At 40.4% G+C, this 72,089-nt stretch overlaps 1 protein-coding gene across 1 annotated transcript; it reads left to right on the top strand.

Annotated features, from left to right (window-relative positions):
- The first annotated feature begins 47,066 nt into the window (after positions 1-47,066).
- Positions 47,067-49,808, top strand: LOC135257979 (BEN domain-containing protein 5-like). The gene is made up of 5 exons (XM_064341185.1): positions 47,067-47,425; positions 47,678-47,785; positions 48,065-48,141; positions 48,713-48,941; positions 49,677-49,808. Exons 2-5 carry the CDS (start codon positions 47,680-47,682, stop codon positions 49,802-49,804), a joined length of 540 nt encoding a protein of 179 aa, XP_064197255.1. The 5' UTR covers positions 47,067-47,425; positions 47,678-47,679; the 3' UTR covers positions 49,805-49,808.
- Positions 49,809-72,089: the final 22,281 nt, after the last annotated feature.

Genomic DNA, 72,089 nt, shown 5'->3' with positions numbered 1-72,089 from the left:
TTCTAAAATTATACCATGTCATTCTACTGTCAAAATATGGGACTAAATATGGAATACAAATACAAACTTACCATTGGTTTTACGTGTAGATATGTCCCTTTCGAGACTGAGTGGTCATATATTGTCTTGGACAATCCCTTTGTGAAATATACGCTCATTTGTGACGTCTGGGTACCTTCCAAAATAGCTGTACGGAATACCACACATGTTAATTATGGTGTTGTCGCCCTTTGGAGCACAATCTGGCTTGATTGACAATTAATCTATCCAATAGGTGATAGAATAAACTTTCTAACAATGTATAACATCTAATTCTACATTTGGAATAGCGTTTTATAGCTCAGCGTAACCGAACGTTTGTTCTCATCATCGCCTCCTTACACATTCAATCTGTGGAAGCAGTAAAAGACACTGCACCTGGCAAAATGTATCGATAAGTTTCCTCATGTCTTAGAAAATATGATTATTCTAGAGAACTTTTAACCATGGCTAAGGCATATTTTTGCAGATATACTGTTTTCTGGACTGTCATAAGTGGAGAACAGCAGCATTGATTTCCTGTCTCTACAAAACAGCGTAAGTAATTTCATTGTCCATATGTGCTACTCCTGAAAATATTTTGGTTATATACGTTATTTTTTAAATTGAGTGTTTTTAAATAGGTTAGTGGTATTTTATAATGAGGATATTTCACACTGTAATGTAAGCGTCCGTTGGTAGTTTAGTAGTTTTTGTGATGCATGCAACAGTGATGACATGAGAGTTGGAACATTGCCAAAACGTGGTGGACGGTTGTAAATTGTTTTCATGTCCTCCCATCCCCAAACAAGAAAACATACGAGAATACACAGTATAGAAATGCATACAAGTGTTAATTATTACACATTTAGGTACTGTACCACATTGTGTGACAATAGTTTTGCATTATTTTTTAAACTGACAGAAAGCTTTTCATTTCCACTTGAAAATGATGCAAGTGAGTTTCTTGAGTCAAAACAGTTGATTTGTAGTGAAATACGTGAATATGTTGTGTTTTACAGCAATGCATAATTTAGACATTTTGGATAGATTTGGAGACGCTGGGTACACTGCTTAGTATTTGCTTCATAGATCTTCATTAGTTCTACATATCCACTTTTAGATTTTATGAACTTGTGGTAAAGAAGTTTTTGATCCATGACATGCATAGTTTAACCTGCTGTATGCAATCTGTCAGTATTTCAATGCATACTAAAAAAGAGGAAATTAATTTGAGATTTTTTGCCTAGACAGTTGCATTTGTGGCACATTATTTCTTCCAAAATTATGAGTATAAACTAATCCAAGTTAGTATTGTAAATGGTACAAATGTTGTGCTTCATTTAAGCCATTTTTCAAGTCTCTGTGGTGTTCACATCTGGAGTTATAAAGCTTTAAATAGGGTACCCCCTAAATGGGCAAGGATTGGCCAGATCTGGCATGTGCGCTAAGGGGTTAAGCTGAATCATAATTGTATTATGCAGCAAGACAGTGATCCAAAACACAAAAGTCCACATCTGAATGGCTGGGAAAAAATAAAATTAAAGTTTTGGCATGACCATTCAATGTTCTGAGTAGAGATGCTGTGGCAGGACCTGAAATTAGCATTTTCATGGTGAAAAACCTACCAATTTGTCTGAATTAATGCAATTCTGCAAGGAAGAGTGGGCTACACTTCCTCCACAGAGATGTGGAAGACCGATATCAAATTATAAGAAGAATATTGTTGCAGTTATTACTGAAAAAGGTAGTGCAACCAGTTATTATGTTTAAGGGGGCAATTACTTTTTCACATGTGAGATGAATGAATTTACTTTTCTAAATCTGGTGTGGCGTACAACTTTGGACCAATCCAGTAAAAAGTGGTGGTAGTTCTAGTTTTATTTTTGTGAAATTCAGTAGTCTAATCCTGTACTAGAAGCACAAGCATATATATGGATATCACTAACACAAACTGGTGGTAATGCCATCAGCATGAAGAAGCTTATGCGATGGTGCTGGCGGTGTTATAAAAAAACATTATCTACCAAACTAAACATGTAAGATGGTTACCTACTTGGACAATTAGCCATATTGTCATACTGGCATGGCAGCCAACATTGCCTGTTACGAACACCAACAAGCTTGTTGTCCACATATATTGCTGAATATATGGATTTAACCTGTCAATGCAATATCTATGATAAGAACAACAATGGTTCTAATAAAAGAAAAGCAAACCAACAGTACTGTGAAGTATCTATACTGTTCCTTTTGAACAATTAGCAGTGTGATTAAATATTTGGACTGAGGAAAGAATATGAACACTTAAAATTTGTAGGGTGCAGTTAGTCAGTATCCATTTCAGCCCAGTTTCTCTAGCCATAGCTACCTGTGCAGCAATACACCTTTTCTAATATCTTTTACCTGGCTTGTTTGTTGCTTCTAACTGATGTTCACAGGTAACTTGTTCCCACCACATTGCCCAACTTGATCTTTCACACTTAACAGGATCATTTGTAGATGAATAGATAGATCTTCACCAGGCTTTTGACCATTTTGGCTTGGCATACATTACAGCATACACTCACCGGCCACTTCATTAGTTGACAGGAGTAGCACCTGGTGTGGTCTTCTGCTGCTGTAGCCCATCTGCTGCAAGGTTTGATGTGGTGTGCGTTCAGAGATGCTCTTCTGCATACCTCGGTTGTAATGAGTGGTTATTTGAGTTACTGTTGCCGTTCTATCAGCTCAAACCAGTCTGGCCATTCTCCTCTGAACTCTGCCATCAACAAGGCATTTTCGCCCAGAGAACTGCCGCTGACTGGATATTTTCTCTTTTTCGGACCTTTCTCTGTAAACCCTAGAGATGGTTGTGTGTGAAAATTCTAGTAGATCAGCAGTTTCTGAAATACTCAAACCTGTCTGGCACCAACAACCATGCCACGTTCAAAGTCACTTAAATCACCTTTCTTCCCCATTCTGATGCTTGGTTTGAACTTCAGCAGATCGTCTTGACCATGTCTACATGCCTAAATGCACTGAGTTGCTGCCACAGGATTGGCTGATTAGATATTTGCATTAACGGGTGCAGTTTGCAGTTGAACAGGTGTACCTAATGAGGTGTCCGGTAAGTTCATGTTGTAACTTTATCACATAATGCATATTTTTAAATTCTGGGCAGCTGATAAACATTTTTATTCAAGAAATCTGAAGACACTCAAGCCTGAGTTGAGGAAGGGAACATTTCAGGACACAGACAGTTCTGGAATATCTTCCTTGCAGCAGGCATCCCTATGAGCCGAACAGCCTATGCCAATTTTATTATCTTCCCTTGCTCTTATGGGTTATAGAACAGGTGGGTGTGCTATATTAAATCAGCTCTGTCATAAATATCAATATACCAGAAGGGAGATATCACAATTGAATTGAGTGCTCCTTTCCTTGAGTTGATTTGACAATCATCCTCTCGTAATTTAGTCAGCCTGTATCTAATTGATTATTTTATTGCAGATGTGTGTGTGTGTATATATATATATATTGTCGGACAAGCAAGGATTAATTAAGAATATATTTATTTTCTGAATCCAGCGGTTCCAACAATCAATGTCCTTGTTAAAATGTTCAGCACTCTGAATACTGAACCAAGTGATATTGCATGCTAGAACTCACTTAAGCATGCTAGAACCCTTATTTTAATTTAAAATAATGTATTAAGTTAAGAATTATTAAATCACCAAATCCATTGATAGGGCTAGCTGCATGATTTACAATCAGTAAAACAAGGCCCAAGTTTTAAGCTTAAAAATTGAGGATCAATGAAGTTTAATAATTGCCAATCAATTGAATAATAGCTTTTGATTGGATGCAGGCCACTACTTTATCCTAATTCCCCAAGGCAACAAAACATTAAACAACTAATTGAAATACAAATAGGAAGAGAGACGATGGCCAAACCTTGCAAGTATCACCACTTCCAGTAGACCACAGGAAACAGCTAAAGCAACAGAACCACCAAAAAAAGAGAAAACTTCTTCCGGCCGTGCCAGCAACAACACTTTCCTGTGGCAATTAATACCTTACCCAGTGGCTGAGATGTGCTGATTGGTAATGCTGGTAGGTTAGGAGAGAGAAGGGTTCCAACATAATTTTTAAATGTTCAGACTTGAATACTAACCAAGTGATTGCATTCAAATCATTAATACTACATGTAATGTAGTAGGCATGCAGAGTCTCCAACCCCCGATATGGTGTCCTGTGTCATCTGTTTTGTCTCTTCGGAGGAGGTGAGACCCATAGATTGTCTGCCTAGATTAGGGTATCAGTGGATTTTATATTGCCCCAATCCCATTTGCTTTGATGCTTGTGACGGGGAGGCCAGGCCACATTCTTATTCACTGATTCCCTCTCTAAGGCCAAAATCTAAACACTACAGTTCCTACTATATATATATATATATATACATACACACACAGTGAGCACCATAATTCATTGGACAGTGACACATTTTTTTGTTATTTTGGTTCTGTACTCTAGCACTTTGAGTTTGAAAGGATACAATGAGTGTTGAAGTGCATACTGCTCTGCCAGGCCTGTACTGCAGCCATCTTCAGTTCCTGCTTGTTTTGGGGACTTTTGCCTCTTCAGCATGTAAAATGCATGTTCAATTGGATTCAGATCCGGTGATTGACTCGGCCAGTCAAGGATTTTCCACTTTTTGGTCGTCAAAAACCCCTTCGTTGCTCTAGCAGTATGTTTCGGGTCATTGCCTTGTTGCATGATGAAGTGCCATCCAATGAGTTTGGAGGCATTTGGTTTCATCTGAGCAGATAAAATATTTCTGTAGACTTCAGAATTCATTGTTCTGCTTCTGTTTGCATCATCGATGAAGTCAAGTGGCACAAGACAAGACAAGTGGCACAAGTTCCACTGGCAGCCATACAGGCCCAAGCCATAACACCGCCTCCACCATGTTTCACGGATGAGGTGGTATGCTTTGGATCATGGGCATTTCCTTTTTTTCTCCACACTTTCCTCTTTCCATCACTCTGGTACATGTTAATCTTTGTCTCATCTGTCCACAAGACTTTGTTCCAGAACTCTTGGGGCTCTTTTAGGTGCTTTTCAGCAAACTGTAATCTCGCCTTTCTGTTCTTCAGGCTTATCAGTGGTTTGCATCTTGTAGTGTACCCTCTGTCCTGCTGGTGTAGTCTTCTACATAAGGTAGACTTTGACGCATTTACACCTGCATCCAGGAGAGTGTTTTTGATCTGTTGGGCTGTTGTCAGGGGGGTTTTCTTCACCATAGAGAGTATTCTCCGGTCATCCACTACAGTGGTCTTCCTCGGTCTACCGGGTCTTTTGACATAATTGAGTTCACCAGTTGTTTTTTTCTTGTTAATGATGAACCAGACTGTTGACTTGGGCACGCCCAGGGTTTTTGCAATGTTCCTGATTGATTGATTTTCATTTCTGAGCCTTATGACGGCCAGCTTAATTTGCATCGACACTGCTGTCTTCCTCATGTTGTCACACCCCAACAACAATCTCCAAAGGCAATTGCAAAGTCTAGAATCAAGACTATACATCAACAGCTCTCTTCTGCATTCACTAATGACACAAATGAATACACCTGCCTAACGAAACACATCTGTGAAGCCAATTCAACAAATACTTGTAGTACCTTAAAATGGGGAGACCACGTACAAAAGGTGCTGTCATTTCTAAACGGTTCATCCGATATGGATGAAAATACCCTCAAATTAAACCTGACTGTCTGAACTTCAGCCTCATCGTCATTGTATCCTTTCAAACTCAAAGTGCTAGAGTACAGAACCAAAATAACAAAAAATGTGTCACTATCCAATGAATTATGGTGCTCACTGTATATACACTACCAGTCAAAAGTTTCAGAACACCCCCATTCTTCCAGTTTTATTGATATTTAAGTAGTTCAATTTCAGTGAATGACCTGAAATGGTACAAAGGTAAGTGGTAAACTGGCAGAGGTTGAAAAAAATGTTTAGGTTACCAAAAATTCAAAAATAATGTAAATTTTATAGTTATAAAAAAGCCTTTTTCAAGGAACAAGTATTGGGTTAACAACCTACAGCTTTTCTGCAGCAATGGAAGTAAATTAAGCCTTGAAAGTTGATGCAAATAATTTCTACAGGTGTCCCAACTTTTGGTGATTACTTACAAACCCTCTGTCTGTATAAAATCAGTTTTGGAACAGACTGTATTACTACACCCTCTGAAGCATTATTTGGACAATACTGCAGGAAGTAGTATATTGCTATCATAATGGTGAGAAAAAGGCAATTAACAAAGGAAGACTGTTATAACCCTTAAAAGTGTATCTTTTTCCTTTAGAGAAATTGCAAAGATAGCCAAGGTGTCAGTGAGTACAGTTTCCTACACCATCGAAAGGCACTTGGAAACTGGAGGAAACCCTGACAGGAAGAGGTCCGGCAGACCCAAAGACACAACAAAATCAGAAGACAAGTTTCTGAGACAACAGCTTCAAGCACAGCTTAACAGTGGTCGAAGTAAGCAAGTCTCAGTTTCAACAAGAAGAGAAGACTTCGAGCTGCAGGTTTGACAGGTCGAGTGGCAGTACGAAAGTCATTGCTAAAACCCTACATGCCAGCCAGATCCCAGCCAGCCAGATCCCTCCGTTCTGCTACCTCAGGACGCCTGGCACCTCCCCCTCTTCGCACCTGCACTTCCAGAACACATCTCCTGTCTGTTCTGGCCCCACGATGGTGGAATGACCTCCCCGTGGAGGTCAGAACAGCTGAGACACTGACCCATTTCAAGCGACGACTGAAGACTCACCTCTTCAGGCTGCACCTCTCCCCATCCCTCCCTACCTCCCCGTAATCTCTTAAATGACTAAGCTTAGGGTTGTAACTAGGTAGCTGTTTCGTAGGTGACTTAGTTAATGCACCTGTATTAACTACTGCTTGTATTTTTTCCATAGACTGCGTTGTTGCTGTTCTCGTTGTGTTAGTGTTAATCAGTTTAACCTTCACGGTCCAAGTTGAACTATGCGGTTGTTCCCTGCACTTGGACCGGTACTTCTCTCTAGGGTTTTCGTCATACTTGTTCCTGGTTATGGTTATACACTTTGTTGTACGTCGCTCTGTTTAATACATTCAATATTTTATGAACTTCATTAAGTTTATAAAAAATATGATGATGTAAAATTTAACTGATATTTCAGCATTTCACTCATCAATGTTTTATTTGCAATCAAGTTGACACTATCAGAATGCAATAGCATACAGCAACGTATATGTATATATTTCTGGTAACATTCTTATCTTTTCTGTATTGTTTTGAGCAAATGGCTGCCTTTTAGTCAGTTCATTTTAATTTTATGTAGAATGCTGGGCAACACTTTATTCTTCATACCAATCCCACTACATTGTCCAACAGAATATTTTCCATTTGATGTTTGTCATGCATATTGCCCTTTTTGTATATCTGTATGGCCACATGACCAATTACATGTCTTATTGCATTGAATGGGAGCTGTATGTTCATGTGAAACGATTTGTTATAAGTCTGAAAGTGTCTATTTTTCTCTGTCATTTTGCAAGACTCTGGTCCATTTTTGGTTGTTGTTATGTATAATGAATTGTTGTAATATAAAAGAACGGGTATTATGAAAATGTAGAACAGTTACTTGTATACCAGAGATATATCTCTGCTTGCACAGTTTTTAAAGCTGTAAGATTTAATATTGTGCAGGGAAATACACCCCACAGTCTTATCTGTAATGTGCTTTGTTCAGAAGTGGCACTTTTTCTAGATCAGTAAGACTGTCAGGCTTCAGTGAAGTGTGGGTGCCAATGGCAAGTTGTTCATGTGGCCTATATGTATTTTAATGAGGTGGACTTCACAGTAGACTTGTCACATAACACATGATGTTAAACGAAGTGAACAAAATCCACAAGTGAATTTCTTTTCTCCAGCATTTCACAAAGGTCAATTCTCAGTGAATAGTCAATATTCATAAATGCCTTTGTTAATTTAGGCATACCATATCTTGTGGAGAAGCCCTGTCAACATGTTTACATTCCAAATTGACTTTCAAACTGTGAAGTCAGACAGAGAGAATCACCATGACTTGACAAAGGCAATGTAACAACTCTCTTCTTGCCCGTCACTGTGATTTTCAAAGCTTAACAGAGAAGCTGTTTATTAGAAAACCTATAGATCACATTGCCAGAGGAGTACATTTTCAGTTTTAACAGCTCTGTGAGTTTCTATTGGCTTAGCCAGGACTTGATTATTCAATTATAATAATATAACCACAATCGGTAATTAATGGGGTCCAAACAGCATGCATTCAAATTGGATGAATAGTGCAAATATTTTCAGTCCCAAAATTGTAAATAGTTCAACAAACATGCAAAAACGGAACAAAAACAGTAGGATTCTAGCAGCTTTGCTGCTTGGACCCCTAAATATAGCTGCAATCCGTGAATCCTGGGGTCAAAGCAACATAACAACAGTAGGCAAGCAGAGAGACTCTATGAAGGCAGACAAGAACTCTACATATACATGTTCCAACTGAAATGATGGGCCTTGCCATGAACTTAGGGACTTATGCCATGATCCAACAGTGATTTTTAGTGATTTTTAGTGATTTTTAAAATCTTTTGACCTCTATAGTACCTACACTCCTGGGCAAAAAATGGGCCAAGCACAAAATGGCAAAATTTTAATTTTAATGGTCTAAACAACAAATCATTGGTCAGAAAATTAGCAAGAATTAAACAAATGCACTCCTGAGACCTCCTGTGCCACCATTTGCTCGTTTACTTTTGCTGCAGTGAGCTGTTTGGGAAAAGCTAGAAACAGGGAAATTCACTTATGAAGTAAACAAATTTACATAATGTGAAATAAAAGAGTCATGTTTTGTATTTGGTTGCATATCATTTGCATGCCATGACTTCCTGATGTCTGTGACTTGTCAACATCATCAAAATATTCAGGAGACACAATGCTTGTAGTATCTACTGCATATCTGGCAGCAGCATGGTGGTTTGAGGCTCATTTGATACCTTGGACCCTTGATGACTTAAAACCATTTAGCCAAGAAATATGTTCCATACTGTATCAGCATAATGTACAGCTGAATCTAGTCCCATCCCCCAATTCCCATAGAGATCCATTCAAATACAAAGAGTTTTTGTATCGCTTGTAGGACAACCTGAAAATAAAATATCCAGACTCTAATGATGTTGATAGGTCACTGATATCAGGAAGTCATGGCATGCAAATGATATGCAACCAAATACAAAACATGACTCTTTTATTTGACATTATGTTAATTTGTCGACAGTATATAGTATCTAGCTTTTCCCCAAACAGTTCACTACAGCAGAAGTAAACAAGCAAATGGTGGCACAGGAGGTCTCAGGAGTCCATTTGTTTAATTCTTGCTAATTTTCTGACCAATGATTTGTTGTTAAGGCCATTAAAATCTTAATATTTTGCCATTTTGGGCTTGGCCCATTTTTTTGCCCTGGAGTGTATACACCAAATATTTTGACTCTACGGCAAACGGGGTGTGGGTGCTGGGCTTGTGAATGTTAAAATGTTGTTGTGTGCACTACAGCACCGACAGGTGTTCAATCTGTGCTATAATTTAAAGGATCCAAGAGTTCAGCCATCAAAACAAGTCTAGCAAGTTTCTAGGCCATTCCAGCTCATCGTTATTAGAGGTGAAATGGGAGAAAAATAAATAATCCTAATGGAAACAATATGGTTCCAGCCGCTGCAACCCCTAATAAAAAGAACAACAAAAACAATAACATCTAAAAATCAGGTAGGTGCACATAACATTATTTTCTACCACTCATGGATTTCTTGCAAGTGAAAAGCATTAACATTCGGGCAGCCTACCCCAAGAGGACAGGGACAGATTTTATAAAAACTTGTCCATATGTGAAATGGAAAACAGCAGTAGCAGCTGGTTGATGGCATCACTTGTGAATTCCCTTTAAATGCAGTCCCAAAGATGTAATATTCATGAGACTTATATTCCTCCCACACAGTGAAATAAAAGTGTGACTATGTACCTGTCTTAAACCACAAAGCTGAATATGCTATTTAAGATAATAATAATAATAATAATAATAATAATAATAATAATAATAATAATAATAATAGCTACATACAGCAATGAAGGGGCCCAGCGATAATTTCCAATTCAGCTCACTGGGTACAGTGGCATCTTCGACACACTTTTGTTCTCCATGTACATTATATCAAGTTTCATTGATGCAGGATCAATGGAGCTATATATACGGCTAATTAGGCTTTAGCAACTAGGTGGCACTACTAAGTTTTCCAAGATGGCTAAAAATGGAAAACCAAAATGGTGTATGATTTATGGCAGTAGTCCACACAAAGTTTGGATGAAAAATTTGCATTCGTTGCAGACTAATCATCAAGTAATTTTTTTTCTGGTATAGCACCCCCAAATGGCCAAATTTCATGAAACCTTGTGCCCCCAAGGCCTCACTGCAGTCGTTGTGTACCAAGTTTGGTACCAATTTGACCAAAGTCTTACATAGATAGTGACTCTCATCCATTATAGCCACTTTGCGGCCATATTGTTCAACCTAGCAACTACCTTTTAAAGACTCTTAAAGGCAAAGGGTGTATACCCAAATTTACAGGTTGATTGGGCACAGTTCAAGGAGGAGTGGATAAATGTGTTTTTGACTAAATCCAAGATGGCCAAAAAACAAAATGGCTCACACCACGGCTGCATTATTTGGCAGCTAGTATCCTTACAGCAATGGTCCACAAGTTTGGTTGAAATATCTGCTTTTGTTCTAGAGTAATTGCCATTTACAGCTTTTATGAGCATAACTGGCTTGCCATGTTGACAAATAAAGAGTTTTGTCATGCATCTTTTGATGATCAGTTAAGGAGTGTACACAAGGCGTAGTTTGTATTTAATTCTACAAAATATAGATACTCTGGAAATCTTTATTTCTATATTCGGGAAATAAAGAGGCATAGCTATGCATATTTAGATAAATGTTGCCCTCTTCTGGTGAAATTTCTAATAGAGGACATAACACATTGTAACCTTGGACAACTATTGTTGTACTACAGTTTCTCTCATCAAGTAATATTAGTTTAAATATTAAGCTGAAGCTATAATTTATTATCGGGAGCTAGCTAAACAGCAACATTCGCTGTGCAAAACTTTGACCAAATGTACTGCGACTTTCAGTCGGCATCTGCAGAATGCTGGGGCATATCTGGCCAATTACCCTGCAAAATAAAGAGAAACATGTCAACACAAACTGTAACAAGACCAATTCTGCTCTCATCACACGTTCTTTTGTATGAGTAACAGCTCTAATGAAGCACCCGACTCTTTAAATGAAGTTATAGGTATTTTAATGGCTTAACAATTTCTTGTAAAACTGCCAAGAAATAACAGAAATTAAGTTGGTTACAAACTTGTGTTTGTTTCTTTTTTCACATGCAAAAGCTAACTATAATATATTAGAATTAGTATATTATTAACATACACTAGTATTAGCAGTGTTCGGGAGATTATAGGAACAACTCATCTCAGCTATAATTTCTTACTTTCTAGTAGCCTAATAAACATTAAACACCAGATAACTATTTTGTACACTTAACAATCAACTTATTAATCATATTGCTTACAGTTATCTAACAAGGCTAACAAAGAAAGAAAAGGTGAGCCATTACCATCAAGTGTGGTATCATAACAACAATGAAACCACAATGGATTTGAAATTAAACAATAAAGATGTGATTTAAGTGTAGACTATCAGCTTTAATTTAAGGGTTTTGTCACAAATATTGTATGAACAATGTAGGAATTACAGCCATTTTTATACATAGCCCCCCCCCCCCATTTTAGGGGCTCAAACTCAAAAGTAATTGGACAAACTAACATAATCATAAATTAAATTGTCATTTTTAATACTTGGTTGCAAATCCTTTGCAGTCAGTGACTGCCTGAAGTCTTGAACCCATACTCATCTCCAGACGCTAGGTTTCTGCCAGGCCTCTACTGCAGCTGTCTTCAGTTCCTGCTTGTTCTTGGGACGTTTTGCCTTCAGTTTTGCCTTCAGCAAGTGCAATGCATGCTCAATTGGATTCAGGTCAGCTGATTGACTTAGCCATTGCAGAACATTCTACTTCTTTGCCTTAAAAATGTCTTGGGTTGCTTTCGCAGTATGCTTCAGGTCTTTGTACATCTGCACTGTGAAGCGGCGTCCAATGAGTTTTGAAGCATTTGGCTGAATCATTACATTACATTACAGGCATTTGGCAGACGCTCTTATCCAGAGCGACGTACAACAAAGTGTATAACCATAACCAGGAACAAGTATGACGAAACCCCTAGAGAGAAGTACCGGTCCAAGTGCAGGGAACAACCGCATAGTTCAACTTGGACCTTGAAGGTTAAACTGATTAACACTAACACGAGAACGGCAACAACGCAGTCTATGGAAAAAATACAAGTAGTAGTTAAGACAGTTAATGCACCTAAGTCACCTACGAAACAGCTGCCTAGTTACAACCCTAAGCTTACAGTCATTTACAGGGGGGTAGGGAGGGATGGGGAGAGGTGCAGCCTGAAGAGGTGAGTCTTCAGTCGTCGCTTGAAATGGGTCAGTGTCTCAGCTGTTCTGACCTCCACGGGGAGGTCATTCCACCATCGTGGGGCCAGAACAGACAGGAGACGTGTTCTGGAAGTGCAGGTGCGAAGAGGGGGAGGTGCTAGGCGTCCTGAGGTAGCAGAACGGAGGGATCTGGCTGGCATGTAGGGTTTGAATATCTTGTGGAGGTATGCTGGGGCTGATCCCTTGACTGCCTGGTATGCTAGGACCAATGTTTTAAATTTGATGCGAGCTATAACAGGCAGCCAGTGGAGGGTAGTGAGCAGGGGAGTGACGTGGGAGTGTCTGGGGAGGTTGAAGACCAGACGAGCCGCAGCATTCTGAATGAGTTGCAGGGGTCTGGTGGCACATCATGAGCAGATAATATAGCCCTATACTCTTCAGAATTCATCCTGCTGTTTTTGTCAGCAGTCACATCATCAATAAATACAAGGGAACCAGTTCCAGTGGCAGCCATACATGCCCACGCCATAACACTACCTCCACCATGCTTCACAGATGAGGTGGAATGCTTTGGATAATGAGCAGTTCCTTCCTTTCTCCATCTCTTCCCATCATTCTGGTGCAAATTGACCTTGGTCTCATCTGTCCATAGGATGTTGTTCCAGAACTGTACAGGCTTTTTTAGGTGTTTTTTGACAAACTCTAGTCTGGTCTTCCTGTTTTTGAGGCTTACCAATGGTTTACATCTTGTGGTAAACCCTCTGTATTTACTCTGGTGAAGTCTTCTCTTGATTGTTGATTTTGACACAGATACTGTTGTGAAGGGGTTTTTCTTCAGCAGGGAAAGTATTCTTCTGTCATCCACCACAGTTGTTTTCTCTCTGATGGGTTTTTTGGTTTTTTTTCAGCCTAATGATGGCTTGCTTCACTGACAGTGACAGCTCTTTGGACTTCATATTGAGAGTTAACAGCAACAGATTCCAAATGCAAATGCCACACTTGAAATCAATTCTAGACTTTTATCTGCTTACTTGTAAGCTGTAAATGAAATAATGAGGGAATAACACACACCTGGCCATGGAACAGCTGAGCAGCCAATTGTCCAATTACCTTTGGTCCCTTAAAAAAAGGGGGGACCACATATACAAAAGTGCTGTAATTCCTACACCGTTCACCTGATTTGGATGTAAATACCTTCAAATTAAAGCTGAAGGTCTGCACAAATTCATTATTTAATTTCAACTACAATATGCTGCGGTAGACAGCTAAAATAATAATAAAATTGTCAATGTCCAAATATTTATGGACCTGACTGTATATAGTCTAACATATCACCAAGAGTCTTTTTGCAATCTTAGTAAAACAATTTGCTAAAGTTAACCAAGAGGGAGCCGGCTGCCTATGAATACACAGAAAATGCACTTGGCCCAGCATGATAAAATAACCTAATAAGGGTTCAATATGTGAATAAAAATTATTTTTTTTAGTGAATATCTTAGTTGAAACACATTACAGTGCAAAAGCGTTTCAGCTTTGTCTATGTGTCCTATTGGCTGGAAATTACATCATATGTACAAAAGTCATCGCATTGCTCAACAGTTGCCATTATTGCATTTTATTTTTCATTCCACATTCATTCTTTATGGGAAATTTTTTTCTGGCATTTTTCTTTTCAAGAAACTTGGTGGGTGCTGCTTAGAACTCGTGCCATAGAAGGATATCAAGTTTGGCATCAATACATCAAAGCATTGCAGAGATTGCAGAGGCTTACTTCCTGTTTGGTGCCTTTGCCATCAAATTTGTTTGTGAGTTTATAGCTATGTAAGGTAAAACTTTGGCTATTCTAGCCAAATTCCATTGATACATTGTACAGGTTAGGGTCGTAAAAATCAGAAGGCTGTAACCACAGCTGAAAAGACAATTGCCCCACAATCTTGGTGTGGAGGGTTTCCTGTCTAGACATTATTTGGTCATACAAAGGTAACTGTGTAATGTGGAAGTCTTGCACAGGATTGTATTTAAGTCTAAAGAAACATTCAAGTTCTCCAGGTACCTTCATCGGAGGAGTATCTGCTTGACAGTTCTCCTGGTACCAGAGTATTCTCGTATGGGTATTTTGTAATTTGGGCATGCATCATTCATCTCTTTATGTTCCTTTTCTTTGTCTTAGTTTGTTAGATTGTATATCTTTTCTCTTATTGAATATCCATCTTTATTTGTCTTGCTTTGCAAAATACCATGATTACCTTTAACTGCCCATCCTTGATTATTGTCAACTGTCATATTCATTTTAAACTGTTTTACCTTTTCAGTGCATCTAACATACGTGGTTTATATATGCGCTGACCCGGGTGTACATCTCTGCAAGGACCAGTCAGTGTATTGGACTTGTATGCAGTTCTGCGGTAACACCGTAATCGGTGATACCTCAGAATATTGATAGGTTCACTAGCCAAAAGTGCAGCTGCTCTAGGGTAGCTGTTTGAGTCAGTGTCCAGATTGGCCCAAGTGTTATTTCATATAAATAATAGAGGGGTCATAGTCCGGGATATTTTGATAGTTTCACTAACCAGATGGAGTATGCTTAGTTAGGGCTCCCTGGGATAGGTTCAATTTGTTACCTGGACAAACAATTTTTCAGGTTAAAGTCGTTTCTTCATGGAGTAAAAACATTATTTGCAAGATTCCCGGATGAGTAGCACCTTTACCTGCCAGGATAGAACATCTTAATGTCAGTGAACAATAAGATGAATGTCTGGCAGCAGTAGATAGTCTTGCTCTTCGGGGTACAAGTCTTGTCACCCACTGTTTCAGCACACCCCAGTCAATACACATATACCCAAACCCGTATTTGCACAAACATCCACATTACTGATTTATGGAGTCAGATAAACTTGGTATCCTCCTTGCAAAGCATATCTAAATAAACTTGTTTTCTTCCCTGTGACTATGGCTAAATCCTTACAGTTTGGTGACCCTGATGTGATTGGCAGGAGACCAATTTAGCCTTAGAGTCATATTGTCTGACTAAGCAACTATCTTTAAAAAGCTAGGCAGCCTACTCTGAAGATGATGCCAAATTTCATGGAGATCTGGTCCACGGTCTAAAATGTGTAAAATGAGTTTTTCATGAAATTCAAAATGGCAGAAAATTGATGGGGGTACATGCATTGAACACAGAATCATGTTGTGGAGTTGGTACGTTAAAAAGAAAAGAGAATCACAACTCTTAGCCAAATGGTTCAAAAGTTACAGCCAGAAGTTTAAGTCCAAATTTGGCCTGTTGGTGGTGGTAGAGGGGTTTATGTACTGACCTCAAATTTGGTGAGGTGATACCTCGGACTGCCCTCTGTCAGTGTGTCAAATTTCACGAAAACACAAAGCAGTTTTAGGGGCTGCCATAAACTCCCATGGTGGAATAATAATAATCATAATAGTGAAAAAAAACTAACAAATAGAATAGGTACCTACTGTCAGAAACCTCTAAATTCACCATTTGGCCCAAGGAAACTTCACAGCATAGCCTATTTAGACAGGGTACTGAGGAACTGGGGGGGGCGGGGTAGCCATTTGAAGTGTGAATATGCATCTGTGTGTGAATGTGGTTCTGTATCTGTGCGTGTGTGTGCGTGTGTGTGCGTGTGCGTGTGTGTGTGTGTGTGTGTGTCAACAGGGTGGCCTGGCATTCTTCGTATTCATGTTTCTATACCTTTAAATTGGTTAATACACTGACAGCCGCTTTGTTCTGGTCAGGTTATACCAGAATAGAGTGGAAATCTGACTTTGTAACTTGGTTTAACTCTTTGAACCCGGATGACATAAACACTCCATTTAATCTCTGTTGAATAACTCCCTTATTTCTGAATATAGGATCATTTTTCTTTTTCGTTATGCCGTGGAGACTTGCAACTCACAAATATGTTGAATCACTTGACAATAAAACCGGACTTGCATTATCAGTAGATAAAAATTAAACATTATCAGTGGAACTCCCACTTCATGCCATACTTCATTCTAATGACGAAGATGATGGTGCAGAATCAGATGTGACAATGCTGTCCATTTCTGTCTAATAGCAGAGATGTTTCCATCGATGATGTTATGCATCAAAGAATTCATTTTCCAGCGTTTGTGGGTGTTTTATTTATTTATTTATTTATTTTGTCGGCAGTCATCAGTTCATCAAATTAACAACAATTTAAGTTCATTTCATGAAAAACCTCCACAATAAAAATAATTGGTCTAATATATTTGAGGATGTCATTATGTAGCGCTTACCCTTTAAAACAAAATGAATGGGGGGAAAAGGCTTCTTGGTTCATGACAGTATACGATAAGGGTCAGACAAGGACATTAAATTTCAAGCCCTTCCAGAAGTATAAAAATTCCAGCAGGTGTTCAATCTGACAATACTTCACCTAGTGGTGGAGTAGGTTTATTGTTTCAGAGGGCATGAGGGTGGGGTTTGGGATGGGATTGTTTGGAACAGTTTAAATGTATAATACAGTCATTGCTAAATATTTACACTGTAAGTGCATGTTGCCAGGTTATTCCCATTAGATGTGGCTCAAAGATGCATCCAGCATAAAGTTAACCACTGTTTTCCGTCCAATGATATCACTTAGCTAGCTAACTAAAGTAATTGGCAATTAAGAAAATTTGTAACAAGCCAGCTAGACTGTCTACTGTAGTGGCTAGAAGATTTGGGTTCAGCTGCAAAAATAGAAAGTGGCTTTGGCTAACACATATCATTTATGACATGAACAACAGTCATTACTTTATTGAATAACTAGTCTAGCTAGATTGTTGGTTGTTACTAGCCTGATCTGCATGTACTAATCTCAATTGAGCTATCAAACATCTTATCTCAATCTTTCATTATCGACCTTGTCATCGATATCCATGCTACATGATAATATCTCGTATGGGTGAAGTTGATGTTTTAGTCAGGGGATAGACCTCAACAAAATTTCTTAAATCTGATCGCATGTATACCTGTTCTAGTAGGCCAAGAGGTCATTAGAAGTGTTATTAGAAGTGTGTAATATTAAGCTAGTCTTTAACAGCATTGATAGTCTACCGAGTAGTTAGCCAGCCCACTGAGCAACTAAGAATGAATAAACTGGAAGTCAATAATGTTAATGAAGTCAATAATGTCAATGCATTAAAGCAGTCCTATGGCTCAGTTGGTTGTGCATTGCACTAGCAATGGAAAAGTTGTGGGTTTGATGCCAAGGTACTAGATATAAAAGTGTATGCATTCATATACTGCACATTGCTTTGGATACAAGTATCTGCTAAAAAGCATGTATGTATGCATATATTAAAGGAAATACACAAATCGTTCAAGTACACCAGAGTGCTCCTTGAGTACTTGTGTAAACACAATTAATATCATTTTAAATAGATTAAAATATGCAATACCCTTCTGACTGTACCTTACCAGAATTTCAATGCAAATATGTGACTATTTTTCAATGCATGCAATGCCTTGTCACTCTTTCAAAGCAATGCAATTTCAATTTAAAAAATTGTCCTTCCCTATATACAACTTATTGTCCCCTATGTCTTATGACTGTTGCAATGAAGCTTCCTTTGCTGTTCAACTTTTTCATTTAGTACAGTCTCCCAGAGGTAATTATTGATGATAATATGATTTGTAATTTGCAGTATTTTCCTTTTCTCCCCAGGTTAATAGACAGATGATCTTCAAGATTACATGAAATGCAATAAAATGACATTTTCTTTGGCAATTTTCAGAAGGACAGATTAACTGAACTGTAGATAATTAGACCAATTGAACCCTGTAAGAAAATGTGGTCAGGCATGTCATAAAGCTATGATTGGCAGGGGCTTTTTTGACCATATAAGTAACGTTACACAATGCAGCTCTCCCTGTTTCATCTCAGTTGTCTGGTTCTTGGACTTGACAGCTGCAATTAGTGATCATTTCACCCATCACAGAGACTGCCTGTTGCCTGCAGTACAGCTCAGATATTGGCATATCCATTAAATGCCAGGACATATGATGGGCAGGCCTGTCATACTCAGGAAAAGAGCAGCTCTTTTCAGTGCAGGGACATATTGAGATATAAAATACAGTTGAACCTGCTTGCAAGCATAAAGGATATAGGTATAAAATCCATAGCACATAATTTTTCAAATACAGTTGATATACTGCATAATTAAGCAGTCTGTTTTGACAAAACATGAAATATTCACTAAATTTGCAGTATATTAACGGAATGTAATTGATTTTATTGCAGTACATGAAATAAGAGACATTTTCCTTTGAGGTCTGCGTATAACTCTTGTATAACTTGTTCACTGAAATAACCGATGTTTCTTATGTGGTACTTTGCTCTTTTAATTTACAGATATACAGTGTAACTAGATATGTATAGATATAGCTAGATTTTACTCAAAACACTGTAGCTCCCTCAAAGAAGTTCAAGGAGATTTTTAGACATGACCTGCCGTAGCAAAACTGTTGGCTATCCCATAAGATTCAGTTTATTTTTTCAAATTCAAGTTTTCCCTCAAGTTACATTCCAGTATTATACGTATGATTTAAACTGACAAGCCTGTAGTTTGAGACCCTCCTTCTTGTGTACTGGGATCATAAAACCGTGTCATCTGGTGCTGCGTGCAAATTACAGGCATGTTTTTGGGGGCCTGACCCCCCTAATTGACACGTGGGGGGGGGGGGGGGGTCTGAAATCTTTACATTAACTAATTTGAATAGTAAATATGTGTTTCCTCAGCTCTGTCTGAATAAAATTTTTCTACAATTTTGAACACCCCTATGGTGGGTTATGCCATTTCTTAACTGTTGAGTTAGCTTGACTCACTCATTACATCGGCACATTAATTTATAAGAGAGAATGAACTGCAGGTTCGAATTACAGGGGAGCCAGAGACCAGAGCTCTCCCTTCTGCAATCGCTAACTCCCCCACGCCTCCAAAAGCCAGGGTATAATTCAAACCATAATCTGATGTTTCTCCAGTTTATAAATTGCATAAAATAATATCTGCATTGTTTTATAGTCTCCCCTCATCTCCATCCTGAAGAAGTACATCATGGTTTTCCATTTGACTTCTCTTCAGTGTTATGTGAACATAATTAGTAACCTATACTTTAAGTTATATTTTCTACAACTTAAGGTTATTCACTCACTGGGTAGCCACTCCTTAGTACACAAGCTCTATGATAAGCAGTTTGACACACAAATTTTGTCTTCACAAATGCCAGGCTTACTTCTTGCAATCAGAGCACCTCAAGGCATTGCCCAAATCTCTTGGAACACTGGACTTTTTGAGAAGATGTGCCCCAAGGTAATTCTATATTGGGAGAGCACACAGACATTCAGAGCAGCAAATCTAAGCATGCTGTGAGTAAATGTCAGGAGTGAACTCTGAACAATACTCAGGCAGAGGGAAGTGCACCGCTGTGACCCCAAAATCACCCTGTCATGTGAGACACCCACTCAGGATGCCGGTCCAGGATTCCCCTGTCACCACACTTCACCACTCTGTGCTGCTGACCAGGTTTATTCTTTTATCCTGCCACCGAGGAACTCACTATTTGCCCCAGGAGTCCTCTACCTCTACTGCAGCCATACCCTTTTTAAAAATCCGCTACAGTGCCAATTACCTCCGACTGGCTACAGGTATGCCCCGTTTCCTCAACTCAACCAATTAGCGTGTCAGCTCTCCTGTGCTGCACCTCTTCTCCCCTGACAGACAATCAAAATTCTAATGAGCAACTTGAACCTTCTGTGCTGTTTCATTAATAACATGTTGTACTTGTTTGTATAGGTGTGTTTTTACTGTGTTTTAGATGCTGAAACCTTTTCTGGAAAAAGTAATTAGATGTACTACATGCCAGATGTATGTACATCAGATGTGTGAAATACATGCAGAAAAAAGTACTGCTGGAAAGCGAGACCGTGTTGTGTTTTTCTGCCCTGGATCCAATCAGGAGGGGCCACTTATAGGCCTGGATGGAACTAAAGAAGCTGCCGTAAATGATGAGCCACCTAGAAGTTGTAAGATACAATAATGATGATAATAATAATAATAATAATAATAATAATAATAATAATAATAGGGCGGCATGATGGTGCAGTGGGTAGCACTGTCGCGTCACAGCAAGAAGGTCCTGGGTTTGAATCTGGCCTGTCTGTTTGCGTGTTCTCTCCGTGTCTGCTTTGGGTTTCCTCCAGGTACTCCTGTTTCCTCCCAAAGTTCAAAGACATGTAGGTATGTAGGCTAATTAGAGTCTCTAAAGCCGCGTTTCCACCAAAATTACCCGGAACTTTCAGTCCCAGGAACTACTTTACCAGGAACTAAAAGGTTCCTTCAGCCAATGGTTGTCTGCGTTTCCACCGGGGTCTAAAGTACCGCGAAGATTAGGCAAATTAGTCCACTGACGTATGAAAAAGCAACGTTGTCGTCGGTCCGTCTGTCATATGATTTCTTCCGTAAACCCATACTACCACCGAAGTAGCCTACATTATTTTCTAATAACCGGGACAGCCCGGAGGGGTTTATTCCACTTATACAACGGGTTACCAACAATGACTATATATGGTTACTTTTGTATTTATTGATTTTCATATATCCTCTCAAACACATTCATTATGTTTTTATGCGAACATTCGCTTTCATGTCTTGACATCCGAAGCGACAGAATGCATTCACATTTATATGTATAACTGGCAACAACAGCAGAAAACATGCACACGTTGTAAACAATTAGCTGTTTGATTACTTTCTCGTCGTCAATTTCATATAGGCTAATGGCAAAATGACAAGAATAGAACGAAAACTCGGACTTGCGTGAAAATGTAAATTAGTAGTGGTACAACCACCGTTTGCTTTCCTTCGAAGTTACTGCTAGCCGAGCAGCAACGTGTGCCCTCCAGATGCGAACCATGCACCATAGATTAGTCCATAGTCTTCCTGGTCTTTTCGTGGAATTGAAAAATGTCAGTAAAATTACGGCAGTCTGAAAAAGCTAAAGGGAAGATTACTAGAATTAACCTGTTAGTTTACCCGGATAAAAAGTGCGGATGGTGATTTCCAGTTTGCTTGTACTGTATCATCAATGTTAATTATGCAGAACTACCGCATACCTCACATAACTGTATCAAACGTTTTGAGTCAATTACAACGGGCTAACAAAGAAAATCCGGAAGAAAATATTCAGCAACCGAATTAATCCGTTTGAATGTTTTGGTAGCCTACCTAATATGCTGTCCCAGCACGAATGCTTAGCATTTTATAAAACGAATACTAAAGCAAGAAAAGAACAGAAGAGCACACGTTATAATTCCAAGACGTTGACAGGCTATAACCAAAACTAGGCTACTGCGCCGCATAACGTACAAGTTTGATTTGAAGTTATTATGAAAATAAATTGGTTTGCCGCTGCATATTTTCAAACATGGCGGGTAATGGCGGAAAATAAATACAACACAAATGCTGCGAGTACTCGACCAATCAGAAATGTTCAGCGCTGCAAGCTCCACCCAAAAGGTTCCTGTACTTTCGGAAAGTACTACCCCCCGAGCAGGAACGTTTTGGGGGGTAAAACAAAGCCCCCAGAACTAAATTTAGACCCTAGTTCCTGCGGTGGAAACGCACCGAGTTCCTCAAAAGGTTCCTAGTTCCGGGGTATAGTTCCTGCGGTGGAAACGCGGCTTAAATTGCCCACACTACCAAGTTTTTTAAAACTTAATGTGAGCTGTAACTGGTAGCCAATGAGAGTGTGACTGGTTGCCTTTAAAATAGCTTTGGCTGGCAGACCAACCAAATGATTATCAGTTTAATTGATGGAATATGTCTTCTATAAACAGCAGAAGGATGGCTCTGTTTGCATAGGGAATCAATAAACATGGTGCAGGGATCCAAGTTGAGAGAAATGGTGTTTCATTTTCTGTCTCCATGGGGCTCATTCTGCTGATGTAATGGAGAGAGTAGCCTAAGGCTCAGATCTGAAATTTCAGATGCATTACCACAAAGTGAATTTTCCACTACCACAGCCACTGTGACGAAATGTAATGGGTACAAATCAACTCCTTTCCTTATCGAGCGCTTGCCAGACTAACATGTCTGGCATCTGACAGGTTTAGGCTAGAAACCTAAGGTAAGGATTTTACTGAACATAGACTATATCTTTCCACATAGAAATGTTGGTCATATTCAGTTGAAGGTTGCATTATGCCTCTCTCCTGGAGATGTACAACTAAGTTGCAAAAAGAGTATATGGGTTCAACACAATGTTAAGTGTGATTAACAGTAAAATACATATGATACAGTGCAAAAATAAAAGCCATCACAGATGATATTATTCTTACTCCTGCCATTGCCCTCAGAACTGGAGTTGGCCCCTGGGTGCTGCACTGTGGCTGCCCACTGCGGCTGCCCACTGCTCCTATATAACTAGGATTTGACAAATTACCCCATGGGGTCAACCCCAAAAGTGTAAATTGAACTTACAAGACAGTAGAAGAGGCCAGTACTGTCTGTGGACAGCAGGAATCTGACAGCAGCTAAATAGGAAAAAGGACAGCACCCCCCCCCCCCCCCAAATATTTACAACAGTGGTTCTTCACATTTTAGTGAGTCTTACTGCATTTGCTAGTCCTGGGAGGTTGCCAGGAGGAGTTATAGTTGAGTAAATTGGTGATTTAGTAAAGATGGTGTCATTGCTTTTCTAATCCACATAGACTTAATTGGAAATGTATTCAGTTCACCTGCGGAAGAGGAAGAGTGAGAACTCTCTATGGCCAAAGCGTTGCAGATGATCATTAATAATGTTTGCAAGTAAACTGTATTTCCCATTTTAACAAGCAGACTGAATTTGTACATAAAATACTGGTGTGTGTGTGTGTGACAATGGCTTATTATTATTATTATTATTATTATTATTATTATTAATATTATTACATTTGTTGCTTTGTTTTTTTTTGATTGATGAACTAGTCAAATGAAAAGAAGTGAGCAAATTCTTGAACAATTATCTTACTTTAACAAAAGGAGCTTACTTTTCATAGGGTTTCATGTAGCAGATTAGCTGTCAGATTAACCATACTATTGTATTAATTTCATTTTGGGTCTGGAAGTACCTACTCTGCGTTCACACACTAAGCGATTCATTTGATGGGTCACTCAAGTGTACTAGGCTTTGAAGAGAAGTAAAGGCATTACCTCTAGCACCCCCGCGACTCTGACCAGGAATAAGCGGGTATAGATAATGGATGGATGTGGACTTGCTTTTATATTTTGGATCATTGTCTTGCTGTATAACCCAATTATGCTTTAGCTTCAGGTCACAGACAGATGACTGAGCATTGTACAGGTACAGAGCAGAATTCATGGTTCCTTCAATAATGGCAAGTCATCCAGATTTAAAAGCAGCAAAGCATCCCCACTCCATCAAAATACACCACCATGTTTGATTGTTGGTATGATGTTCTTACTGTGAAATTCTGTATTTGCTTTATTCCAGACTTAATAGGTTCTACTTTTTACTCCATAGAGCATTATCCCAAAAGGTTTGGGGATCATCCAGGTGTTTTTTTGCAAATGTGAGACTAGCACTGATGTGTCTCCTGGTTAGCAGTGGTTTTCGCCTTCCTATTCTCCCATGAATCCCATCTTTTCCCAATCTGTTTCTGACATGAACACTGATCTTGGCTCAGACTAGAGAAGCCTGCAGTTTTTTGGATCTTCTGGAATATCTTGTGACTTCCTGGATGATTGAAGAAATTTCTCTGCCTTTGGAGAAATTTTGGCAGAAACACCACTCTTAGAAAGATACACCACTGTTTCAAGTGTTCTCCATTTGCAGATAATGGCTCTCACTGTGGTTTTGTGGACTTCCAGAGACTTAGAAATGAATTTGTAACCCTTTCCAGACTGACATATTTCAAAAACTTTTTTTCCTCATCTCTGTTGCCAGCTCTGTTGTGGTGTATAAAACCCCACATGCTTTTGCTGTCAATATGACTGATTTTGGTACAACAAGCCACATATTTTCCATATAGTCTGCTACCTATCCTTTAAGTTTTTAGCTGCTCCTCTATTGCAATGAGTGAAGCTGGGTGGAACAATTATTAAAAAAATGGTATCATATCGGGAGGAGAAATGGGATGCTCGAAACTGATTGGGTGATGCCCACAAAAAGAAAAACCATGGGCAATAGTTCTCAGGGAACATTTGTCATTCAGTTGCCCAGGTGCTCGGGTTGCTGGCCATTGCTCAGCTTCATAGAGAATGAATGGACGTCCGGCGCCTGGTCTGCCAAACCACTCGCTGTGTGAATGCGGGGTAACACTGCGTGGTCCTTACAATATCATACTTTCCCAGAAGCAAATGTTTGGGAGCAGCATTAATAATGCACTTGTCATTTTACCCATGTTAGCTATGAAATACCAATTTCAAATTCGTGCTGACTACATTGATAACAAGTCCTCCGAAACATAAAACCATAAAAATAAAACTCACAAAAACACCATAACCTGATTAAGTTTAAAAGGTGGTATGGGGATGTAATGGGAATTAAGATTCAATCTAAAGAGGTGGGTCAGCAGCCTGTAGACTAGCACTAAGGGTATAAACATGATATGAGCTAAAACAGGAAGGTAATGAAGTAAGATTAAGAGAGGTGCAACATGACAAGTATACCTTTATTTTGAAAAACCATTATTTTGAGCACAACAGAATAGTACAAATGAACAATAACAACACAAAAGGCTCATACAGCATGTATTTGCACTGGAAACCAATTTTTAAAAGGTAATTATTGACATGTTCTGTCCCTCAGGTTGTCGCAAGTGGCAATGCTGTGCTGATTATGCTATGCACTATCAGCAGCTTGACTTCCTCTACTGTGAGACGTGAGATGGAACTGCTGTACCCATTGATATACTTTTTGAAATGGGAAGGCTTCCGTAAGTGTAGAGAGAGGGTGGTGCAAAGTGTGAGAGGAGGAGAAGACAAGAAAAAAGATGCGGGAGTCAGAGAGGAGTGGTACAGATATTTTGGGTTAAAGGGAAGATTGCTAGCAGTCCAGACAGTTGTAAAAGCGATAGATAAACAATTCTGTATTGTGAATCGGAGTAAACACCGTCTGTATTCTTCCACGGAATAAACAAGTTATGGCTGAATCCTTGTGTCGGCTGGCTGTCTCCAGAACTTTGCTCACGCTACAGGAACACGGCAGAAACAAAGCACTTACACAATTAAATCACCGGAGTAGGTGGATGCTGATTTGTGGAAATTGGTTGTGGGGCTGTGAAAGTGGGGAGAGCCATTATACAGACACTTCGTCACAAAGTGTTTCTCTTCTACTCTCTCTTTTGAGCCTGCCAAAGCACAATAAATCTGCTGTGATCTCATGATGGCTGGAAAGATACCATAAATCATTTCAGTCGTCAGACCAAACTCTCGTTACTTCCTTTCTTTCCTCCAGCAGGCGCTGGCCTCACGATCTGTGAGATAAAGTGAGAGAAGGGTTAAATTTGAGACATTCTCAGCCAGTTAATCTTCAGCCAATGAAGGAGGGTAGAGAAGAACCAGAGCCACAAGTAGTGGCTCTCAGGAGCTCAAAGCTGACTGGCGGATGGTGAATGGAAAGGTCTGGGTTGGAGTTTATGGTGTGACCATTGAATGAAGATAGGAAGGGTAAACTTGGTATGCCAGTGTGAGAGATTTGAATTGAAGTAGTGTGGCATGCATCAATTTTGCTTGAGTAAATTCCCTTATAAATCGATCATGTCCATGACAAGGGCATTGGTGAGGATATAAATAATAATTAAACTGAATATATCGTAAAGGGCTCTGAAATATTTATCCACACAAACCCAAGATATGAGCCACAAGATGTGGACCTTTATGTCATACGCATATGTTATAGGTAATAAAGCTGTCGTGGTGGTATGATAGATTTTTGATTGATTTTCTTTTATTTTCATGTCATGCACACAAAGTGTCCAACCCTCATGGGTTTATAAGACACCAAAAATACAGCTGCAGTGGTCAAATATTTCATTGCATTTCATTACAAAATTACAGATTATTATACAGGTTGGTCTTAAACAAAATATTCTTCCTTCTCTCCAAAGCTTGGCAAATAAAATCTGATACAAAGAAAGTTCCCTTCCTGAAGCACAACTCAAGTTTTTCATAATCATCCAGCTCAAAGAAATCAACATAAATGGAGGACATTTTACTAAAATGTACATCCCTTACGTCCTCGTAGACAGGACAGTAAGACAAAAAATGAACCTCATTCTCAATTTCACCTAGCTCACACAACAAATTCTGTCCTCCTCTAGAGTGGCATTAAACCTGCCGGTCTCCAGGACTAATGGTAATGTTCCTGAACGTATCTGTGCACATAGGGATCTTTTGTCTTTTGTTTAAATTATACTTCACATATGGTCCTACACTGTAGCTATTCTTTATGAGACAATGAGTTGATCATTTTTGTTTATACCATATATCAACAGACCATTTTTCTTTATACATGAGAAACATTTTACTCCTAATCTCCTGAATATCACAAAGTAACCTGTTCTGGAAAATGAATGACAAATCGATCAAATAAAATGAGGATTTCAACTCATTAGCCCAGGGATGACCATGCGAAATGTCCCAATTAAATATCTTTTTTGTGAGTCTCCGATCAGGCATCTTCACAAGTCTATTCCAAAGCCGAAGCATTAGACATTTATGTCTGATGTTTGGAGGTTCCCATCCCATATCTCCACTAATGGCCAAAACTGAAGTAAATTTATGGACTCCCAAAAAGGATCGAATAGCTTTGTGATTCACAGTGTTGCAACTTGTATGTTCACGGAAACCTCAAACACCAGAAGCATAGTCAGACAGGACACACACATGAATTGTAGAGTTGTGTATAAGTATGGAATCCCAGATTACCACATTGTTTAACTTTGTTCAGTACAGATCCCAGTGCTCTACCTGCTGACTGAGCTAGAACACTGACAGCTTCTTTAAAAGTCACGTGCTCGTCCAGCATCAAGCCAAGATATTTATACTGATCAGTATATGACAGCGCTATTGAACCCAAGCTAAATATAACTAAACTTCTCTCCAATGATTTGCCTAAAATGTAGTATTTGAGTTGTCTTGATTTACCACTTGTCTCCATTTCCAGCACCATTCCGCAACAATGTTCAGCATAATCTGCAGATCTTTTTCATGTTCAGCAATTAAGTGTCACGTACGGGAGGGTAGGACCCAGACGCGGAGTAGAAAAAATACAGGAACTCAAAAGGAAAGTCTAAACAAAGACATTTACTACACAATAAATGCACAACAACAAACAAAAGGCCTCACAGGGAAACTAAAAAAACTCAAAAAACCAAAAACAGAAGAAAATTCAAAAAAACATGTAGAGCAGAACAGGCAGGGCAGACACAGACACAGACACAGACGGGCAGAAAAGCACAGGCAGAAACACAAAGGCAGAAAGACATCAAGAAACTCAGGCAGGAAAACAAGCAGGTCAAAACACAGGCAGGCAGAAACACACATGAAACGCAAGGAACCAGCACCCAAGTCAGGAAACAAATCTGGCCATCTGGCCCAACAAGGAAAAACAGGCACAGAAACACAGAACCGTGACAGTACATCCCCCCCCCCCCCCTCCCCCAAGGGGCGGCTCCTGACGTCCCAGAAGGCCGACCTGCGGAGGGAGTGAAACAGAGGGTGGGAGCTGGAGACAGGACAGAACTCAGATGGGGTAGGATTCAGGAACGGGGCAGGACAGGGCTCGGGACTGGACAAGACAGGAACGGGACTGGGGACTAGACCAGACAAACGAGACAGGACTGGGGCAAGACGAGACAGGACTGGGGCAAGACGAGACAGGACTCGGGACTGGGAAGAGACGAGACAGGACTCAGGACGGGTGACTGGGACGAGACGAGACAGGACTGGGGACTGGGACGAGACGAGACAGGACTCGGGACTGGGACGAGACGAGACAGGACTCGGGACTGGGACGAGACAGGACTCGGGACTGGGACGAGACAGGACTCGGGACTGAGACGAGACGAGACAGGACTCGGGACTGGGACGAGACGAGACAGGACTCGGGACTGGACAGGATAGAGCGGGAACTCAGGACTGGACAAGCAAGACGGGAACAAGACTCGAGACGGGGTCTGGACATGGGACAGGAGAGGACGGGGTCCGGACTGGACCAGGCACAGGAACGGAAGCCGGACGGGACCGGGCACAGGAACAGGAGCCGGACGAGGTCCGGGCACAGGAACGGGAGCTGGACGAGGTCCGGGCACAGGAATGGGAGCCGGACGAGGTCCGGGCACAGGAACGGGAGCCGGAAGGGAGCTGGACACAGGAGCGGAAGCCGGACGGGGTCCGGACACAGGAGCGGAAGCCGGAGGGGAATTGGGCACAAGGGTACAGGACTGGACTAGACAGGAATGGGACTGGACTAGACAGGACTTGAACAGACTGGACTAAACTCTGACACATAAGAAACTGGACTCAAACAAACAGAACACTGGACTGGATTCACAACAGACCCTGAACGGACCAACACATTACACTAAAATGGATTAAGACACAGACAAGGAACAGACTGACAGAGACAGGACACAGAACTGAACGTGGACAGAACACTAAACTGAACAAAAACAGACACCTGACTCAGACACCAGACTCAACAAGACACAGACACCGAACTCAACAAGGAGATCTAAAAAATAGGCAGACAGACCGACAAGCAGGCAGGGAGACACACAGCAAGACAGACAGACACGCAAAGAGACAGAGAGACATGCAACAGGAGGGGCGAACCCAAAAACAGGCACAAGGACTGACAGACGGGCAGACAGGACAATAAACAGGCAGATTGACAAACAGACAGACAGGCAGACAGGCGGGTAAACACACTGGCTAATGGGCTGACAGCCAGGGGGGCAGACAGACAGGCCAACACACTGGATGACAAACATGCGGGCAGACATGCAGACAGGCAGGCAGGCAGGCAGACAAACAGATAAGGGGGCAGGTAAACAGTTAGGGGAACGGACCGGCCCCATCCCCAAGGGGGAAGACCCTCCAGGGCGTGGCCGCGGAAATGCACCAGGGCTGCTGGATGGCCGAGGTCTCTGGGCCCTGGGCCGGGACAGTGGTGGCTCAGGAGCGCTAGGGGGCGAGGCAACACTAGGGGGCGAGGCAGGCAGCCCCTGCGGGACAACGAGCGTAGCAGGCGGCCCCTGCGGGACAACGGGCTGGGCAGGCAGATTGTCCTGCGGGACAGGGGGCGGAGCAGGCGGAGGTGGCGGGCCCTGCGGGAAATCGGGCGGAGCAGGCGGTGGAGGCGGCCCCTGCAGGACAGCAGGCGGAGAAGGCAGAGGCGGCCCCTGCGGGAGACTGGGCGGAGCAGGCGGAGGATGCTCCTGCAGGAGACTAGGCGGAGCAGGCGGAGGATGCCCCTGCGGGAGACTGGGCGGAGAAGGCGGCGGAGGTCCCTGCGGGAGACTGGGCAGAGCAGGCGGCCTTCCCCGGGCGCTGGGCGGAGCAGGAGGCCTGGCTGAGCGGCTGAAGGTCTGGCAGACTGGGAGGCAGCCCAACCACCAAGCCTCCGTGACCGCCCGCCCTGGGCTCTGGGAGGCTCAAGGGCGAACACCGGCTCGAGCTCCCAATCGCTAGGCGGCGAGTCCTCTGGGTCACTCCACATCAGTGGCATGTTTTATACAAAAAAACCAAAAGAACAGGGAAAGGGGAAGAAAAAAGAAAAGAAAAAAAATTCAGCTGGGTCCAGTACTGGCTGGTTCCTTCTGTCACGTATGGGAGGGTAGGACCCAGGCGCGGAGTAGAAAAAATACAGGAACTCAAAAGGAAAGTTTAAACAAAGACATTTACTACACAAAAAATGCACAACAAACAAAAGGCCACACTGGGCAACTCTAAAAAAAAAAAACTCAAAAAACCATGACATCAAGTGACATCATGAGTTATGTCACAGTTAGCCAAGCATCCTACATAACCATGTTTTGTCACCCTTCATAACGTTCAGCCATTAGCCAGGTGACATTGTTGGTAATAACATGTTGTTTAAGAAGGTGTTATGTCACCCTTTATGATGCACAAGATTTGCTCATGTATGATCTATGAAGCCATTATGTCATGTTTATGAAGGCATTATACATGCTGTGTAAAGCTTTTATGAGATATATTTCATTGAACATGAAGACTAAGTTCCTTGTGGTCCTGCTTACTGACTAGGGCCTGGAGAATGAATTGGCTTATGTGAAATGTATTTTAGTTTTTCACCACCAGGGGGTTGATACAGCACATTGATTCAAACAATCACTCAATTGTGCAATCATGTCAATTAATCATTGAAATATTACGTGCTGCATAAGAAAGATTTTTATGTTCATTGGCACTTAGATGTCAGACTGAGTCTTGTTTATAAGCCAATACAGCAATAAAGTTATGAAATGTTGACTTAAAATGCAACAATTCACCTGAATTGTCAAATGTGAAATTGTGACATTGTAATCTGTGTAGCGCTGATGTCATTTTCCTTTCATTATAAAATAGTCAGCAGTATATACATTAAAAAAGGGGTTCAATTTCTGCCACACCCTGATTGGATTTCTGCAATGGCTTAATTTCCAAAGCCTCTTTGTTTATTCTGGCAGTTTTTTAGGTCAGACCTCCTACAGGCACTCAATTGACAGTCATAATCAGCATTGACATGAAGCAATAGGAGCACAATCTGTCTGATTGCAGCAAGCTCCAGTTTTTGTGGTTGGGTGCAGGAGGCTGACTTGGGCTGACCTCCTACCTCTGGCTGACATAAGTTCCTGGCAGACTCCAATCAACCGACAAAATAAACGTTGTCTCACAGCTCAGAGCAGGCTAAACGTGTCCACAGTAGCCATAAATCCAAAGTGACTGAATTACTGTCTGTGTCAGTGAACATATATACAGAACTAGATGCCCACTATATTTTAGTGGTGACACACAAAAAAAACACATATCAGAATTTGTATTCTGTATTGCCAACTTGGCATCAACATTGGAGGGGGGTTATTTCATGTTTCGAACAACAACAGCAGATGCTGTCAGTAGCAGAAGAGTGTTACACACTCCCAGCTATGCGGGACTTATGATACCTCACTTGAGATACACAATTTCTTAACTCTATGCAGATATAATTACATTAGCCTGTCCCTACCCATGCTCAAAGATGTAAAATGAATTTCCCATTCCATTGCCTTTTCCTGTATAAATCCCAATTTGTCAGTTTTCAAAGCATGGGTGACTTTATGAAGTAGTCAGCAGTATATGTATTTAAGAGTGGGTTCTTTGCTGCTTGTAAGAAGCAACAGAGCCATGCACACACTGAAATACATGTCTTACAAGCCAGATTTTCATTTTGGTATTTCGTTTATGGAATGACAATAAAATAAGTGTCATTTGCTTGAATGTCCATCTCAAGTTAGTGTGCTTACTTGTGCAATTACAAAGTTAAATTGTTGTTTCTGTAATGATTACTTTGATTTTACTCAATTCAGTTGAAAATTATTTATATGAATTGGAATTAGGGGACACATTTGTCACATTTGTTAATTGAGCAAATGCAATGCAAACATTTTGAGAATAACATTTAATATTTGAAAAAGATTTTGGTTGAACAGAATGCATGTTAGATATAATAAACTCTGCCCTTACTCGCTTGGCATATATCCATATAAAAAAGAACAAACTTGTACAAGTACATTCATTGCCATGAAATAATCAATTGTCAGCAGTAAACAGTGGTATTTACCAAGTGTTTCCTTTTTTAATTTTCCTCTTATTTGAAATGGAAGCTGAGGAAGCAATTATGAAGGCTTTTTATCAGTGATGATACAAGCCTGCACTTCTGGTAGCTTATTAGGGGTTCAAGCATATAACCTATTGTTTTTGTCAGGATTCTTTTTTTTATTTCATTTCTCCCCTTTCACCTCATATAGCTGTGAGCTGGAATGGCCCAGAATCACCAAACTTCATAGGTTTGTTTGGATGGTTGAACTGTTGGATCCCCATTTTGGTGGTCGCTCTCCTCTTGAGGAACAAATTTACTTCAGGAACTCGACAGTATTGGATTTTCTGTCATTTTGACTTTTTTGTAAAACACTTAAAATGCTTCTCCTAGAAAAATGGGCCAATCTGGGGCAAATGCGGTATTTTACCTCATCTCACATACCTTTATGCAGGTATTACTTTTGTAGTGGTTATGTCAAAAATAGCTGAATTTGCAGTGGGCATGGATTATCACAAAAATGCTAATAATTCCAAAACTGTTTGACATAAAGTTATGAAACTTGCTGTTTGCATTGACATATCACAACTGTAACCCTAATGTTTCAGCCAATTACAACTACATGGTAGTGCTATAGATATATAAATATAAAACATTCACTAAAAATCACTATTCCTTTGCACATATTTAAAACTTGCTCCAATGACAAAGGCCCCCTAAATTAAATTACATTTACATATTTACATAACCACAATAGCAAAAAATCTATTTCGGCTCTTGTCAAGATGGCCCAGCGAATGGAAGACGGAATATCCACTTTTCCTCATGCAATGACGAAGCTGGACAACTTTTCTTTGTGGCTGTCTCTTTATTCACGTAACACATGCAGTTTTACACCATTTTTCCTCACCCACGTTTTTCTCTCTGTCTAATGTCTGACGCAGTATTTTCTTGCTATTTAAAGGGCGCATTATTCAGATAGTAAGATCTCTCGCTCTCTCAATTCAATTTTCAATTCAATTTCAAAGTGCTTTATTGGCATGACAAATATAGGCACTTGTGTTGCCAAAACAGTGGTTACAACATACAACTATATACAATGAATCCTAGACTATGAATTTGTTATATATAAAAATATATACAAAAATATCAGTAAGTGATGTTAGGTGTGTGTGTGTGTGTCTGTCTGACTATCTGTGTGTTGTGTGCATGTGTGAATATGTGTCTGCTTGTACGCGTGTATGCTGTGTGTAAATGTGTGCATGAGGTGGTCACAGATTGTCCCTCAGAGTATCGGAAGAGAACACAAATTTTGCTGCTAGTATGCAGCAACCTTTTTCTTCTCCTAATAGGTAGGGTAATCTATCTTCATTGGGTGTATCATTGAATTGGGGATATTTCTGGATCATTTTTCGGTAGAATATTTGGCGAATTTGGTCAAATTTGGTGAATTCCATCAGGAAGTGTTTTTCTGTTTCAATTTGGTTGCCTTTGCATTGCACAATCTTTTTCCTTCTGGCAACCATGATTTTCTGTGCCTGCCAGTTTCTATGGCTAAGTGGTGCTCGTTGAGTCTGTACCTCGTCAAGGTGGTTCTCAGTTTTTTGTCAGTAACTGTGGTCAGGTAGTTCGCTACAGCATACTGTCTTTTTAAAGCCAAATAACATTTCATTTTACTTTGCGATTTTGTTTTAGTTTCCCAGTAGGTTATATAATTCTGTTTCAGCTGTGTTGCAAATTGGTTTATTCTAATTATGTTTGTAGTTTTGTTCTGATCCTGAGCGGGTGAGGTGTTAGTGTGTGTTAGTGTATGTGGGGAACTAAGGCTCAGGACCAGCTGAGTGAGGGGATTGTTTGCTTTGCTCAACTCTTGGTATTGCAGGGCTTTGTATTGATGTGAGTGGGGGTCATTTTGTTTTAGGTGCTTCCAAAATTTGATTGACCTTTTTTGTATTTTGATAAGTAATTGGTATTGGCCTTATTCTGCCCTGCATGCGTTATTTTTTGTGTTTCTATGTAATTTCAGGATATGTTTACAGAATTCTGCATGCAGGGTTTCAATTGGATGTTTGTCCCATTTGCCAAATTCTTGACTGATGAGTGGACCCCACAGTTCACTGCCATAAAGAGCAATTGGTTCGATTACAGCTCCAAAGATTTTAAGCAAAATTCTAATTGGAATCTTTACAGAAATTTGTCGTTTTACGATGTAGAAGGCCCTGCGTGCTTTCTCCCTTAGTTCATTCACTGCAGTGTTGAAGTTTCCTGTAGAACTGATTTTTTGCCCTAAATAATTGTAATTTGAGGAATGTTTAATGTAATGTGTTCCTAACATGAATTTGTGTTTTGTTCCCTGAGATCTGGATCTTTTTTGGAATGTCATAATTTTATAATTGTTCATTTATCTCTTGTTATATGCCAAATATATGTCAAAAAATCAGTATTAGAGTATTTTTTATACATTTTTCTTTTTAGTATTTTTTTTAGTATTTTTATACACACACACATCACACTGTGAAAAGTTAGTTAAGGCGGTGCTGATTTTTGTGTAGGCGGCCCGCCTTAACTATTAACCACTGCGGGAAACACTGTATAGTATGTAAAATGTATTTTCAATGTATAGTGAATATCTGTCTTTCTCCTTTACTTTCAGTACAATCTAGGAATGAAACGTTGGCTTCCTGCCTCTCCAAAACCCCATCTACAGCTGAGAGGAAGGAGTTTGTTCTGGACTTCACTACTATATTGAGGCAGATATTCCCCTGGAGAAATCTCCCAAGATGGCTACTTTTTTGCAGAAATACTGCAAGCAAGGAGGATCTATTCCAGCTCCATCTCACCTCCGATCTGGCTACCTGCCAGAGCTGTATGTGGAGGACATCCAGCGTGCAGTGAAGGAAAAAGCTGTCTACGTTATACTGGATGAGACACTTCTGCAGCCTGTGGGCAGAACTCCTCTAGCTGCGGATCTTGTTTTCCTTGAGAGAGTTAACTTTGCCACTGTGTCTCAGGCAGTCATCACTTGCCTTAACACTTATAACATCAACTTCAGCGATGTCTGGGATTTTGTCACAGATTCAGCAACCTACATGAAGAAAGCCTTCAACACAGTTCTTCAAGGCCTCTTTCCCAATGCCAAACACATCACATGCCTGGCACATCTGCTCAACTTGTTGCTAGAGGTCATCCCTGACACCTTTGAGGACCTTAATTGGGTGTGTAGCCTTGTGAAGAGGGTGTTTTGTAAGGCCCCCCAGCATCGCCTGGAGCTGCGGGCCTACATGCAGGCTCTAGGCTTGGCTCCTGTCATGCCAGTGTTTTCTGTCCTGACCAGATGGGGCTCCTGGATTGATGCTGTGCGATACCTGAAGGAGAACTTTGACATTTTATATGATTTTATACCCTCCTTACCACTGTCTTCCAAGGTTGTTCGGGGCCTAAGAGCGCTCCTACAGGAAAAAATGCACGTGTCAAAAGCCCAGGCCATCTTCATTGTTGAGCACGCCACTGAGATCTTGGCCACCCTCACAAAACTGCAAGACACATCCAGACCGTCCTCTGCCACCATCCATGGAGAGTTGGACAACCTCTATATGTTGTTTGAGTACGGAAGCACTGCAGGTGCTGAAGACTGGCATCCTGAGACTACAGAGCAGCTGAGGGTACTGGATGAGGGGGAGAGGGTTGCCTGCTCTCAGCTTTTCCAGCAGGTCATGGCTGAATGTTCTGCAAAGCAGCAGGCTGTGATGGAGAGGCATCCCTGCATGGAGCTCTTCAAATCCCTTCCAGTGTTTGATCCAGCAAAGGTGACCCCATTAGAAAGAACATTGACGATTATGTCCAAACCATACCTGCCCTTACCCAAGTGTCAGCTGAGAAATGGCACCGGTACATTCAGATGGACAAGAGTGACACTGTGGAGGTCAGTCCTGTGCAGTGGTGGGCCTCCAGGGAGAACAGGATGCCCACTCTTTCCCCGATAGCAGTTTTGTACCTCCACCTCCCTACTACCTCAGTGGATGTAGAGAGACTTTTCTCCCACTACACGATGCTGCTGACACAGTACAGACGGAGCCTGACTGAAAACAAGATTAAGATGATGCTGATTGTCAAGTTCAACTGTAGACACCAAGACTAATCCCCACCACAAGTCAAAACTCATTCACTCCGTCACATCACTCACTGAGTCATTTGTTCTCTTACTGTACTCACTGTCGATTTGTCCACTTACTTTTGACTGAATGAATTTTGTAGGATAATTTGCACTTGGATATGTTGATATTTTGACTATCCAAAGAGTTTTTACATTTTAAGCAGAAGCATTATTTTAGAGCATCTGAGAAAGTTTTATGTTTGAGTGTCATGTTTATTTATTTATTGAGTTAAGATTTATTTGGCAGGGACATCAATCAACATTTTAGTTCACACTTCAATGTAAATGTGTCAGAGTTAGCCAAGAGGCTAATGTTTTCACCTTTTATTTATGTATTTGTTTGTTTATATGTTAAAGTGGTAATTGTTGGGAGATAAATGGTAAATGGACTGCATTTATATAGCGTGTTTATCTAAAGCGCTTTACAATTGATGCCTCTCATTCGCCAGAGCAGTTAGGGGTTAGGTGTCTTGCTCAAGGACACTTTGACACGCCCAGGCCGGGGTTTGAACCGGCAACCCTCCGACTGCCAGACAATCACTCTTACCTCCTGAGCCATGTCACCCCAGATAATTAATGGTTAATGGTTTCGCAAATTAATTTTTGCTCTCTCTGCTCCACATTGAACCTTGCATTTTAGTGGCCATGTGTCCTACATTTTATGCTGGTTGACTTTTCCAACAAATGTTTGCACTTTGTTTTGAACTGTTGGTGATGAAATAAAATCTCAAATTCAAAGGTTCTACTAAAATCTACTAAATATTTCTTTCAGCCTGCTTTTTGTGGTTTTAATGCATTGTGTGTGCTTATTTTTGCTATCTTATTTTTGCTTTGTTATCTTAAATGCATATTGTCTATCACATTACAAGCAAAAAACTTTCAGCAGAATTCCGCAGATTTTCATTCTGGATCACCGCTGATTCTGGATCAATTGCCTTTGGAGATTGTTGTTGGGGTGTGACAACATGAGGAAGACAGCAGTGTCGATGCAAATTAAGCTGGCCGTCATAAGGCTCAGAAATGAAAATCAATCAATCAGGAACATTGCAAAAACCCTGGGCATGCCCAAGTCAACAATCTAGTTCATCATTAACAAGAAAAAAACAACTGGTGAACTCAATTATGTCAAAAGACCCAGTAGACCGAGGAAGACCACTGTAGTGGATGACCAGAGAATACTCTCTATGGTGAAGAAAATCCCCCTGACAACAGCCCAACAGATCAAAAACACTCTCCTGGATGCAGTTGTAGATGTGTCAAAGTTGACCATATGTAAAAGACTACACCAGCAGGACTACAGGGGGTACACTACAAGATGCAAACCACTGATAAGTCTGAAGAACAGAAAGGTATGATTACAGTTTGCTAAAAAGCACCTAAAAGAGCCCCAAGAGTTCTGGAACAAAGTCTTGTGGACAGATGAGACAAAGATTAACATGTACCAGAGTGATGGAAAGAGGAAAGTGTGGAGAAAAAAAGGAAATGCCCATGATCCAAAGCATACCACCTCATCCGTGAAACATGGTGGAGGCGGTGTTATGGCTTGGGCCTGTATGGCTGCCAGTGGAACGAGCTCACTTGTCTTCATCGATGATGTGACTGCAGACAGAAGTAGAACAATGTATTCTGAAGTCTACAGAAATATTTTATCTGCTCAGATAAAAATGCCTCCAAACTCATTGGACGGCACTTCATCATGCAACAAGGCAATGACCCGAAACATACTGCTAGAGCAATGAAGGGGTTTTTGACGGTCAAAAAGTGGAAACTCCTTGACTGGCCGAGTCAAGCATGCATTTTACATGCTGAAGAGGAGACTGAAGGCAAAAAGTCCCCGAAACAAGCAGGAACTGAAGATGGCTGCAGTACAGGCCTGGTAAAGCATCACCAGGGAAGATACCCAGCGTCTGGTGATGTCTATGCGTCGCAGACTTCAAGCAGTCATTGCATGCAAAGGATATGCAAACAAATATTAAAAATGATTACTTCATTCTACATTATGTTAAACGAAAATGGGGGGGACTATGTACAAAAAGTTCTATAATTTCTAAACGGTTCATCCGATATGTATGAAAATACCCTCAAATTAAAGCTGATAGTCTGCACTCCAAAGTCATTGTCATTCTATCCTTTCAAACCCAAAGTGCTAGAGTACAGAACCAAAATAACAAAAAATGTGTCACTGTCCAATGAATTATGGTGCTCACTGTATATCAAGACTGCAGCCCTAAAGGCTTAGCCCAATCCAATCACATTGTGGCACTGTAGAGATCCCAATATGAAGAAATATTTAAAAATGAATTGCTGCATCAGACAGATCAGACAGAAGTTGATGGCGTGATCTACAATCTCAGTTGGAACATATACTGTACATGTAAAGTTGGTGTCCACCATCATAGACAAGCTCATAGTCAAAGAGCTTGCCAACTGTTGCTGATGCTGCTTGGACCGCAAGAATCGCTACTTGCAGCTATATTGTTTTTTATTTCCTTTTTTATTTTTTACATTTTTTCCTCCTCAAATAAGTGTGAGCTGGTATGGCCGAGAATCAACTAGGTAAGCTTGTTTGGATGTCTGAACTCGGTCTGAATTACATTGCAGATTGTACAACCGATGGCACTAGTGTACATGACAAAATTTTGACTTTCGGGGTGTCTCATGGCGTGGCCTGTAGAGCACTGTCCACATGCTCATTATGAGCTGCAATGCTGGCAGTTTGAGTCCAACCGCGTGAACTTCGTTGAATGTCTCTCCCACTCTTCCCCGTTCTTACATACACTATTCTGTCCAATAAAGCTAAAAAGACCATAAAAAAAAAAATAAATAAATAAATAATTTACTTTCACAAGCTTAGCCCCCATGCCCTGTTTGCCCTAGAGTCACAAAGTTTTTCCATCCAGATGGTGGTGCTATAGAGATCCAAATATGAAAACATTTTAAATATCACTAAAAATCACTGTTCCTTCACAGAGATTTCAAACTTGCAACAATGATAAAAGCCTTCATAAAACACAGATTTGTGCTTTATGGGTCAGTGTCATCTCAAATTTGCCACCATTTTGTATTTTGTTCTTCTTTACTCACTTTGCTGATAATTATAAAACTTGGGGGGACTTGGGGGAAACATGATGCCATGACATTCTTCTACATTGCTGAAAAAATGATTTTATAAATATGTCAAAAGTTGGAATATATCAAAAATAAAATTGAGCACATATTTCAGATATAATTGGTCATATAAACTGACAATGTGAAAATGTCAATATAGTTTGATCAATGTTCATTAAACTAAAGACCTGATATGATGATATCTGGCCTTTCAAGGTGATGCCTGTAAATGAGGCCATGTTTAAATTGACTGATGGACCATTACAGATATAGTAATTTTTCTGAAGCTTTCAGCATAGCTTGGACTGTCAAGATACACCACTCCGTACAACCCCCTCCACCTTCCAGCACAGTAAACTGGGGAGTGACCTTGCAGCAAAGAATCTTTAGTCTTTGTCCCAAACCTTGTGGGGGGCATTGTATATAAGTACATATTTCATTGACCATTTCCCTGAATATTGAAGGCTGCAGTCCCTCCCAATTTAATTATTATAGTCCTCCTCACTAAGTTCCAGTGATACTATTATTCTGTAGCTACAAATCCTGAGTTTAAGTCAAATAACCAGAAATCAATCCAGTAGTAGCCAGGACCTCATTTGAATATTCATTAATTTTTTTTCAATAACCTTTTCAGTGACTTACAATCTTATGCAGACTGTTCTATTTTGTTTTCCCATTAATTTTACCGGACACTGTTGACTTTCACATTTGTCCAATTTGTATAATCTTTCACTCGCATGAGTGCTTTGCATTCTGATCATAATGGCACTTGCAGCCTGTAACTTTAGCTAGCTAATTTAGCAAGGACACTTAAATTATGAAAATGTGTAACTGCATCCAATGTGAAAATGGACAAGTTCCTCAAATGAAATACCCCAACACCGTCCCCTGATTCTTTACCATCACCCTCCTTCAGCAGCAGTGAACACGTAGAGGAGGGCAGCAAGAAAGCACAGCAGGTGAGCAATGATCTCTATGGTAGTTATTTGTCCTATAGTTCTTCTGTAATTGTAAAGAAACTGTCACTACCAATCTTCCCTTGCCTGCTAACAAGGACTGATATTTCCTGCACATTTGCTGAGTCAATGATATAATCGCCATGCAAAGCTATTATGAGTTAATAGTGCTATCAGCTGACAGACTGAAAAAAGAAAAACAAATTGTAGATTACAAATAATTTTTTATTTATTTGTTTTTTTGCTTGTGAGAAACGTGCTCTGGGAGATTTCATTATTTACCATGTGTGTGACTGTTCAAAAAAAGTTTGGGGAATGCTGATCTACTATATATATTCTTTAAATAAAGGCATAATGAATAATGACAATAGGTAAATTCTATTTAAGGTTGAAAATTTGATTGTAAAAGTATGCACTTTCATACAATAATAGCACATGCACTTGTATCTCTTTGTACATGCATGTTATCGAAGCTCATATATTATTGTGGATAACTGCCGCTCAACAGCCAAAATAAAAAATTCAGAGCTTAAAGATCATTTTTTGTATTTTTGTAAGAACAAATGGCAGAAATAATAATTCAAAACATCCCACTGTCTGGAATGGGCATTGGTATGGTTTGGATTGGTGGTTTTGGTTTAGTGTGGCACAATGAGCACCACTCCTTAAATTGGATGTAGTATCTCTTGTCCCAAGTCAGCTAAGCATGGCACAGCATGGTGGCGGTGTTAAGATGACATGAAGCAAAGATGAGAATGACATTGAAGAGCCAAGCTGCCAGGCGGTACTGTTATTTCCAGGAGAGTCAGAAGCCTGAGTGCTCTCAAAAATCTGTCGGAGGCATTAATAGGTCTCTCTGCTCTTGAGATTGACAGGCACCTTAGCAGAACTCCAACAATGAAAACTATAATTTGACATGTTGTTTGTCACCTATAAAATATCAGGTGTCCTATTTGAAATAACCCAAAATAGAAAGATGAAGAATTCTAGGTCTCTTAACAGAAAACCCTGCAGCTTGTCAGAAGGAGGGGATTGTGCCAATTATAACACTCTTATGAAACTTTTTGAACATTATTGTGTATGCCTTGACTTGGCTTCTTCAATTCAGAATCATTTGACTGACAGGAGCTGGCCAGTCAGAACTCATTGAACACAAATGTCCATTGAAACATGCATGTACAAGGCATGTCAATACTATAAACTAATGTTGGCAGTACTTTCCGAAGGTTACAATCAGCAGACAGGTCATCATGCCTTTCCAAAAACTGGCTTAATGCTCTGTGAATCAAGGTTATTGTGATTTATCATTTCAGGGACCTGTTTCAAGAAAAAGAACATTGCATTACGTAAGGAAGTGCTTAGGAGGTTGTGGTCCCAGCAATGTCTTCACATTTTCAGTTTTTTAATGAAGTGCTTTGTTGGGTCTGTAAACTTGTTATATTTATAGCCCCTGGAAACTGTAGAATCTGCTTTTGAGTTACTTGTAGTGTATTTTCTTGCTTTGGACCATAAACCCAGAAATGCACTCCAATAAGGAAACATGAGTACCACAACTCACCTCTTCTTCCAGTCAAAACAATTTGACAGTTGCAAAGAGTGTTTTTTAGTCAAACGTTTTATTTATTTTTCCCGAAAGAATACATAAATGTACATACAAAACACACTATGCATACATGATTGTCCTTTGGTGATAAATAAATAAATAAATTAATTAATTAAATTAAAAAGGAGTCAATGTTTCTCATTTTTCAAACTTATTTAACAGCCTAGTGTTTCTCAAGCTATACTGGGTTTGCGAAACAGCCAATGAGGATATCCAGATGCGAATTCATTGGTGACTTAATGAATGTCGTTTAAGATACAATGTCATAATTTGATTATTGATCAATTGAATAACTATCTTAATGTCATGTGACTTTTATATAGCGTGTGTCTTGCTACATTGTTATTAGCATTGACAATGGTCTGAGCACCGAAATGTTTGGCACGTCCACCTGCACTAATTTTTTTTGTCCTAGTAAAATTGTTTTTTTTTGCCACTACATCTCGGCTTTGGAAATTTATTTTTCCTTCTTTCTGGAGTGCGAGTATTTGTGCTGTTTCTCATTTGGATTTTGACTTACACACCCTTTCAGCATTTGTTTACAAAGGCGCAGACTACCAGTTTGTCTTGATTTAGTAAGATATCCAAAATGAAAAACCATTCCAGATATCCATAATGTAATTTGGAATATCCAAAATACACTGTGACTAGTAAAAATGTCATTACGGATATCCACAATTGGCATCATGACTAATAAAAATGCAATTTCAGATATCTACAATTAGAATTATGTAGATATCTGAAATGGGAATTGAAATTGAATTACGGATAGGCTATCTGCAATACATATCCATTCTAACTATTAAATGTTAAAACGGCATTCCAGAGGTAGAATTCTGTCTTTGCGTGCGCTCCTTATTCAAATTAAAAATCGAACTTCACTTCAGTTATGACAGGTGCCAGCTGAGTTAAATCGCTATCGCTACATAGTCTACAGTTAGCCTAGTTCACAGTAAAAATGTTTGCTCTAGGTACTTGGAAGATAATTGTCGGGCTATTGTTCCCATTTCATATATAACATTTTTTTACCCAGCCGACATCAACGATTTCGACAAATCTACCAAGTGCTGGGTGTTGTGGGAGGATGACGGAGCCTATTACCAAGGTCAAGTTTTGCTCCTTTATGTTAAGTAATACTTAATGTTAGCTAACTACATTGAACACTTGAAAGACAGTTTACAGGAAATGACACATGACATTTATCTAGCGATAGCCTATGTCATGTGTCCTAGAGAGTTGTAACGTATACTCATCTTAAGCGTTTGATTATGTAAAATAAATTAACCAGTGAACTAACGTTAATCAACTATACTACTGTAACCTTTATTTGTATCAGCCATGTGTATTATTTAAATCTTAACAATTGTCATTTTTGTAACTGGTAATACTGAACTATTTACATTAAACTCTTAAGTCTATACATTTCCATTTATACGCATATTGTATTCAGTCTTCATCAAATATTTAAGTTCCCCCTCTTGTGTTCCCCCTGGGACCTTAATTAGGGAACACATCTTGGTTTGGTTAGTTTTGGGAAGGAGGATTGTGCTGGTAACATGCTGCTGTGCTACTGCTCCTGCCATGTTGGCTACTTCCATTAAATGTTATACCTGACGATACTCATTGTAGCCCAGTTCATTACACCTTCGCCTCGACCGAGACTTGGAGAACAGCCTCTTCCAAATATTCGGGTTACACTACTCTTAAAGTTACAATCTCGAAGATTTCAGTTTCGTTCTCTATGGCGGTGCCAATGGCGAAAAGCGGTAATTGCAGGTGCGTTTTTGGACCTCACTTCCCATAGATCCAACCGGATCCAACCATTGTCGCCTGTGTGACGTCAGTCAGTTGGCACCTGGGCCACGCCAACTATAACACTTATTATTTACTGAATAAAAAATGGTTGTTATAAAAGTAATGTTATGTACATACTCATTCATTGTCTAACATTAGGCTAACTTAAATTGTCTTTACACTGCCGAGCCGGGTTAAAATGCTGTAGCAGATCTGGGGTAGAATTAGTGATGATCAATTTCCACACACGTTCTTTATCCACCTTTTGCCCGGTATGAACATCTTTACACTGCAGAAAAGAATTTGCGGGCTTCGCTGTGGCTCGTGCAATTATGTATCTCCTGTACAATAAACAGTTGTTTTTGTGAATGACTGTCGTGTAATATTTTTGAAACAACTACCTTACAAAATGTTACCCCTGGTGTTTCTGGTTTTGCTAGCTAAACTGTTTGAGAATAAAGCTGAGCTGGGTGTTAAATTAGCAATCAGAACAAGAAGAATAAAACAAAAACAAAGGAGATTTCATCAAAAAAGGGCATCAAGGCTGAGGGAACATATGAGGAAGCGTAATAAAATAATAACAATGCTAATCCATACTGCCGTATTCTTTTATTTAGTTTTCTCCGGCTTGACATCTTTACACACAAATCAGACCCGGCTCTGATCCACGTATACCCCGGCTTTATTCCTATCATTATAATATACTGATGAACTTGATGGCAATGTAAATAACGGTAACGTTAAGGCCAGTTCAGATCAATGATTCGCAACGAGACAAAACGGTTTTAGAATGTTGCAGAGAAAACTGCAGTGGTGTGAACTTGTTAGTAGCAGAGCCGTTGCCTGCCCCTTTAGTTAGCTACATTGCAACGTTGCAACAAGGTAGCATTGCATTCGAGAGACAGTTGGCGAGGTCGGTACCGGTCGGTAGCATTGGCTAGCGTTTTTTCTAATTGTTAGCTGACATTAGATTGTGTTAATTACATTAGCTAGCTAACTAACGCAATGTTACCTGATATGAGAGATGGATACTGTGCGCAACGTTGTCTAAACTAATGTTGCCTTTCTTGACATGGTCCGGTAGCTAGCGTTCGCTGTGCAAATAGCTATGTAATTTAGTAACGTTACATTGTCATCAAATGTAATACGAAATCTACATCAACAAATAATATGATCTCTCATGTTACACAAGAACTTATTAGGGTTCCATAACTTTCTCTGTTATTGTAGCAGACACTGGAAAAACAGTACGCCGCTCACACACAAGTGAGTTGAAGAGCAAGCCTGTTGCGTTAGCTCCGCCTAGCCTCTCTGGCGGACCAACCACTGATGGGTAATGGAAAACGCGTCACTAACTATGCGCCGCTTGTGATTTTTTCCCGGGAATGTCGCCACAGACACCCAGTTCTTTAATCATAAATTTTAATAATAATAATAATAATATAAATTCATATAATAATAGGCTCAATCACCATTGTGTTACCTAATTCGGCGATAGATAGTGACTTAACAGACATTTATTTTAATGAAAATCTTCGAGATTATCACTTTAAGTAACTGCAAACACCGTTTATTTACAAAATCTATAAACACTTAAAATCTAGATAAGTACGTTGGATACAAATATGTCGAAGACCACCGGAATCTGCATAAAACAATTTATTCATCAGTAAGATATATCAGTTAGTTTAGCTCGTTGTATCATGAGATGGTCCGATATGCAGTCTCTCGCGCCAGTAGCCAGTCAGCTGTTGGCGATGTGTTGTCCAGTAACGTGAATTAGTTTTCATAGTTACCCTTAGTCAAGCAATCTAAAAACCATGACTAATAAAGTTATGTAAGACAAACAAACCAACACGCATAAACAGGACCACAAACTTGCCCACCCAGTGTGTCCCCTTAGTAGCCTATCTCCCACTGATGAAACAGTGTATTCAATGTAACATTTAAGCACACGCTTGCTGCTGTTTGTTTTTTTTTTGTAACCGTAACATTAGGCTGGCCAGATAACAACTACATGTAGATACGGTTTATAATGTGTATGCCTGCTGTTGTTAATGCGTTTAATGAGTACATGGTTACGGATTTTCTATAATTCAGATGAAGAGAACTTGCTAAGACAGCGTCTGGAAAACAAGAGGGCCCCGTCCCCAAAATAAGGACAGAAACCGCGTCACCCATCAGGAAAGACAGTGCTGGATTGGAGGTCACCGCCAATAAGAACGGCAAAGTATGATTTTAAAAAGAGGAATCCTGTATTGTATTTATGACCATTACTAGCGAATTTTGTATGCTTAGTTAACCATATTTTGGTTCTATTAATAAGCCTAGAAATGGACACTGCTGTTTAAAAATTTGGAATTTTCCAGACATCCTCCAACATACTGTGTAGTTTATTAAATCAATCAAACAACATCCCCTCAGGCAATGAAGAGACATGAAATGGAGGGGAATCAAAAAATGATGGACACCATAAGTGCTCATTACCGACAATCAGAGGTAGGCTATGTCATTGTTTCGGGTGGTTGAATAAGTGATCTAGTGCAAAGTAATGCAGTGTTTCCTTTTAAACAACACTAGCCAGGGTGTATAACCAATTGAGGAAAATCCCATTTCGTAATAGGGAAAAAAAATAACACTAGTCATTCAACAAACTTTCTTGAATTGTAGGCTAAGAAGAAAGGCACCAATGTGCTGATGAAAAAATTTGCTGCCAAAAGAAAACAATCCACTGTGTGGGGAAACTTCATCTGTTTTGGTAAATAAACTTTACTATCTAATGCTTCTCCTATGCCTGACATACTGCACTATCTAGTCTACATATTTCTCTGTCATGTGACTGCCATGTAACTCTAAAGTGTACTGCATATCACGTCAACATACTGAAAACTGTAGTTGTTTTTAGAATAATGAACCTTCAGATCTGTTTACCAATTGATCTACCTCTGTATAGGACACTTCGGAGAAGGTACAGAAGAAGAAAAAAGAAGAGTGCTGTCTTCGGATGATGAGGTAGGACTTCCAAGCAGATGCCCAATGACAGAAGTGTACACTAAGCTGGAGTTTTGTTATGTGTAATTTTTTTTTTAACATTACACTGTGACTTGTAGGTGTCACAGCAAATTGTTGCTTATCTCTCGTACTTATTGGCACAGACAAGGTTGACGTAAGGAGCCTAAGCCATATCTCCAGAGATGCATTGAAGTCTTTCCATCACAATTATGATACTGATTGCACAGACGAAAGTGGAGTGGTCCCTCAGAAAATTTATGATGAATTGCTCCAAGGGTACCATCAATTAAAGAAGAAAAAACAGCGACTGTCAGTGGAGCTCAGTGATCTTCAACAGAAGTAAGTACTTGGGACATAAACAGAGTCAATACTGGGACAGTTGTTGCCTTTCATAAATGAAATGTCATGAAAATGAAATGTAATTAAATTGTCATTGAAATTTTCATTGTCATTTCCAGTGATAATTGTACAAAATATTGTATTTTCCTCATCGCAGGGATTCTGGATGTTAGTTATGGTAGTAGTCTTCTTTACCATTATATGAGAAAGTTAAAAATTCTTTTGTCTTTTTCCATTTTCATGCAACCCTAGATATGCAGAATTGGAAGACAAAAAAGACATACAAAACAAGTGTGCCCGGTACAAAAGCTACGTATGGTCCATCCGGTGCAACATCCAAACAGTGGGAGGTGTTAGAGGGTGAGTACACATTTAAATTAAGTAATTATAACTGATATGAAACTACCATATTATTTTTATTCTTACTACCATCTTATTGTTTTTTGAGACTAAACATAGGTCACATTTAACCACACAACATGCATACCAATGTATTACACTTGGGTAAATGTTAAATATTTCTATTGGCTACCGAAGGTCAATTTTCCACCTGCTGCCTGCTACCACAAAAGAAACTTCTGACAATTTGACAATAGCTAATTACAACACAGTAAAATTGAAAGGTTTCTTTTTTTTCAGTATCCTGCAGTACACCTGTGCAACTCAGCACCTCACAGACCAGTGAAGAGACAACCCTTCTATGCCCAGATGGAAAGGTACATTTTATTATCCTGTAGTAATCAGCTTTGTTCCTCAGTGTCATTGTGTGACCTTAATACTTTCAAAATAATTGTGACGATTGTACCAAGTTATACTGAAAATGGGATAAATGCGATGACACTGGTGTTCTTGTGTGCCTTATGTCACCTGTAGTGATGGGAGTGATGTCACTCATGTTGTTTGGCATTGAATTTGCAGAGTTCTAGACCTAATAACCAACTAGCAAAATGTCAATGGAACAAATGACGAAGTGGCTTGGGTTGAAATGGAACTAGCGACTAACTAACGAGCAACCTCCTTAGCAACCATAGACATGAATGGAAAATAAAGTTTTACTGTTTTGGTCAAAATCGCAGGTAAATCTCTGGCAACTGTTATAAAACCAATAGTAGGCTACACTCGAGGCAAATGGTATATGGAAAATAAACAACTATTACAGGCATTAAAGGCACTCTGCTTTGAGTCGTGCCAACAACTCCTGTAGCAGTTGTATATTTTCCATATACCATTGCCTCTCTTGTACTATTGCTTAATTTTCCTAGCAATGTTTCTTTACTCTTCTCTTAGATCCATATTGGGGGTGGAGCCTACATTTCTGCAGGGACCTGGCGCTGGATTAGTGGAGCCAAAAATGACTCCTCTAATCCAGACTTCTGCAAGGACCTTGCCGTAGCCATCTGGGGGTCAGAGGTCCTGCGGAACCGATCCACTGAGGGGAAGGTGTGCAACAGACTCAAAGGCCAAGGAGCTGTTGCCAAACCTCCCCTCACTCCTGAAAAATACCAAGCAGCTAAAGGTTGGTATTTTATTTCAGTGAAAGGTGTTTGCAGGGTTGTATGCAAGAGTTAGAGTACCCTTGTGGAAATTACATACATACATATGTTGTTGATATTTGAGATGAAAAGAAGTAAATATAACCCCTGCAGCAAAATGAACATTTCTTCAAATGTTAATGCAGTGTTACTTTTTCATTTCATGAACTTAAAAGTAGATTTTTAAAAAATTGTGGTATGTGCAAAAGTTTGTGCACCCTCCTAAGTCAAAACAAATGCCTTTTGTAGACAGCTAAGAGTCTCACTATTCTCTAATTAGTCGTCTTCATTCACTTCCTTGCAGATCACTTCAAGTTCTGAGATATTTTAGGCAGTCTTGCATGTACATCACATGTTTAAGATCTACCCATAGATTTTTCTATTGAGTTTAATGAAGTTCTGAGACTACAAGTGGAAGAGTGCCAAAACCTTTGCACTTACCAGATTTACTGTTTAATTTTTTCTATTTAATTTCATGAAAGGTAACAGTACACAAACATATGAAGAAAGACTCATTTTTTAAATGTCTTTTTTACAGTGGTTGAATGTACTTGTCTTGACATAAAAAAAAGAATAAAATATGTATTTTGCTCAGGGTGCCCAAACTTTTGCATACAACTGTATTTACCAGTTTGATTTATACATATTGAGTCCAATGCTACTATTTTCAACTGTCTTATGAGAGATTGTTTCTCTATGTTCTGTGTTTCCAATGACAGACTCTTTCAAGAGATGGCTGCTTGAAAAAGGTGTGCCGGAACCAGAGGTGGCTGCTCGCAGCCGTAAAATTGGGCAGTATGCCTCTGAAAAAATCATGGACATTAACAAATCAATAAAAAGGATCTAATACATTTACTTGTTGCTTCTATTTCAATATTATTTGTTAAATTGATATTATTAAGGTATATGTACTGTATAGGTTACAGTATACAAAGATGTGTGTGTTGTGGGCCTGTGTGGGAGTGGTGGATATAAACGGTGAGAAAATAAATCAAATTCAGTTATATATATGTATTCACTATAATTCCAAGTTCCACCAATTGAAATGAGTTTAATCCATTTAAATACCAACTGGAATGTTTCAGACACCATTGTGAACTCAATAACCCAGCTGTCTCCAGCTAAAACCAATACAGACCATTTGAGACCAGTTCAACCAATACAGACCATTTGAGCAACTTCCAGCAACTTCTATCAGTTTTTTTCAACTGAAACCAGACCAATACATTCCAGTAGAAACCAGTTAGCCACCAGTAGAATGTGTTCCAATTTCCCTATAAAAACCAATAAGAACCAGTTAAAATTTCTATTGGTTTTTAAATGGTTTTCTACTGGTGTTCTACTGGATGTCTACTGGGATTTTCTACTGGAAATTCCACATGGATTGACACGCCTACTCACATACTTCAGCCATTGAGTGCAATACCAACAGCTGCAAAGGGGAGAAAAACATTTGCACACCACATACGCTGCATGAAAGCAGGCAACTTCCTGGACCCTACTCAAATGAATGAGACTCACGCTAAAAAGCCTGGTCTACGGACAATGTCAAATAGCCTACAATTAAATCGCAATCGTTCAAACGTAATTGTTATAATTGAGAGCTGTACCGTTACAATTCATCAGCATGGAAACAACAGTTGTATAAGTCATCAGTGTAGAATTATAACATTATGCTGTGTGAATGTATTTAATATGCTGTATCAATATTTGCTTGTTCTTGTGAAAGCATGTCTTTTTTCAAATCGTCCAAAAAGTCTCTCAGTGCATAACTGGCCCTACCTAGTCTGTGAGTTCAACTTCGACCTCAGTTCTTCCTATGACTTTCTCTTTGCCTCTCCCCTACTTTCGCCTTACTCCTCGGCACATTTAGCTAGTTTTTTAACTCGTTTTTTACATGAATTAAAAAATAACATCGCTGGTAATTTGTAGGTAGCAAGTTAATTTAAATTTTACATCAGAAAGAACGAGCGGGAGAACGACAGCCGTGCAGCTGCTTGCTCCCGTGGGGGCACGCACATCATGCATCAAGCGTAATGATTGGCTGAAAAGACACAATCTGTATTTTTAAATGACTTTGCCTCTAAATACTGATCTAGGATCAGATTTCATTATCTCAATTCAGGTCCAGTATATTATCTAATATGGGTTATTTAGATATTTTATTAGGGTGATAAAAAAAAACGTAACGGTATTATGTTACGTTTATGATAGTACTCTATTTCATATTTGAATTTTACAGTATACCGTCACCTCCCTAGTTGATAGTGACATGTTGTGCAAACACACCCACAAACACCTGTTATTGAGATGCATACAGGTTTAAGCAACACAAATTGCAGCTATTACTGTTGCTGATGCTGGTGCTGTCGTCACTGTTGGTGTTGTTCTGGTCACTGTATTGGTTGTGTGTATCTCTGGTAGCATTCCAGGTCTCACTGCAGGCCACAAAGATAATGGATAAGGCCAATTATCGAAATACCAACATCTGCAACTGTAGGCCATGAACAACTTGTATAACAATAATGACTCTGCTGAGCTATTTATAGTGGGCTACACCTATGTCTAATGTCTGTTAGCTGCTACAATAAAGCTTGTCTCTACTGGTGTTACCTGCACCTTGCTCAGTTTATCAACAGGGGTCAAAATTGGTTACTAAATTGCTGTCCATACTTCTTTCCAATTTGTGTGTATTTATGACCAATGTATTTTGTGGGTTTGGCCACTCACCTTTTGAAAACAAATCTACAATGTCATAAGGTTAGTTTACCACATCGCTCTCCTGTAATGCGTATCTTTGCATAGTGGACCATGATAAGTTCAACGTATTTGTGGCATCACTAAATTCACTTGTTCATATTTGTTTCCAACTCAGATTTCAGGGAAATACAGCAGCAATCAACTGTGTGTACTGTTACTGTGAGGTGGAAACATCTAGGAGGTAACAGCTCAGCCACAAGGCGGTAGGCCACGCAAGCTCACAGAACGGGACCGCCGAGTGCAGAATTGCATAGTGCAAAAAAAAAATTCCAGACTGCCTCTGGAAACAACGTTAGCACAAGAACTGTTCATCAAAAGCTTCATGAAACGGGGTTCCATGACTGAACAGCCACACACAAGCCATGTGCAATGCCAAACGTAGGCTGAAGTGGTGTAAAGCACACTGTCATTGGACTCTAGAGCAGTGGAAATGCGTTCTCTAGAGTGATGAATCATGCATCGCTATCTGGAAGTCTGACAGATTAATCTGGGTTTAACGAATGTCGGGAGAACGCTACTTGCCTGAATGCATAGTGCCAACTATAAAGTTGGTAGAGGAGGAATAATGGTCTGGGGCTGTAGTTGGCTTGGGCTAAGCCCCTTAGTTCCAGTAAAGGGAAATCTTAATGTTACAGCATACAATGACATTCTAGAGGATTGTGTGCTTCCAACTTTGTGGCAACCGTTTGGGGAAGGCCCTTTCCAGTTTCAGCATGACAATGCCCTCCTGCACAAAGCGAGGTCCATAAGAAACAGTTTGTTGACTTTGGTGTGGAAAAACCTGACTGGCCTGCACAGAACCCTAACCTCATCAAACACCTTTGGGATTAATTGGAACACCGACTGTGAGTCAGGCCTTATCGCCCAACATCAGTGCCCAAGCTGACTAATGCTCGTGTGGCTGAATGGAAGCAAATCCCCGAAGCCATGTTCCAAAATCTAATGCAAAACCTTCCCAGACGAGTGGAGGCTGCTATAGCAAGGAAAGAGGGGACCAACTCCATATTACTGGCCATGGTTTTTGAATGAGATGTTCAACAAGCACATATGGGTGTGATGCTCGAGTGTCAACATACTTTTGGCCAATTAGTGTACTTTTATCTTTCAAATCAATTCCTCTCTCTTAATTTCTTATAGCTAGTATAAGGGCAGATGCTTCCTGGTTTTTAATTTGTCTTGCTAAAAGCCAACTTTTTCACCTCCTTCATAAAAGTCACTCATCATTCTAAATAATGCATAGTTATAAATCTCATAAACACCTTGTCTTAATAATAAACAAAGTGTTGACCAACACCCTATTTGCCCTCACAACAACTCCCTGCAGTTCTATTTGTAGCTCAATAGTGGCATGGTCTGTTAAATAAATGGCTCCTATGCTACAATTAATAACTCTTTCCACAAGCATACTGGATATTAAAATTTTGAATAGTGGTTGAAATAAACATAAACACACAAACTGCTATGTAACATATGAAGAAAAACACATTTTCGATGTACAAAATCTCACACGTTACAAGTTACTCACACATACTGTACAAAGCACTATAAGTCATTAAGACTTGCAAAAGCTAGGCCTGCCATTAAAAGTAGGGATATCAAAATGAGGGCCAGTAAAAATAAACTATATTGGCTGTCTTAGCTAACACAAATTTATTACACTTTTTCTGTTTGTAAGGTTGATAAGGCATTTTGATAAGCTTAGCTGTAGTTAGGATTCCTCTTTGCTGTCTTTCTCAGCTAGCTTTCTGACCTTGCAAATATACAGTTACAGTTGAGGCCAAAAGTTTACATACACCTAAGCTAAGACATTCAAACTCAAGTTTTCACAACTCCACACATTTCATGTTACCATACATTTCCTGTGTTAAGTCAATTTGGATATCTGCTTTATTTCCATGAGAATTAATTTCAAAATAAGAGACAGATATATTTCAGCTTTTATGTACTATATCATATTTTCTGTGGGTCAAAAGTTTACATACACTTAGTATTAGTACACTTAGTTAGTATTTGGTGGCATTGCCTATTAATTGCTTAACTTGAATCAAATGCTTGGGGTAGCCTTCCACAAGCATCTCACAATGACCATTCCTCCTGACAGAACTGGTGTAACTCAGTTGGGTTTGTGGACCTCCTTGCTCAGACACGCTTTTTCAGTTCAGTCCACAGATTTTATATGGGATTCAGGTCAGGGATTTGTGATGGACGCTCCAATACTTTCACTTTGTTGTCTTTAAGCCATTTTGTTACAACTTTGGATGTATGCTTAGGATCATTGTCCTGCTGGAAGACCCAGTTGCGACCAAGTTTTATCTTTCTAGCTGATGTCTTGAAGTGTTGCTTCAGTATTTCTAGATAATCCTGCTTCCTCATGGTGCAATCTATTTTCTGAAGTGCACCAGTCCCTTTTCCAGCAAAATATCCCCACAACATGATGCTGCCACCCCCATACTTCACCCTTTTCCCTCCATACACTCCATAGCACTGATAATTATGGCCAAACAGAACAATTTTTGTTTCATCTGATCAGAAAACACTCCTCCAAAAGGCAAGGTCTTCATCCTAGTGATCACCTGCAAACTTCATTCTGGATTTTTTATGCCGGTCTTGGAGAAGGGGCTTCTTCCATGCGCGACAGCCTTTCAGGCCGTGGCGATGTAGAATTCTCTTAACGGTAGAGGTAGATACTTTGGTACCTGATGCCTCCAACTCCTGCACCAGTTCCTTTTGTTGTCTTGGGGTTCAGTTGAACCTTTCAGACCAAAGTTCGTTCAGCCCTGGCCTGGGAGTTCATTTGTGCCTCCTTCCTGAAAGATGCAGTGTCTGTGCGGTCCCAAGATTTTTATATTTGCATACAATAGTTTGTACAAATGCTCGTGGTACCTTCAGTTATTTGGAAATTGCTCCTAAGGAAGGAAGTACTGAACTTGTGGAGGTCTTTTTTAATTTTCCCATGGTATCAAGGGCAAAAAGGCAGTGGGTCTAAACGTAGGCCCTTAAATACAGCCACAGGTGCCAATTAACTCCCAATTAACTCCTAATTATGACAGTTGGCCAATCAGAAGCTTCTAAAAAGTCATTACATCAATTTCTGGAATCTTCCATACTGTTTAAAGAGACAGTCAACTTGGTGTATGTAAACTTTTGACCCACTGGAATTCTGATATAGTGAATTAAAGCTGAAATAAATCTGTCTCTAGTTTTACAAGATCATATATAAAACAGACGGCACCTGTGTAACATCATAATTTGTGATGTTCAACAAGTGATGTAAATGTAATTAACAGCTTGTGCATGAACTTCCCATTTTAAGAAATCAATATATCTGTCGTAATGAAATGCATACGGCTCTCCGTAAGTGACTTTTGGTAAATATATGCATTGAACAATGTATATGTAAATTTTGCGTGCGTTCATGATGTTTTGATTGGCTGGTGTAGCTAAGTGTCGAAAGGGGAGACATATTGCTTGTGGGCTTTCAGCATTTGTGATGATGTAATCAGGCAGGAAAAAACACGAAATCCCCTTTGGGGCTTTATTGTGCGGGTGTGTGAAGTTGTTTGTGAATTCTGTTCGTTGACATGAGGTCAGAAGATACAGAAATGAATGTTTTTAAGGGCTGAGAGTCTGTGGTCATTGTTTTTATTTCTGCCAAACTCTCGGTGCTGTGTAGGTATGGGGCATGGGCCATCCCAATCATGTAAATTGCAATTTTCAAAATGACTCAATGTACCTGAATAGTACATAAGAATTTTAGTGTCATGGCTGTACAGATTTCATTCCAGTTATATAATGTTATTATTTGGATGAGAAAGGTAATACAGACAATGCTTGGATTCACTTGAAAGAAGGAAATATGAGCTTTCTTTCAATTGTAAAGTTATACAAAGTTAAAAGTAAGCTAAACTTTAGGGAATATTGATGCATACTTTTTTAGACAGGCCAACTTTGCAACACTGATTTGATGGCGACATGGAAAGCAAGAAGGGTATGGTGAGGGGAGGGGAGGGGAGGGGGGGACCATTTATTTGAGATACATTTACAGCAGACTGTATGTCTGTTTGTTTCGCTTTGATCCTAATATATGCTGCCATCTGCTGGCAGTTTTTGCATATGGCAAGGGGAGTAAGGTGCCCTGGGGAGGGCGTGAGTTAGCAGGTGACCTTTAGGCAGCCGGACTGGATCATTTTTATGCTGTACATTCTTCAATTACAATATGTGCAGTGTGAAGCAGTGCTTAGGAAACTGTTAATCCTATACGGGTCACTGCTTTGTATGAACAACTTATTTAACCTTGGTTTCTTCAGTAAATACATTGTTGTGTTTGTGTCACACGTAATGTAAATCATTCTGGAAAAAGGTTGACTGGCAATCCAAATCATAATTCTGAATTCTAAACAGAAAATCAATATGCAATATGACCCAGCCTCATGCCAGTCTGAAAAAAAAGGTTTTGAATTCATAAGGGCATCTTAAACATGTATTGATGAGAGGGCCTGACAAAATAAACATGTGACCATCTGGGCTACAAACCTGAATTTCAAGCATTAACCTGCAGGTGTCCTTGTAGGTACTCTGATGTCAGTAATCTTTTAGCATTAAGCACTGACACATGACTAATATTACACAATTAGGGGCTAATTAAGATGTGTTAATTGGTGCAAAACAATAACATTGGTCTGGAGGCACTGAAACATGGATGCACAAACCACATTACATTACATTACATTACAGGCATTTAGCAGACGCTCTTATCCAGAGCAACTTACACAACTTTTTACATAGCATTTTACATTGTATCCATTTATACAGCTGGATATATACTGAAGCAATGCAGGTTAAGTACCTTGCTCAAGGGTACAACGGCAGTGTCCTTACCCGGGTATCAAACCTGCGACCTTTCGGTTACAAGCCCAGTTCCTTACCCACTGTGCTACACTCCGTCCTACACCCACATCAAAACCAATGATCAATGAGAGAAAAACAGTATCCTACTAGCACATTGCATACTGACATATGTCACAGATTTTGCATGCCAATAAATAAGGGAAACCTACATAAAATTATTTTAATTAATTTAATTATTTCAGTTTGATTATTTCCCTGGCCCCTACCCAAAGGTGTAATTTGTCAATCTGTGCTATATGCAGATGATCTGGTGTAGCAGTGTGAAATTGTCATTTGGTATTCAAACATGTCTACTGATTGCTGAAATTAGGATTTCTTTCAGACCAACCGATAATTTACATTTATAATAAAATGAGCTCATTTAAAATAGATAATATCTAATAAACACACATTTTCCGTCAAATCATTAATGGGCCAGAGGTTTCAGAAAAAAGGCTGGATTCTATGTGTGAATAAAATCCAGTATATGGCTGCAAGAATTTTGACTTACAGGCAACAGATGAACAGGAGCCTCCAAACTGTTTTCAAAGAGATCTAGGACCAGCTGTCCCCAGTCCATATCCAAACCTTGTCAATTATAATCTGAAGTGCAAAAGCGATTCTAGATCAGCACTACTTCTCTGAGATGCTTGATGAACACAGGTCCCATATAGAGCAACAGTGCCAGACCTGTCTAATAGCAATCCCAGCCCAGCATGTATAAGTGCAATATCAATAAAACAGTAAATGTAAGTTAACCTAATTCTGGAAAGGAGGGCATAACACAGTGCTTGACATGAATTAAACCACCAATAAAACACTGTAGATACTGGGAGACAATGAATAACTGTTGTGACCCTAATGGTGTTTTGTTATACTGTACTGACACCTAGGTGCGTAATAATAATAATAATAATAATAATAATAATAATAAATAATAAGGAGCTTGGGGGGAGGGGGGTTGGGGTTGTAGCCATTGTAGGTGTAAATATGTGTCTATGTGTGAGTGTGGGTCTGCTTTTGTGTGAGTGTGTGTGTCAGAGCGTTTGTCCATCCCCCTCCCCTCCTCTCTTTTAGTTAGCAGTCACCTCTTGTTCTTTTGGAATACCCTGCTGTTTTTTGATTTTTGAATTTCAGTCTTGGCACATCCTTGGATTACCTTGCGACAAACACACTGTGGGTTTGGTTTATTCATTTCTTGTGTGACTGTCCATGTCTGTAGCCTTTGTTAATTGTTTTAAGGTAGTTGAACCTCATCTTAAATGTGAATATTTGTTGTAACTTAATACATTTCTTAAGTTTCATCTGGTTGTGAGTTGTACATTTTGATAAAGGGTGATCCAACAGTTTGCACTGCCTATCAATGAATTTGATGATATCTTTGGCAATAATTACCTAATTAAATCAAATAAATATATTTTACATTTTGTATAAGTGTGGTGTTTTAACTGTTGTTGCACTTGTGTTAAGTATTCAGAGTGCCAGACGTCAAACAAGGGTGTTAATGGTTAAAACTGCTGGGTTCGGAAAATTTAACATTAATTTCAATTAATTTTCACCCTGTTGATTTCTGTTCGAGTCTCAAAGGTCAACAAATCAATGATCGAAAATATTGCAATTAGCTGAATGTTTGTGGATTGTTGTCCTTTGTGGGATGTTTGTGGTGTTTTTGGGATACCATAGCTGCAGGATGAGGCTTAGAAGTTGTCGTTTTGGCCCTAATGGGTGGACCCAATATGACTTCTGTACCTTTCCCTGTTAATAGTTTATTATAATGTGGCCGTTTTTTGTGCCAAAGTATTTCTGCTCACATTCTGATACTCAAGCTGCAATCATAATTTTTTTAGGGATATTGTTGAATTTTCTTTTTTTGTTACCTTTTTTTCATTGCCAAGAATTTTATAAGATTCATTATTTGTATCTAAACTACTGTATGCTCAGCTGATGACATTTCAGCCTTATTCTGTGCATATTTATTGCCTCACAGAGATGTTTATGTACAAGAAAGACTGACCATGTGAGAGGCAATTACAATAAACTAAGTAAATGCATGAGGAAATTCAAAGCAGTGTCATGGCTTTGATGGAGAGACTCACCAAATATTTCGATTGAAATGCTGGTGGACATAGGAGTAGGCTGAACATAAATGTTTTTTATACCTACAAGCAATGTCTTGTATTGGAATATAATGGAATATTAAATAATCTAGGCTACACATGATGCTGATGTTTTTTGATGAAGATACTGATGATGATTATGATTATGAATAGCCACAGTAGGATATTTCAGACTGCTTTGATTAATATCAACATGCTTGATAATACAAGGTATTAAATCTTGTACCTAATGACAATATGATATAAAAGTGTCTGTCAAATAAATGTAATGTCCAATTGGATTCAGATCAGGTCAATGACTTAGCCAGTCAAACATTTTCCATTTTTTACAGTTTGTTGCTTTAGCACAGTGGTTCTCAAACTCTGGGATTGCAGTTGAGGTTGGAATGACAACCACCATACATAGTGGTCCCCCAGGACCTAGCTTTAGCAGTATGTTTGGAATCATTGTCTTGCTGTAGAATGAACTTCCATTCTGTTGTAGTCTGTATTCCCGGTCACTTGTCTCCCCAGTACTGTCTCTGTGTCTGTGTTCTCTGAGCTGCTTCACTCCCCTGTACTTGTGTGATTTCACTATTCGGGTGGTTCCGGGTTTTCGTGGTTTCCCCCCTTCTTTCCAGTCTCGCTTTACTTTCTTCCTGCTGATTTCTAGTTTTACTAATTTCTACTAATCCCTACTAACTTATAGATTGTAAAGTACTAACCTCGCTAATATACTAACATGTGAATATTACTAATGGACTAACACACACTAGTTTTGGGTTTTTGATAGTTTAGATCACTATACTAATACATTAACCAGTCTCCCCTTTTCCATGCTGCGCTGTAGCTCCGCCCCTTTTCTTTCTAGCCTGCTCTAACGCTGAGTTCTGCAATTGCCTGCACCTGTCTCTTGCTCTAACTGCACCTCTCTCTCTCTGCACGTGTTTTACCTGCTAAACCCAGGCCGTCTGTTATCATTGTTGTCTATGTGATTCCAGTCCGCGTTTGTCAGTCCCCTGTCATTTAATTAGTTATCCTAATGTTCTTCACCTGGATGTTGTTTGTTACTCCGCCCTCACTCACGTAACCCCTCCTTGATTGTTACCTTCCCCAGTGTATAAATGTCAGTCTTTTCCACCATGTCCCTGTCAGAACGTTGATCATATTCATTGTGCCGATTACTTGTAAGCCTTTGTTTATTGAGATTCTTGCGACACCCCTTTGCCCGACTTCGAGTTTGCCTGCCCCTTTTGGTTTTGTTTGATCTGGTTCGACCTTCGCTTTTCTTTGACTTCTCTTTTGCCTGCCCCTTTGTACCTTCGCTATTTCTGATCTCCTGGTTTTTGACTTTTTGCCTGTCTTTTACTTTTCTTCTGGAAACTCGATTCTGTACCGCACTCTCTCTGATCACCTGGCTTCGAACTTCGCACGGAATAAAGACAACGTTTTCTTGGATTTCCCTGGTCTGCGTGTGGGTCCTTACTCTGAACGTAACAGTACGTTCTGACCAGGATGGACCCAGCGGACCCTGCCCAGGTACAATTTGTACTTGGGCAGCAGGGAGCCATGTTGGGACGCCACCAGTCCCACTTGGAGTCGGTCTCTCACCAGCTGCAGACTCTAACCTCCTGCGTGGCAGAGCTGACATCTGCACTCCGGGCCTCCTCGCCTGGCTTCGCTCCCCCCACCTGCACGTGCTCATGAACCCCACCTTCCTCCTCCGGAGAAGTACGACGGAGAACCTGGTGGCTGCCGCCCATTCCTTACCCAGTGCCGGCTGATCTTCCAGCTACAGCCAGCTACCTTCCCCACTGAGCAGGCCCGAGTTGCCTACATAATCACGCAGCTCACCGGGCGAGCTAGGAAGTGGGGAACGGCTGCCTGGGAGGAGGGGCTTCCCTGCGTGCAGACCTCCACGCTGCTCGCAGAAGAGATGAAACGGGTCTTTGACCGCTCCAAGCACGGCCACGATGCGGCGCAAGAACTCCTGCACATGCGCCAAGGTGGTATGACGGTGTCGGACTTCGCCATCGATTTTCGTACTCTGGCTACCGCCAGTGGCTGGAGAAGAAGGCTCAATACGACACCTTCCTCAATGGCCTGTCTGAGCGCGTGAAGGACGAGCTGCTGACCCGGGACCTACCCGAGGACTTCAACGATCTCATTGCCTGGCTATCCGCGTGGATTCACGCATCCAGGAGCGCCAACGGGCTCGCAGTCAAGGTGTCTACAACCGAGCAGTCACTGAGAGGTCCAGGACCACTGCTGCATCCCTACCAACCCCAAACCTCCTCCAGTCATGATGCCGGACCCGGAACCCATGCAAGTCAACCGTGCTCGCCTGACCCAGGAGGAGAGGGATAGAAGGATGCACACCAGGTCCTGCCTCTACTGTGGGAAACCAGGTCACTATGTCGCAGCCTGCCCGTTAAAAACAACGCCCGCTAGTGTATCGAGGAGCACTAGTGGGCATGATTCCGACTGAATCCTCCTCAAAACACCGGACTTGCCTGCCTGTCACCATTGAGTGGGGGGGACGAACCAAAGGGACCACCGCTCTCATCGACTCCGGGGCCGAGGAGAACTTCCTGGACGCTGGGGCCGCCGAGAGATGGGGAATCCCCTTGGAGAAGGTATCATGCCCCCTAGTGGCCAACTCGCTCAATGGTCAGAAGTTGGCGAACATCACCCACACCAGCGTTCCACTCAAGGTTCGGCTCTCCGGTAACCATCAAGAAGAGCTTCGGCTCCACATCATTGAATCTCCCCACTCACCCATCATTCTCGGGCACCCCTGGCTTGAGAAGCACAACCCCACCTTGGAATGGAACTCGCACAAGATTTGGGCTGGAGCCCATTCTGTTTAGCATCTTGTCTGCGAGAGGCCCATTCTTCTGTTCCCGAGTCACCTCATCCCGAGAAGCCGACGGATCTGTCGGCGGTTCCTCCCGAGTACCTGGACCTTAAAGAGGTCTTCAGCAAATCCCGAGCCACCTCTGCCTCCTCACCGCCCCTACGACTGCGCCATTGACCTGAAGCCCGGCACCACTCCCACCAGAGGTCGATTGTTCTCCCTGTCTCGGCCGGAGACGGAAGCAATGAACAAATACCTCCAGGAGTCCGTGACTGCCGGCATCATCCGTCCTTCATCCTCACCAGCGGGGGCCGGATTCTTCTTCGTGGGGAAGAAGGATGGCTCACTCCGGCCGTGCGTCGACTACCGTGCCCTCAATGACATTACGGTCAAGAACCGTTACCCACTTCCCCTCATGGCTTCCGCCTTCGAACTCCTGCAAGGAGCCACGATATTCACCAAGCTGGACCTGCGCAACGCCTATCACCTGGTGCGCATTCGAGAGGGCGACGAATGGAAGACAGCCTTCAACACCCCTACCGGACACTGGGAGTATCTGGTGATGCCCTTCGGGCTCACAAACGCACCAGCTGTTTTCCAGACACTGGTCAATGATGTTCTGAGGGATTGGATAAATAAGTTTGTTTTCGTATACCTGGATGATATCCTGATCTTTCCAAAACTAAGGAGGAACATATCATCCAGGTCCGCAAGGTGCTCCAGAGACTTTTGGAGAACCGCTTATTCGTCAAGGCGGAGAAATGTGAGTTTAGCTGTAACACCACTTCTTTCCTGGGGTACATCATCTCCGCCGGCAGCATTCAGATGGACCCCAGAAGATCCGGGCGGTTGTGGAATGGCCTCAGCCAGACTGTCGTCGGGAACTGCAACGTTTCCTGGGCTTCGCCAATTTCTACCGTCGTTTCATCCGTAATTACAGTTCTCTGGCAGCCCCACTCACCGCCCTCACATCCATTAAGACCCGATTCCAGTGGAACGCCCAGGCGGAAACAGCCTTCCGAGCCCTCAAGAACCACTTCACCTCTGCACCCATCCTTGTTCATCCTGACTCTGCTGCCCAGTTCATCGTAGAGGTTGATGCCTCCAACATTGGGGTGGGAGCCGTTCTCTCTCAGCGTTCACCCAGAGCAATAAGATCCATCCCTGTGCTACTTTTCTCACCCGCCTGACACCCACGGAACAGAACTACGACATTGGGAACCGTGAGCTGTTGGCGGTGAGGATGGCTTTGGGAGAGTGGCGCCACTGGCTGGAGGGCTCTCAAACACCTTTTCTGGTGTGGACTGATCACAAGAACCTGGAGTACCTTCACACAGCCAAACGCCTCAACTCTCGCCAGGCCCGATGGGCACTCTTCTTCTCCAGATTTGACTTTACCCTTGCTTACCGCCCTGGGTCGAAGAATACCAAACCTGACGCCCTCTCCCGCGGTTTGAACCACCCCAAGGATCCCTCACCTGACACCATCCTCCCGCGAGCTGTTTCATCAATGCCATCCACTTGGACATCGAGGAGAGGGTTCGTAAGGCCCAGGAGGATGAGGCTGGTCCAAGTAATTGCCCAGCGGATCGTCTCTACGTTCCTGCCCAAGTCCGCTCTCAAGTTCTCCTTTGGGACCACGCTTCGCAACTTTCATGCCACCCGGGGCCACCAGAACCAGGACCTTTATTCAGAGACGCTTTTGGTGGCCTCCATGAAACAAGAGATCTTGGACTTTGTGGCTGCCTGCTTGGTCTGTGCCCAGAACAAACCCTCTCACCACCCACCCTCAGGTCTGTTACAAACCCTCCCATCCCACACCGCCCCTGGTCTCACATAGCGTTAGATTTCATCACAGGCCCACCCCCATCCAACACTTTCACCACTATCCTCACCATAGTTGATGGGTTTTCTCTAAAGCTGTTCACTTCGTTCCCTCACCAAGCTTCCCTTGCTAAAGAAACCGCCAACTTACTCATTCATCACGTTATTAGACTACACGGCTGGGGGAGGGGGTTGGGTTGTACCTTTGTAGGTGAATATGTTTTTTTGTGATGTGTCTGCTTTTGTTGCTGTGGGGTAAAGCTTTTTTCCCTCCCCCCCCCTCCTCTCTTTTAGTTACATCACCTTTGTTTTTTTGGGAAATACCCTGCTTTTTTTTGATTTGATTTCGTCTTGGCACACCTTGGATTACCTTGCGACAACACCTGTGGGTTTGGTTATCATTTCTTGTGTGACTGTCCATGTCTGTAGCCTTTGTTAATTGTTTAAGGTAGTTGAACCTCATCTTAAATGTGAATATTTGTTGTAACTTATACATTTCTTAAGTTTCATCTGGTTGTGAGTTGTACATTTTGATAAGGGTGATCCAACAGTTTGCACTGCCTATCAATGAATTTGATGATATCTTTGGCAATAATACCTAATTAATCAAATAAATATATTTTACATTTGTATAAGTGTGGTGTTTAACTGTTGTTGCACTTGTGTTAATATTCAGAGTGCCAGACGTCAAACAAGGGTGTTAATGTTAAAACTGCTGGGTTCGGAAAATTTAACATTAATTTCAATTAATTTCACCTGTTGATTCGTTCGAGTCTCAAGGTCAACAAATCAATGATCGAAAATATTGCAATTAGCTGAATGTTTGTGGATTGTTGTCCTTTGTGGGATGTTTGTGGTGTTTTTGGGATACCATAGCTGCAGGATGAGGCTTAGAAGTTGTCGTTTTGGCCCTAATGGGTGGACCCAATATGACTTCTGTACCTTTCCCTGTTAATAGTTTATTATAATGTGGCCGTTTTTTGTGCCAAAGTATTTCTGCTCACATTCTGATACTCAAGCTGCAATCATAATTTTTTTAGGGATATTGTTGAATTTTCTTTTTTTGTTACCTTTTTTTCATTGCCAAGAATTTTATAAGATTCATTATTTGTATCTAAACTACTGTATGCTCAGCTGATGACATTTCAGCCTTATTCTGTGCATATTTATTGCCTCACAGAGATGTTTATGTACAAGAAAGACTGACCATGTGAGAGGCAATTACAATAAACTAATAAATGCATGAGGAAAATTCAAAGCAGTGTCATGGCTTTGATGGAGAGACTCACCAAATATTTCGATTGAAATGCTGGTGGACATAGGAGTAGGCTGAACAAAATGTTTTTATACCTACAAGCAATGTCTTGTATTGGAATATAATGGAATATTAAATAATCTAGGCTACACTGATGCTGATGTTTTTGATGAAACTGATGATGATTATGATTATGAATAGCCACAGTAGGATATTTCAGACTGCTTTGATTAATATCAACATGATTGATAATACAAGGTATTAAATCTTGTACCTAATGACAATATGATATAAAAGTGTCTGTCAAATAAATGTAATGTACAATTGGATTCAGATCAGGTCAATGACTTAGCCAGTCAAACATTTTCCATTTTTTACAGTTTGTTGCTTTAGCACAGTGGTTCTCAAACTCTGGGATTGCAGTTGAGGTTGGAATGACAACCACCATACATAGTGGTCCCCCAGGACCTAGCTTTAGCAGTATGTTTGGAATCATTGTCTTGCTGTAGAATGAACTTCCATTCAATGAGTTTGGAGGCATTTTCATGAACTTGAGCAGATAAGATGCTTCTGTACACTTCAGAATTAATTCTGCTACTGCTATCAGCAGTTACATTATCAATGAAGACAAGTGAGCAAGTCAAGACATGTGTTTCACAGATTGGGAGGGGGGGGGGTGCTTTGGATCTTGAGCAATTCTTTTTGGTCTCCACGCTTTGCTCTTACCATCAATCTGATACAAGTGAATCTTGGTTTCATCTGTCCACAAGACCTTTTCCAGACCTCTGCAGGCTCTTTTAGGTACTTCTTAACCAACTGTAACATGGCCATCCTGTTTTCACAGCTGACTAGTGGTTTGCATCTTGCAGTGTAGGCTCTACAGTTCTATTTGTGAAAGTCTTCTGCAAACAGTAATCACTAATGCATCCACGCCTGCCTCCTTAAAAGTGTTTCTGATCTGTCAGATATGTGTTTGGGGGGGTTTTCTTCATTATGGTGAGAATTATTTGGTCATCAACTGTAGATGTCTTGCTTGGTCCAGCAGGCCCTTGAGTTCAGCAGTGTTTTCTTTCTTCTTCAGGATGTTCCAAACAGTTGATTGTGGTAAGCCTAAGGTTTGGTCAATGTCTCTGTTTTTTAATTATTTCTCAGCATCATGATGGCTTCCTTGACTTTCATTGGCACAACTTTGGTCCTCATGTTGACAAATGCCAATAACGGACTCCAAAAGCAACCAAAAGCCTTGAATTAAGAATAGATACCAAAAGCTTTCTTATACCTGCACTAGGGAAGCAATTTAACACAACTAAGTAATCAGAAACCCCCGTGAAGCCATCTGTCCCAAACATTAAGGTGCCCTGAAATGGGGGGACTATGTATAAAAAGTGCTGCAATTTCTACATTGTGAAACCAAAATGTATAAAATACCCTTAAATAAAATCTGAGAATGAATTGTTTGATTACAAATCTAAAATTGTGGAGTTCAGAGCCTAATCTTTGTCCCAAACATTATGGAGCTCAACCTGCATTTTGTGCTCCACAGATGTTCAGAAAAATACCTAAAAGCTGCTGTGCGGTGGGATGCCCTACCAACAGGTAAAGAACCCAGAACTAAGTTTTTATAAGTTGCCGAACCAAAACACTGAGCCTTTAAGAAGACAAAAGTAGATACAGGCAATAAGACGTGAGGCATCAGCAGGAAGAATGTGAAAATTGTGGGATCTTGACACTCAGTATGCCTATGTGTGCAGCAAGCATTTTGTCACTGGAACAGCTTTCACTGGATACTCTTCTCATGCCAAGCTTTTATTGGATCTTTTATAACATTGGGGATGTAACCTTCATAAAGCTGAGGCTATGTGCTTTGATTATTATTAAATAAGTTACAATTGCTAATTTGGCCAGACAAACTGTAGAGGTTGAAGCTAACTAAGCTATGCAAGGCCTGGTTTTCATCTTTCGTTAAATGATGATCTTACCTGGTGATTCGATCAAATAGTTAAATAGTAAACATTAAAGTATTTCACTTCTGGCCATTCAGTGGGATAATTTCTCCAAGATAAGCAAGGTAAGGAGAAGGGACACTGGGATAGACCAACAGTATTGAGTTTGTCAATATACCTTTTCCTCTCTGGTAGAGACATAGAGCGCTAATTCTTTGACATGCTGAAATCTAATGTTTTTAGCTAGCTACAGGCATTTTGTTAGCGTTTCAGCCCTTGGTTGCATATTGTGGCACTGATTGTTTTCCCCTCTGGTGGGCATGGTTTTCAGAGTATGACGCGTTGCGCTCTGTCTCTATGCAGCACTGTAAAAAATTCCCACCAGTACCTGTCTGCGATTATATTGATGACTGACGCCCTTCTTAATACCATGCAATACACAGATGCGGGGGTGATATTTAATGAGGAGGAGGACGGAGTGTGGCACAGTGGATAAGGCACTGCGCTTGTAACCGAAAGGTCGCAGGTTCGATTCCCGGGTAAGGACACTGCCGTTGTACCCTTAAGCAAGGTACTTAACCTGCATTGCTTCAGTATATATCCAGCTGTATAAATGGATACAATGTAAAGTGCTATGTAAAAAAAGTTGTGTAAGTCGCTCTGGATAAGAGCGTCTGCTAAATGCCTGTAATGTAATGTAATGTAATGAAAATGTTGTGATTTGTTGTGATTTGTTAATTACATATTATTAAAGGAATTAAATATATACATCTGTAACCGCTAGGGGGAAAGTTTGGTCAGAAGTGACCACTTACCGCAAACTTCCAAGTGGTCAGCACGCTGACGTGCCTGTCAGGCGACGGGGACCAGGACCCAAACGCAGAGTGAGGAAAAACTCAAAGAACTTCAAAAGGCGAATCCAAACAAAGTCTTTAATCACAAAAGGTAACAAAAAGCAGGAAACCAAAAGAAGGCCACGCAGGGCTACTCAGAAAACAAAAACTTCCTCAAACGGGTAGAACAGCAAAAAATTAAAATCCAAAAGTCCAAAAAAAACAAGCAGAAACTGAACTCAGGTAGGGCAGAAACAGGCAGGCAAAAACAGGCAAGCAGATACATGGGCAAAAACACACAGGCGGAAACAGAGAGTCAGAAACACGAGGAACCAGCACCCGAGTCAGGAAAACAAGGAACTTATATAGCCACAAAGATAACAAGACACAGGTGAACTCAAAGCACAATCAAACCAGAGCAGGGAGGGATAACGAGACACAAAGAAAAACAATGATAGAATAATTTAAAACAATAATACAACTACCACAGGGGTAACTAAAGAGGGAGCAAACTGAAATACAAACTGAAGTGCCACCATCTGGCGGGCCAGAAAAGGAAAAAACAGAAACAGAAAAAGGCAAAATCCTGACAGTGCCTAGATTGTTCAACTCAGACATTCATTACTACTGCAACCAAAGTATGAGTTAAAAACAGAAACGCGTTGTTTTAGTTTCATTAGTAGATGATACACGACAACTATGCTGAAATACGGAGTTTCGCAGCGCCACCATTGTCGCTCTGGTTGTTCATTAACAAGAACTCCCTCCCTGCAGTCTCATCTGCAACTACAGCCCCCACCCATGACATAATGGACAATATTGTCTATCTGGACATTCATAAAAATATTCTTGCTCAAAAATTGTATTCCGTCATAGCAATAAGATAAACCCAACAATATCCCTAAGATATGCCAATACAGCAGTGAAATTGCTGCTCACTGAATAATGAAATAAACAAGACAAAGTTTTCAAAAATTATACCATGTTATTCTACAGTCAATATCTGGGACTAAATTTTGAATAAATGTACAACCTTACCATTAGTTTTACATGAGAGATGTCCCTATGAGACTGAGTGGTTATATATTGCCTTGGACAATCCGTTTGTGAAATATATGCGCATTTGTGACACCTGGGTATCTTCCAAAATAGCTGTGTATAATAACACACATGTTGTTTACGGCGTTGTCACCCTTTTTAGTACAGTCTGGCTTGATTGACAATTCCCTTATTCAGTAGGTGACAGCATAAGCTTTCTAACGATGCATAACATGTCTAATTTTACTTTTGGAATAGCATTTTATAGCTCAATGTAACCAAAGGTTTTCTCATCATCGCATTCACTTACACAATCACTCTGTGGTAGCAAAGACATTGCACCTGACAAAACATTATCAATGATTTTTGTAATTTCTTGGAAAATATTATTATTATTGAGGACTTCTGAGCATAGCTGAGCCATATGTTTGCTGATAGACCTAGCTGACATCGTTTTCTGGAGTAAGACAGAAGAGGAAAGACCATTGATTTACTGTCTCTGTCCCTATCTACTGAACACAGATAACATTTCATCATTGCTATGTAAGTATTACTGCTCAAAATATTTCGGTTATATACATTATTTTTTAAATTGAGTGTCTTTAAATAGGTTAGTGGTATTTTATAATAATGATATTTCACACTGTAATATAGGCATTCATTGGTAGCTTAGTTTTTGTATTGTTTTCATGCCATCCTCATCCCCATACAAGAAAACATTACATAGTGTAGAGTACAGAAATGCATACGAGACTTAATAATTACACATTTAGGTACTGTACCGCTTTGTGTGAAAATGTTTTTGCATTATTTTTTAATCTGATATCAATGTTTTGTCTTAAACCTTCATAAGGGGCTCATTTATAGGCTTTATAAATGGACAAAAAGCATTTTATTCATTTCTGTAGAGATTTTGGATATGTTTCTGGAACCCAAGAGATTTTAGACCACTGAACGCTTGTAATTCCCACTTGAAAAGAATGCAACTGAGTTTCTTGAGTCAAAACAGTTGATTTGTAGTGAAATACGTGAATTTGTTGTGATTTATAGCAATGCATAATTTAGACATTTTGGATAGATTTGGAGACGCTGGGCACACTGCTTAGTTTTTGCTTCATAGATCTTCAGTAGTTCTACATATCCCTCCTTAGATTTTATGAACTTGTGGTCAAGAAGTTTTTGATCCATGACATGTATAGTTTAACCTGCTGTATATATGGAATCTCTCAGTATTTAATTGCAAACTAAAAAAGAGAAAATTCATTTTTGCTTTTTTGCCTAAACAATTGCATTTGTGGCATGTAAGATTTTTAGTTCAACTACAAATCTTCAATACAGAGGTTGTGCCAAAACGCAATACTTGGGCCCACTGATGAAAGAAAGCCTTAGTTCACAGCTCACAAGACTTCAGTATCACTGTAAAGACTGACAGTGCCATATTGATACAATCAGCCAGGAGAGAGAGAAAGGTGAATGAAACTGACTCGGGAGTGATTAACAAAGCAGAGTTGCTAAGGCATTGTGTGACTCTTGACAGAAACTAATCATCTCACTCACCAATCATCACTGGTACCACTAATCAAATCACAACTAACAGCTTAAAAGAAGGCCAAGACAGACAGTCGGGGTGCATTTTGACTTCGATGCTCCCAGAGTACATGCTACGTGTATTTTCTGTTGCTGCCATATTTTGCCAATAAAGACAGTTTCTACGAAGACCAAGATTTTCTCGTCCGGAACCTTATTTTTTCTTACAGGCACTTCTTCATAAATTATGAATATGAAGTCATCCAACCTAGTATTGTAAATGGTACAAATGTCTTGCATCATTTAAGCTATGTTCAAGTCTCTGTGGTGTTCACATCTGGAGTCATAAAGCTTTAAATAGGGTACCCCCCTAAATGGACAAAGATTGGCCAGATTCGGCATGTGCGCAAAGGGGTTAATAAACAATAAATGTTACAAACATAGATGAGCTACAGTCACAAAGAAGATACAAAGAAAATACCAAACCACAGCTTGTCTCACCAAAGATAATTCCAAGAATGTTCCAAGAAAGAAAAAAAAAGAATCCCTTGTTATTCTACTAATATTCTGCTAATATTCCAAAATGACTATGTAATAAATGTAGAGTGCCAGACCTAGATACAGGTACACCAACTTACATCTCCCAGATGCCAGTTTAAACTGCAATGTAAAGTTAGGATTACATTCTATGTAGTTGAAACAGGGGCAGGGACACTCCGTCTTTTCCTGGTCCATGCAAAATGAATGATCAGGGAAGGGTCTGAAGAATACTGGCCCCTGCCTTTTATATACTGTTATTGCTTCAGGTCATTCTAAACACAATACATCATTTAGGAAATTAACCCTCTCCTTTGGTGTGTTTGGTCACACTGGTGTTACAGTGCGAGAGTGGTCCCAGAAGCATAAGGTCACACCAATGTGATTAGAATCTCTATTTACAAATGATGCAACAATCAGCATTAGGGTTAAACTTTCTTTGTAGGACAAAACACACCTTTTTTTTCCACAAAAACACTACACAAATTAAACTCTTTACAATGCCGGTTTTCATGCCCTCAATGTCAGCATTTATTTATTTATTTATATTTATGATATTCACACTTGCTCAGTAGTACCAACAGTTCAGAGTTGGAAATAATACACTAGGCGATAGTTAACTAACATTAGACTGCTAACCAGAGAGAATCTGCCCCTTTCTCACCACCTACTCAACCCACCTCCTGGTCCAAGCAATGGTACTATCCCACCTTGACTACTGCAACTCACTTCTGGCTGGCCTACCGGCATCTGCCATCAGACCCCTGCAACTCATCCAGAATGCTGCAGCTCGTCTGGTCTTCAACCTTCCCAGACACTCCCACGTCACCCCCCTGCTCACTACCCTCCACTTGCTGCCCGTTATGGCTCGCATCAAATTCAAAACATTGGTCCTAGCATACCAGGCAGAACAAGGGATAAGCCCCAGCATACCTCCACAAGATCTTCAAACCCTACATGCCAGCCAGACCCCTCCGTTCCGCTACCGTAGGACGCCTGGCCCCTCCCCCTCTTCGCAGTTGCGCATCCCGGTCACATCTCCTGTCTGTCTTGGCTCCACGATGGTGGAATGACCTTCCCGTGGAAGTCAGAACAGCTGAGACCCTGACCACCTTCAAACGACGACTGAAGACTCACCTCTTAAGGCTGCACCTCTCCCCATCCCTCCCTACCTCCCTGTAGTCTCTAATTGACTATGTAATCTTAGGGTTGTAGCTAGGTAAGCTGTTTATCTTAGTTGACTTAGTTGAGGAGGCACAAGTGCAATAACTATTGCTTATTTTATTTGAAAAGATGGCTTTGTTGCTGTTTTTTGTTGTGTTAATCAGATTAACCTACAGGGTCCAAGTTAAACTACGCGGTTGTTTCCTGCACTTGGAACTGTACTTCCCTTTAGGGTTTTCAACACGCTTGTTCCTGGTTTTGGTTATACACTTTCTTGTATGTCGCTCTGGATAAGAGCGTCTGCCAAATGCCTGTAATGTAATGTAAATGTAATGTAACCAAGCTGTCAAAATGAGCAAACTACAGAAACAAGTGAATAATCTCTGTCACATTATCATCTTTGATTGGCCC

This window comes from Anguilla rostrata, chromosome 6 (genome assembly GCF_018555375.3).
Source record: "Anguilla rostrata isolate EN2019 chromosome 6, ASM1855537v3, whole genome shotgun sequence".
NCBI classification, from domain to species: Eukaryota; Metazoa; Chordata; class Actinopteri; order Anguilliformes; family Anguillidae; genus Anguilla; species Anguilla rostrata.
This window is presented reverse-complemented; position numbering and strand designations above follow the sequence as displayed.

Coding starts and splice junctions, on each gene's coding strand:
- LOC135257979 (XM_064341185.1), top strand. CDS start 47,680: ATGCAGAATTGGAAGACAAAAAAGACATACAAAACAAGTGTGCCCGGT. Junction 48,142..48,712: donor TTCTATGCCCAGATGGAAAG/GTACATTTTATT, acceptor CTCTTCTCTTAG/ATCCATATTGGGGGTGGAGC. Junction 48,942..49,676: donor AAAATACCAAGCAGCTAAAG/GTTGGTATTTTA, acceptor TTCCAATGACAG/ACTCTTTCAAGAGATGGCTG.